This window comes from Chenopodium quinoa, unplaced genomic scaffold (genome assembly GCF_001683475.1).
Source record: "Chenopodium quinoa cultivar QQ74 unplaced genomic scaffold, ASM168347v1, whole genome shotgun sequence".
NCBI classification, from domain to species: Eukaryota; Viridiplantae; Streptophyta; class Magnoliopsida; order Caryophyllales; family Amaranthaceae; genus Chenopodium; species Chenopodium quinoa.
The window spans coordinates 1772542-1837195 of NW_018743327.1; the positions used below are offsets into that span (position 1 = coordinate 1772542).

The 64654-nt window shown below is 37.7% G+C and overlaps 5 protein-coding genes across 5 annotated transcripts; all 5 read left to right on the forward strand.

Annotated features, from left to right (window-relative positions):
• Positions 1-2431: 2431 nt before the first annotated feature.
• On the forward strand, positions 2432-4155 carry LOC110737456. Its single transcript, XM_021917816.1, has 2 exons — positions 2432-2715; positions 3723-4155. Exons 1-2 carry the CDS (start codon positions 2432-2434, stop codon positions 4153-4155), a joined length of 717 nt encoding a protein of 238 aa, XP_021773508.1.
• A 5874-nt stretch (positions 4156-10029) lies between these two features.
• Positions 10030-12419, forward strand: LOC110737457. Its single transcript, XM_021917817.1, has 4 exons — positions 10030-10291; positions 10385-10996; positions 11042-11415; positions 12030-12419. Exons 1-4 carry the CDS (start codon positions 10030-10032, stop codon positions 12417-12419), a joined length of 1638 nt encoding a protein of 545 aa, XP_021773509.1.
• Positions 12420-34003: 21584 nt separating this feature from the next.
• On the forward strand, positions 34004-36703 carry LOC110737334 (acyl-acyl carrier protein thioesterase ATL3, chloroplastic-like). The gene is made up of 5 exons (XM_021917692.1): positions 34004-34581; positions 34786-34886; positions 35203-35312; positions 36138-36233; positions 36323-36703. Exons 1-5 carry the CDS (start codon positions 34352-34354, stop codon positions 36530-36532), a joined length of 747 nt encoding a protein of 248 aa, XP_021773384.1. The 5' UTR covers positions 34004-34351; the 3' UTR covers positions 36533-36703.
• Positions 36704-50172: 13469 nt separating this feature from the next.
• LOC110737458 lies at positions 50173-51896 on the forward strand. The gene is made up of 2 exons (XM_021917818.1): positions 50173-50456; positions 51464-51896. Exons 1-2 carry the CDS (start codon positions 50173-50175, stop codon positions 51894-51896), a joined length of 717 nt encoding a protein of 238 aa, XP_021773510.1.
• A 5301-nt stretch (positions 51897-57197) lies between these two features.
• LOC110737335 (acyl-acyl carrier protein thioesterase ATL3, chloroplastic-like) lies at positions 57198-59749 on the forward strand. The gene is made up of 5 exons (XM_021917693.1): positions 57198-57627; positions 57832-57932; positions 58249-58358; positions 59184-59279; positions 59369-59749. Exons 1-5 carry the CDS (start codon positions 57398-57400, stop codon positions 59576-59578), a joined length of 747 nt encoding a protein of 248 aa, XP_021773385.1. The 5' UTR covers positions 57198-57397; the 3' UTR covers positions 59579-59749.
• Positions 59750-64654: the final 4905 nt, after the last annotated feature.

The following is a 64654-nucleotide window of genomic DNA, read 5'->3' on the forward strand; positions in this document are numbered from 1 at the left end:
GCCTTATTACGTCAATTTAATTAATACTTTCTCATGTATTGTAGGGTGTACATATTCAGAAAAAATGACGTATAATAAAATGAGATAAAGTTTAATTAGGACATTAATTAGCAGAGACAGATCTTGGCTAAAAATATTAGAGGGGCCGAGATTTAAATCTTTTACCTTTCGCTCAAAATTAATCACTATGTCCTAATATTTTATAAGTAAAATAAGGTTATTTAAGTTCATTAACTAATTAATTACAATAATTTACCGGAGGCCGGGTCCCAAATGGCCCCGGTGGAAGGTCCCCTCTGTTAATTAGCCACATTGTTTTCCACCTAATAAATAAACTTTTGGTCAATTAATTATCTTGGAGGAATTTACACAAGGGATTAATTGATTGATAAGCTTTATTTGTTATTTTTTAATAATTTAACTATTTTAGGAAAATATCTTTACCTGAAAAAATAATTGTTACAACTCACGCGATAATACATCGATAACATTTTCCGGCCCAATACATTTAAAAAAAAAATAATTAATCAAAATTTCTGATTCCACAAAAAAGATGAACAATTGGTGTTATATGGGAAACTAATACGAACCATTGAATTAATCCGCTACTCCCTCTTTCTTATTTATTCTCTCGAGGCTAAGCTAGGGCTTACCAGGGTTTTTGCTTCGTGGAGTGTCTTTCTTCCTTCTGGATATAAGAGGTGAGATTTTCTGACGATTGATTTGCTGAAAATCTTTGCATAAGTATTGGTTTTTGGTCCGCGAGACTGATTGGCTGGATTGATTTCCAAGATGGAAAATGGCTTAACCCTGACAGAAGAGGAGGAGGAAATTATATACTGCGAAGATGAAGAGACGGAAACGATATCAAAACAACTTAGGCTTTGCCTTGTTGGAATGCTTCTGACCTTGACCCTGTTCGAGGCGATGCAAAACACGTTGAGGATCGCTTGGAGGTTGATGAAAGGGGTTGTTGTTCGTGAAATTGAGAACAAATTATTTATCTTTCAATTCTTTTCTATTACTGATAAAATCAAAGTGCTATTGAAGAAGATTGAGGAAGGAGTTCAGCCATTAGAAATCTCCTTTGATACGATAAGAATGTCGGTCAAAGCTGAAGATGTGCCTCTAAATAAACGCACTAAGTCTATTTACAAAGTCTCAGTGGCCTCAAGTATTGGTAGATTTATTGAATTGATGAGTCTGATCCGATAGGGTGGAGCAAGTTTATGCGGTTCAGGGTGGATTTGAAGTTGGATAAACTGCTTAGGAGACGTATGCGAATTGCTACCTCGAATGGAAGTAAACTCATAAAATTCTCTTATGAGAAGCTGATGGATGCATTAAACCAGTATATGTCAACAACGTATGAAATATGATGACGTGACCCCTATTTCTGAATTACTTTATGGGATGTGACTGAGAGCTTCACCTATGAGAAAGAGGAGAACTGTTGACCATAAAAAAGAAGAGGAGTTAAAGATGTGCCAAGAGTTCACAGGGAGTCTACGAGAAAGTAAGGCCAAGTTAAAACTAAACTTTGACAGGGGCGAATAAGGGGAAATTCCCTGTTTTTGTTTCTCATGGGGGCATTTTCGTAAATAAATCAGCTAATTTTTTCATTATTGTGGGCTCCACAATTGAATAAAATTGAATAAAATTGTTGGTTTATTTACAAAAATGTTTTCACTATGAGAAAATGGGGCTCCCTCGCGAATAAGGCAGGCAGTGGTGGAGTTGCTTTAATCAAAGGGGCTGCTATGGTTTATGATAATCCTGTGGCAAAAGAAGGATAGGAGACTGGTGAAGTTTTTGCAGATGATGATATTGATATGTAAGAGAGCAATTCCAGATTCTTGAAAAGACGGAGATTGGAGAGAATGTCAACTAATATGGCCTCATCGACTGGGAAAAATAATGAACCTATTTTTGATACTCATATGTAAGACAATCCTAATGACTCGAGTTTTGTAGCTATTCCTTTGTCGAGTGGTGGTAATTTGATCTCTAATATCAATGAAATAATGGCGGAGATTGGTGATGACCAATCCCGCCGATCCTAATAAGCTACAACTGTTGAGGGCTTGGCAACCCTCGAGCAGTTGGTAGGCTCCGAAAGTTGCTGAATACAGAGGGTCCGGAGATTTTTTTAATGGAGACTAAATTAGGTGTTCGAATAATTAATAGAGTTAAAGATCGTCTTTCTTATTAGTTTGGCCATTTTGTGGATTCGGAGGGTAGGTCGGGTGGTCTTGGTTTACTAAGGTCTGATAATGTTGATGTTGTGGTGCTGTCATCCTCTTCCCATCATATCGACTATACTGTTCGAGGCTTATTTAATAATGAGATTTGGAGGCTCACGGGATTTTATGGGTGGGCTTACAACACCCAAAAATTTCTTTACTAGGAGCTTTTGAGAAATTTGTATAGTATGTCTGACTTGCCATGGTTGGTTGTTGGTGACTTCAATCAAATTCTTTTTGAAGCTGAAAAGAAGGGTGGTGCCCCTCGGGCACAGCGTGAGATGGATGATTTTCGGGAGGCGCTAGATTACTATGGTTTGCAAGATCTAGGGTACAATGGAGAATTATTTACGTGGTGGAATAAGCAGGCTGATCCGGATGGTATTTGTGAGCGTCTTGACATAGCGGTTGCGTCTGTTGATTGGATTACTTCAATCTCACATGTTGCTGTTTTTAGCCTTCCAAGAGACAGGTCTGACCATGTTCCTGTTAAAATTACAAATGTTGTAGGGATCGGAAGAGGTCACTACGACACTCAAAGAATCACCAACTTAAGACAACCAACCAAATATCCAAACCAATCAATCCAAAATATCACACAACACGAATATGAAATATGGACAGCAATATTTCACTCACAAAGCATCAATAATAAGCGGAATAAAATACAAGTAACACACACGAATTATACGTGGAAAACCCCTTCGATGCGAAGGATAAAAACCACGGGACCTCTTGAGGAGTCCACCCTTAATATTCTCTTATTGATAATAAAATTGAGGGTAAAATGAACCCAATATAGTTTACAACAATTCACAACCCACCAACAACAATAAACAATAAGAGATCAAAAATTAGAGAGCAAAAGAGTAGAATTCACCCAAAAAACAGAAGTTCCGTCCAGAGACGACTGCGACCAAAATAGAGCTCAAAACAACGATCCAGCCGTCCAAAATGAAGCCCTTGATGTCTGGAACAAGCTTCCAAAATTTGAGCACGATCTAACGGTGAAAACTCTGAAAACAACCAGTTTTTGAAGGCTTCCCAGAAAAACTCCGAAGTTGAAAGCTCTTGTAAAAGAACTCTAACTCTCTCTCTATTTTTTTGTGTGTATGCTCAGCTGCTAGCTGCCTCACTTGGTCACTTGTTTACCACAAGATTTTCCATCTAAAACTTCCAAGAGAAGCCACAAAAGTCATCCCCAAAAGCTTCTAGAAGAAGCCACAACTAAAGTCCCTAAATTAGACTTAATTCAAGCTAGTAAAATGTAATAAAAATGGACCAAGTAAATGGACCAAAACAAGATACATTTTACTTCAATTGGGCTGGACCCATAACAAATGCCCCTTCTGGTGGGGGTGAAAAGAAGAAATTTAGGTTTGAAGATATGTGGCTTACATCTCCGGGGTGTGAGAGAGTTATCAGGATGCATGGTGTAAAGATAGCGAGCTGGTTAATGCAGCAGATGTCATTGTGAAGATTAAAGAATGTGTTACAGCTCTTTAGAAGTGGTACTAGGAGGAGTTTGGGCATATACAGACGAAAATTAAAAAAGGCAAGAGAAAGATTGGCCTACTTAGACAATTGTGCTCCAACTGAGAGAGTAGTGGAGGTAAGAAAAAGAGTGTCAAACAATCTTGATGATTTGCTGCATTTAGAAGAAATAATGTGGAGACAGAGGTCGAGGATATTGAGCCTAAGTGACGGAGATCAGAATACAAATTCTTTTCATATCAAGGCATCCAGAAGGAGAAAGAGGAATTTTATCAAAGGTGTTTATGATGAGAAAATGGTGTGGAAGACTAATCCGGATGAAGTGCAGAGTGTAGCGCAGGGATACTTCCAGAATTTATTCACCTCAATACGACCTGAGTTTTATGAAGAAACTATTGCTGGCGTTCAGGGAGAGTGACAGAAGAAATGAATGAATGTCTCATCCGATCTTTTGATCCGGGTGAGGTTTATACTGCACTTTTCCAGATGCATCCAAGTAAAGCTCCTGGTCCAGATGGAATGAATGCAAATATTTTTCAAAAGCACCAGCATATAGTTGGGAAGGATGTGTTAGAGTATGTCATCTCTATGCTGAATGGTACGTCTGATTTGTCGTGAGTTAATAATACCCATATTGTTTGTATTTCAAAAATTAAAAATCCCACTGCTATGACAGAATATAGGCCTATTAGCCTTTGTAATGTGATATATAATATAGCCTCAAAAATGTTGGCAAATAGACTGAAGTTAATTTTGCCAGATGTTATATCTTTGAATCAAAGTGCCTTCACTCCGAGAAGGTTGATCACAGATAATACATTGATCGCATTTGAGATGTTCCATTATATGAACAGTTTGAATTCAGGAAAAAATGGAAATATGGCTGTCAATCTTGACATGAGCAAGGCATACGATAGGGTCTAGTGGATTTTTTTGGAGAAAGTTATGTTGACTATGGGCTTTCATGCTGATTGGGTTCTTATGGTTATGAGCTGCGTTTCTACAGTCTCACACACGATTGTAGTAAATGGAGAGGCATCGAGTGCATTTGTTCTGGAGAGGGGCCTCCGCCAAGGTGACCCCATATCACCAGTGGCGGACTTGGGCTTAGACCTGGTGGGTCAAGTGACTCACCAGGCCCAAAAAAAATTTTAAGTTATTTTTTTTAAAAAAAAAAAAAAAAAAAAACTAAAATCAGTTTTCCCCAAATGACCAAATCACGAATTGATTTCAAGCCCTAGCCTTCTTCAGTTCTTCTCTTCGCCAATTCGCCTCTTCCTTTTAATCCTTCATCAATCATCTCCAACTCCAATTCGCCTCTTCGCTAGTTCGCTTCGTCTTCCTCTTCGCATAATTTCAGGTTAGTAGATGCATCTTTCGGCTTTTTTTGTTTATTTATTTATTTAATTGTTGATATTACTTGTTAGTTATGAATTAGTAATACTAAATTTGAACCCTAAATCCCTAATTGTTCAATAATCAACTCAATTTCAGAGAATTTTGCATTATTTGAAATTCTGAATTGTGAATTTGTGAAATGTTTGACACTTTGACAGTGCTCTTCGCGACTTCGCTAGCTTGCTCACGCCTCCAGTGCTGGCTGTGCTGCTGGCCTGCTGGCTGCTGCTCGCCTGCTGCCCTGCTCCACTACTCTGTGCTCTGTCCTCTGTGCTCACCGTTCTTCGCTTCGTCGCTTCTTCTAAAGTCTAATCTCCTATTCTCATTTTGCTAGTAAGTTGATTTCTAATTTTTAGTTTAAAATTCTAATATTCAATTTAATTCAGTCTAATTAGTTTATTATATTAAACTTTGGTTGATTTTGTTGTTGTTTGTTTGGTAAACTTTGAACCTTTTGTTAATGTTGTTGGGTTTTTGTCTTTTTGATGAAATTTGAACCTTTTTGACCATGTGATTATGTGAATTGTGGTTTGTTTGGTAAAATGATCTTTGTAAATAATTTTTATGGGGAATTTTGCTTGATTTAGTTGATTATTTATTCAAATTTCATAATGAAGAGAAAACGCACTCCAAATGAAATGCAAAACATTACTAGCTTCTTTGCTAAAAAGAATCCTACTTCAACTTCTCTTCCACATCCAACACAAAATGAACAAACTATATCTCCACCTCAACAAAGTGAACAAACTATATCTCCACCTCAAGAAAGTGAACAACATTCATCTCCATCTAATTATTCAACTCAAAATTCCCCTCAAAATGAACAAGGCCAATGTTCTCCTAATGCCCCAATCTTTGGTGAAAGATTAAGTGAACATGAATTTGCTAATCTTCCCCAAGATCCAGGAAAGAGGAGAAAGATGAGTCAATTTCATAAAGATGATAGAGATTTACTGAGAAGAATTTACATTCAAAGAAAGCCTTGTCAGCCCAAAGACTTTATATTTCCTCAAACTTCTATTTTACGCAAAAACCATCGCTTTTGTGCTAAGTGGTTTGATACTTGGACTTGGCTTGAGTATAGTGTGGAAAAGGATGCTGCCTATTGTTTCCCTTGTTATCTATTCAAGGATGAAAATGCATTTGGAGGTGATGCTTTTGTTAGTGATGGTTTCAAATCATGGAATCGATCGGATTTAATAAGAAAACATGTGGGTAAGCACATGAGTGCACATAATAATGCAGTGTTAGCTATGGATTTGTTCAAGAAGAAAAAGTCAAGCATCACACAAGCCTTGACAAAACAAACCGTTGAGAGTACAAATGCATATAGGAAGCGACTTGAAGCTTCAATTGAATCAATCCAATGGCTTTTACTCCAAGGGTTGCCTTTCCGTGGTCATGATGAAAAAGAAATTTTTTTCCTTAAGAAGAGGTAACTTTCTTTCACTTTTATCCCTTATTTCCAAAGGTAACCCTGAATATTCTAAAGTTGTTTTCAAAAATGCTCCTAGTAATTGTCAACTTACTTCTCCAAAAGTCCAAAAAGATATCATAAATGCATGTGCAAAAGAGACAACTAAAGCAATGCTTGATGATATTGATGGTGGTTTGTTTTCTATCCTTGCTGATGAGTCCACTGATGTTTCTGACAAGGAACAATTGGCTCTTTGTTTGAGATATGTTAATATAAAGGGAGAAGTGTGTGAGTGTTTACTTGGTATTGTGCATGTTGTAAACACTGCTTCTTTGACTCTCAAATTTGCTATTGAATCCTTATTAATGGATCATTCTTTGTCTTTCTCCCAAGTACGGGGTCAAGGTTATGATGGGGCAAGTAATATGCAAGGTTCTATTAATGGCCTTAGGACTCTTATAGAGAATGAGTGTAAAGAAGCTTATTTTGTCCACTGCTTTGCTCACCAACTTCAATTGACTCAAGTTGCACTTGCTAAAAAGAATTCAGATTGTGCTTGGTTATTTGTTGATGTACTTGCACCTCTGTTGAACTTTGTGGGGGGTTCACCAAAAAGGAAAGAGTTTCTTCGTGAAAATCAAGCTCAAAGAGTGGTGGATGCTTTGTCTCTAGGTGAACTTGAAACGGTTTCAGGTTTAAATCAAGAACGTGGATTAGGTAGACCTTGTGATACTCGTTGGGGATCTCACTTCAAGACAATCTTGAATGTACTTGATTTATTCCCTGTAATCCTTGGTTCTGTTGAGGATATTGCAAAAGTATCTGATACAATAGATTCTAATAGAGCTCAAACACTTACAAATCTTCTGATGTCCTTTGATTTTGTGTTTGTGGCACACTTGATGGTTAGTATATTTGCGATAACAAATGCTTTGAATGTGGCCTTACAAAAGCACGATCAAGACATTGTGAATGCAATGGCCATGGTTAATGTAACCAAGACTAATTTGCAAAAAATGAGAGATGAAGGATGGGATTCTCATATGGAACAGGTCATTTCTTTTATTGGTGACTATGACATTGCAGTTCCAGATATGGAGGCTAAATATGTTGTTCCCGGGAGGAGGTTGTTTCGAGGTAAATGCCCACAAGTGTCTAATTTACATCATTTTTGAGTTGAAGTTTTTTTTGGTGTCATTGATCTTCAATTGCAAGAACTTGAAAATCGATTTCCCGAAATAACTAAAGAACTACTTGTGTGTATGTCTTGTTTGAGTCTTGTGGATCGTTTTTCTAAGTTTGACAAGGAAAAATTGATTAAGCTTGCGAAATTCTATCCTAATGAATTTCCAAGTTCAGAATTGATAGTCTTTGGTCATACACTTGAGACTTACATTTGTTCTGTTAGAGGAGATGAAAGGTTTTGGAATTTGAAGGGTCTTAGTGAGCTTTCAATCAAATTGGTTGAAACGGGATTGTCTGAAACTCATGATAGGGTCTATTTACTTTTAAAGTTGGTGTTGCTTCTTCCTGTCGCAACGACAAGTGTGGAAAGGGCAGTGGCGGACTTGGGCTTAGACCTGGAGGGTCAAGTGACTCACCAGGCCCAAAAACAATTTAAGTTATTTTTTTTTTAAAAAAAAAAAAAAAAAAAAAAAAAAAAAAAAAAAAAAAAAAAACTAAAATCAGTTTTCCCCAAATGACCAAATCACGAATTGATTTCAAGCCCTAGCCTTCTTCAGTTCTTCTCTTCGCCAATTCGCCTCTTCCTTTTAATCCTTCATCAATCATCTCCAACTCCAATTCGCCTCTTCGCTAGTTCGCTTCGTCTTCCTCTTCGCATAATTTCATGTTAGTAGATGCATCTTTCGGCTTTTTTTTGTTTATTTATTTATTTAATTGTTGATATTACTTGTTAGTTATGAATTAGTAATACTAAATTTGAACCCTAAATCCCTAATTGTTCAATAATCAACTCAATTTCAGAGAATTTTGCATTATTTGAAATTCTGAATTGTGAATTTGTGAAATGTTTGACACTTTGACAGTGCTCTTCGCGACTTCGCTAGCTTGCTCACGCCTCCAGTGCTGGCTGTGCTGCTGGCCTGCTGGCTGCTGCTCGCCTGCTGCCCTGCTCCACTACTCTGTGCTCTGTCCTCTGTGCTCACCGTTCTTCGCTTCGTCGCTTCTTCTAAAGTCTAATCTCCTATTCTCATTTTGCTAGTAAGTTGATTTCTAATTTTTAGTTTAAAATTCTAATCTTCAATTTAATTCAGTCTAATTAGTTTATTATATTAAACTTTGGTTGATTTTGTTGTTGTTTGTTTGGTAAACTTTGAACCTTTTGTTAATGTTGTTGGGTTTTTGTCTTTTTGATGAAATTTGAACCTTTTTGACCATGTGATTATGTGAATTGTGGTTTGTTTGGTAAAATGATCTTTGTAAATAATTTTTATGGGGAATTTTGCTTGATTTAGTTGATTATTTATTCAAATTTCATAATGAAGAGAAAACGCACTCCAAATGAAATGCAAAACATTACTAGCTTCTTTGCTAAAAAGAATCCTACTTCAACTTCTCTTCCACATCCAACACAAAATGAACAAACTATATCTCCACCTCAACAAAGTGAACAAACTATATCTCCACCTCAAGAAAGTGAACAACATTCATCTCCATCTAATTATTCAACTCAAAATTCCCCTCAAAATGAACAAGGCCAATGTTCTCCTAATGCCCCAATCTTTGGTGAAAGATTAAGTGAACATGAATTTGCTAATCTTCCCCAAGATCCAGGAAAGAGGAGAAAGATGAGTCAATTTCATAAAGATGATAGAGATTTACTGAGAAGAATTTACATTCAAAGAAAGCCTTGTCAGCCCAAAGACTTTATATTTCCTCAAACTTCTATTTTACGCAAAAACCATCGCTTTTGTGCTAAGTGGTTTGATACTTGGACTTGGCGTGAGTATAGTGTGGAAAAGGATGCTGCCTATTGTTTCCCTTGTTATCTATTCAAGGATGAAAATGCATTTGGAGGTGATGCTTTTGTTAGTGATGGTTTCAAATCATGGAATCGATCGGATTTAATAAGAAAACATGTGGGTAAGCACATGAGTTCACATAATAATGCAGTGTTAGCTATGGATTTGTTCAAGAAGAAAAAGTCAAGCATCACACAAGCCTTGACAAAACAAACCGCTGAGAGTACAAATGCATATAGGAAGCGACTTGAAGCTTCAATTGAATCAATCCAATGGCTTTTACTCCAAGGGTTGCCTTTCCGTGGTCATGATGAAAAAGAAATTTTTTTCCTTAAGAAGAGTTAACTTTCTTTCACTTTTATCCCTTATTTCCAAAGGTAACCCTGAATATTCTAAAGTTGTTTTCAAAAATGCTCCTAGTAATTGTCAACTTACTTCTCCAAAAGTCCAAAAAGATATCATAAATGCATGTGCAAAAGAGACAACTAAAGCAATGCTTGAAGATATTGATGGTGGTTTGTTTTCTATCCTTGCTGATGAGTCCGCTGATGTTTCTGACAAGGAACAATTGGCTCTTTGTTTGAGATATGTTAATATAAAGGGAGAAGTGTGTGAGTGTTTACTTGGTATTGTGCATGTTGTAAACACTGCTTCTTTGACTCTCAAATTTGCTACTGAATCCTTATTAATGGAGCATTCTTTGTCTTTCTCTCAAGTACGGGGTCAAGGTTATGATGGGGCAAGTAATATGCAAGGTTCTATTAATGGCCTTAGGACTCTTATAGAGAATGAGTGTAAAGAAGCTTATTTTGTCCACTGCTTTGCTCACTAACTTCAATTGACTCAAGTTGCACTTGCTAAAAAGAATTCAGATTGTGCTTGGTTATTTGTTGATGTACTTGCACCTCTGTTGAACTTTGTGGGGGGTTCACCAAAAAGGAAAGAGTTTCTTCGTGAAAATCAAGCTCAAAGAGTGGTGGATGCTTTGTCTCTAGGTGAACTTGAAACGGTTTCAGGTTTAAATCAAGAACGTGGATTAGGTAGACCTTGTGATACTCGTTGGGGATCTCACTTCAAGACAATCTTGAATGTACTTGATTTATTCCCTGTAATCCTTGGTTCTGTTGAGGATATTGCAAAAGTATCTGATACAATAGATTCTAATAGAGCTCAAACACTTACAAATCTTCTGATGTCCTTTGATTTTGTGTTTGTGGCACACTTGATGGTTAGTATATTTGCGATAACAAATGCTTTGAATGTGGCCTTACAAAAGCACGATCAAGACATTGTGAATGCAATGGCCATGGTTAATGTAACCAAGACTAATTTGCAAAAAATGAGAGATGAAGGATGGGATTCTCATATGGAACAGGTCATTTCTTTTATTGGTGACTATGACATTGCAGTTCCAGATATGGAGGCTAAATATGTTGTTCCCGGGAGGAGGTTGTTTCGAGGTAAATGCCCACAAGTGTCTAATTTACATCATTTTTGAGTTGAAGTTTTTTTTGGTGTCATTGATCTTCAATTGCAAGAACTTGAAAATCGATTTCCCGAAATAACTAAAGAACTACTTGTGTGTATGTCTTGTTTGAGTCTTGTGGATCGTTTTTCTAAGTTTGACAAGGAAAAATTGATTAAGCTTGCGAAATTCTATCCTAATGAATTTCCAAGTTCAGAATTGATAGTCTTTGGTCATACACTTGAGACTTACATTTGTTCTGTTAGAGGAGATGAAAGGTTTTGGAATTTGAAGGGTCTTAGTGAGCTTTCAATCAAATTGGTTGAAACGGGATTGTCTGAAACTCATGATAGGGTCTATTTACTTTTGAAGTTGGTGTTGCTTCTTCCTGTCGCAACGACAAGTGTGGAAAGGGTATTTTCTTGCATGAAGCAAGTGAAAGACAAACTACGAAATAGCATGGGAGATCAAATGTTGAATGATTGTTTAATTACTTATTTGGAGAATGATTTGTTTTTGAATGTTAGCATGGAAGATATCATGAATTGATATCATAACATGAAAAATCGTCGAGAACTATTGTAATAAGTTTGCATTACTATTTAGTTGTCTTTTGTAGTATTATATGAACATTTGGTTGTATTTTGTACTGTTTGAATATTTGGATGTATTTCTTAGTACTATTATTTGGTTGTTCGATAAATTTTTTTTTTTTTACATACGTGATTATCGATTGTGACCCACCATTCGGAAATTCCTGGATCCGCCACTGCATATCACCATACTTATTTATCATGTGTTGAAGTCTTCTCAAGTATGATACAACTTGAAGTTGCCAGGAAGTCACTCTATGGAGTAAGAATTTGCAGGAATGCCCCTATGGTTTCTCATCTTCTATTCGCCGACAATAGCATTATTTTTTGTAAAGTTGACAATAGAGATTCTCACGTTGTAAAGCAGATTCTTGCTTGATATGAAGAGGCCTCGGGTCAAATGATAAATTTTGGGAAGTCTGATGTTTCTTTTAGTTCGAATATGGGTCAGGGCAAGAAGGAGGAGATGGTGGCTATTTTGGGCGTTCATTGTGTGGAGCAGCAAGGCAAGTACCTGTAGGCAGCCTGAAAATCAATGTTGACGCTGCAATTTTTGGCGAGCTAGGATCGGGGCTGGGCGTGATTATATTATTCGTGACCATGAAGGCAATTGTTTTGGGGCTACAAATTGCTATTCAATGCGATGTTGAGAATGTCATCATTGAGAGCGATTGTCTCCATGTAATTAACAAGCTCAAGTCAAGAGAAGTGGATGGCTCATACTTGGTAGGAAAATTCTTCGTAAATATGGATTACGCACTTCTTCGTTCCATTGTACCAAAGGATATTTTTACAATGGTAGTTTGTATTATGAATACCATATGATATTAATGATAAACAATATTATCGGTTTATTTTTTCACATTATAAAATGGACAGAGTTATTCTAATAATACCTACTATGCAAATATATATTGTTTTTGAAAATTTTAATCCAACATAAAATAAATATTTTTGGAGAAACTATAATACACAAATTTATATATGTGGCAAGCCACACCGTGTGGCCAGGGTTACTTATTCAATGGTAAACCATGACCAAGTAACCCCTAACCGACCTAATATCCCCTGTTCAACCAAGTAACCCTTGACCGAACGAGTAACCCCTAATCAAGTAACCCCTAACCGACCGAGTAACCCCTGAATAAGTTACCGGCCATGAAACCCCTTACTAATAAGTAACCCCTGAATACGTAACCATAGTCACACGGTGTGACCAACCACACATAACACGCTGAAAAAATAAAACTTTCACCGTATTATTATTATTATTATTATTATTATTATTATTATTATTATTATTATTATTATTATTATTATTATTATTATTATTATTATTATTATGATTATTATTATTATTATTATTATTATTATTATTGCACCGTATAAGTTGGACACATTAATTTTGGTAGTGGAAAAAAGAAAGAGAGAAAGGTAAAAATACAAAATTGTCCATGTAATGTAAATATAAACTAAAGAATAAATGTGAAAAAGTAAAGGTATGTTGGATATTTGCAGTGTAAACAGAGATGTTTCTTTGTCCTAAATGAAAATGGTGCAATATTTGTGAAACTTTTATAAAAGACAGGTAATGAAACTAAAAATTTGTTAAATAAAAAAATAGCAACTTTTCTGTGTGGCTGGCCACACCGTGCGACAGAGATTACTTGTAGGAGTTACTTATTCAGGAGTTACTTGTATGGGTTACTTATTTAGGAGTTACTAGTATGAGTTACTTATTCAGGGGTTACTTGTAGGGATTACTTACTCAGTCGGTTAGTGCGTTTTCTGTGTGAGAGTAACCCTTAACCGACCGAGTAACCTTTGAATAAGTAATCCCTATAATTTACCCCTATCCAAATGAGTAACCCCTGACCAAATGAGTAACTCCTAAATAAGTAACTCTAGAATAAGTAACCCATGACCAAACGAGTAACCCCCTACAAGTAACCCCTGACCAAACATGTAACCCTGACCAAATAAGTAACCCCTGACTAAACGAGTAACCTCCTACAAGTAACGCCAACCACATAAAAAATTGTGATAAAAAAAATGTTGATAATACTATTATATACCAATATTTATTCAGAGAAAAATATGTCAATTATGGACTACGTGATCATTAAAATATTGTGTAGTTATATTTAAACGACCATTATAAAATTTTTATGTAGAGAAGGAAAATAAGTAATGCGGGTGGATAGACTATTGACTTTTGACAATAGACAATTATTGACAAATCCATTGATGTTATATATATACAGCAATTCATGAGATTTCGGAAAGAGTTGGTTTGAGTTTTAATACAGTCGAGAGCAGTGTTGCTGCAATAGCGTTGTCAAAACTTTCCCTTACTTTCCTAGCGCCTCTCAAGGTACGTATGCAACGCGTTACATCTTTTGTCGTGGCTTGTGTTTGGCTCAATGAAGATTTATCGATAATTACTTATTGAGGTATGTATGTGCTTATATCGCGTTATCCAGAGTGGAGACAAGTTTGTGCTCAAGGTGAAGGTGTCGAACTACTCGGCTGTTCGCCTATTCTTTGATCATTTTATCTACAAGCTGCCAAATAATGAGGTTTAAATTTCTTGCCCCTTAAGAATAAATGCATCCTTTTTATTTTTCTTGTAAGGTATATATGGACATGTTACAAATTAAATAACTTACTAATAGAGTATATAACATATTTCTGAGCCTCAAAGGCCCTCAACCACAAACTTTTTTACTCGTAGTTGTTATTTACTTAACTAACCACTTCCATATAATTTTTTTGAGTAACAGCCAGTCCTTGAGAGCCCTTTCCCTAAATAATGTTGCCTAAAGCCTCAATTCCCAAATTACAACCATTTTTTCATAAATTCCCTATATACTATTCACGTAAGCAAGTGGGAAAAAAAACCGATTTTTTTTTTCGGTTTAGTGAGAAACCGCTACTTGAAGTGGCGGTTTTCAAAAACTAAGAGTAGCGGTTTTTAGAATAGGAAACCGCTACTTGGTTTCTGCTGTAATTTTTTTTCTTTAAAAAAAGCTATAGAGCTAGCAATATGATTCTATCAGCAAACAAATAATCAAAAAAACAAAAACAAATTTCACATAACTATACTACTTCAAGATTGATAATACTTATGGAGTAGAAGAAAACAAAGGGCCATTTAAGATTGATAAATACTCCAATAAAACCAAACAAAACTTACAAAAAAAAAATTAAAACTTAATTTGTTAGATCTAGATTACATAATTACAGAAGTTGAAAATTAACAAGTGAATTGAAAAAATAACAACGAAATTAGGGCTTAAATTAACAATTCAATTGAATTGAAATTAGGTAAAAAATAGTAACCCTCCATCCCTAATTTACTACATAAACAGTGAAGTATTGATGATGGTAGCAGTTCTCCGGTGTCAAGCGTGACTCCGAGCGGCAGCAGAACCAGGTGAGTGGGGACTTGAACGTTTTCTTCATGTGTGTTTGAGCAATATGAGAATTGAGAACAAGAAGATTTTTTTTTTTTTTGGGTTTTTCTGGAAGCCGTTCATAGAGGTGAGAGAGAATAAAAGAGTATGAAAGTTTTTTATTTTTTTTATTTTGTAAATACCTAAGGCCTCCACTTCAAGTAGCGGTTTTCATTGAAACCGTAAAAAAAAATAAAAAATAGGTTGAACCGGTGACATGGACAGTAAAGTGGGAATTTATAAAAAAGTGACAGCATTTGTAGAATTAGATCTTTTGGTAGCATTATTTAGGGAAAGGGCTCATTCCTTGATGCAAAATCAATTGGTGTACTTCTTGACAAAAATTACCGTCCGATTCGTATGCCAACAGAGATAGAATCCAAGCTAAGGCAGTTTATTATGTCTTTATGATGCATCAAGGAGGTTCGACGACACTTATTTATCATACTATGTCTACTGCTGGCGAGCCATTGAATTGGTTGATTACCATTCCAAATCTCTGTGAAGAAGCAGCATGATCACTCGTCTAGTTGTCTAAGGCTTGATCATGAGCAATATTTATCACGTATGTTAGACAATTTGTGTGTTCCGCAATTTGATTTGTTATCGTCATTAACAGAATTGTTACTATTAATTAGAAATTTGTGTAAATAAAAAAGTGTTGTATGTAATTTATATGAAACGGAAGAAGTATAAATATTTTAATATGTTATGTAAGCCAATGATGACTATATATAATATATACACAACTTAGTTTGTTTCCTATCACATCACAACTCTAATAAAATATTAGTATTAGTTACTCTATGATTGTGGGATTGGGGTCTACCATGCATCTAGTGGTGCCGGAAAAAGGGTAGTTGAAGTAGTTGGTTGATCATTATGGGGATGGATAAGGGTTAGCTAAGAGCTTGAACGTAGAAGTGGTGGTCGTGGTGGTGGGTGGTGGACGTGTCTTGGTGGCCTTGAATGGTTGAAGTATGGAGTTTGTTCTCGACAAACTTAATGTTACAAGTTTACATACATGTAAGCTATGAAGCTCAAAAAAAAAAAAAAATAAATAAATAAATAAAATAATAATAATAATAAAAAATAAAAAAAATAATAAATAAAAAGCTATGAAGCTCAATAAATCTATAGATGGACGGTGCACCTATTAATTTGTTACAAGATGACGACTTTAAAAAACATAAAATGCACGCACCTTAATATCCTAAAGAATAAAAAATATTGGTTTTGTGCCTATGATAAAATTTTAAAATACGCTCAAATAATTCATTCTGATCCCGTCAAAAAAAAAAATAAGTAAATTCGTTATGATAATGTAGGATATTTAGACATACATATATTAGTATTATAATACTGTTTATAGTTTTGTTTGTAAATAGATATATGTTATTATTTAAAATATTTTTATTGAACTTAAATTATTTTTATTGAAGTGAAAGTATTTTTACCAAACTAAAATTAATTTTACTGATTAAAACTTATTTTTATAGATTTTCTAATATTTTTTTAAATAAATTAAATAACAATGCATTTTGTATGCGGCTAGCCACACCATCTAGACGGACAAAATAACCCCTATAAAACTGACCGAGTAACCCCTATAATACTAACTGAGTAACCTCTAAAACTGACTAACTAACCCCTATCTATAACACTGATTTAGTAATCACTATAACATTGACCAAGTAACCTCTGTAGCACTAACGAAGTAACTCTTGTAATAATTGGTGACACGGTTGGCCAGCTATGTATTAAAATATATTATAAATGGGTCTTATTTTAAATAACTTTTTAAAATGAATTTGATGATGGAAATAGAATTGAGTTCTAGGATATTTATTAAAAGTTATGATTAAATTTGTATATATGAAATATTAGAAGTTTATCGATAATAAAACTCTATGTAACAATTTTATCTTATTAAATCTATCCAAAAATCACTTATTTTAGCAGCATATGTGTCACAACAATACCTATTTATCTGCGCGACACTTGGCGAAAAACTGGAACGCCAAGTGTCGCTATCTCATGGCCTGACTGTGAGACCGGCTTTATTTATTAATGATATATATTAAATTTGTAATTTAATCTACTAAACATATGGAGAAATTGGGAGCGCGCGAAAGAACAACAATACATGTATAAAAAATTCATATTTCAAGCTTACACTTAATTGAATGAATAAAAAAGTAAAATTAATATTTTCAACATTTAACAGTATAAGTTATCTAACAAGTATTTAGCTCTACACTTTATTTTATACTTCGTACATAAAATAAATTTAAGAAAGAAACCTTTGTTTTTTTCGGTATATCTAGTATTTGTACGCAAATAAAAGAAATTTGAATCTCATCATATATATCGATAGTTAAATAAATAAATATGGAGTATATTTGGCTTGATGAAATTGACCATATGAAGGCGAGCAAGTAAAACTCAATTACAAATGTAGCAAGGGGATTTCGATTTTGATGAAGGTGATGGAACTTTAGAAATCTTAACTTGCGCGACAAGTTTAGTCTCCTTGTGGAACTCCTTGCTCTCATGATCATTACCTTCATGATCAAGAAAGCTTTGTTTTAGTGCCCTACAACTTGCATGTTGTATAACAACATTAAAACTTAGCAACAAAACCAAGATTATCAAAGGTTTAGTTAATTTGGGAAAAAAGTTCATTTTGTATAAGATATTTGTGAATGTTTATGTATTGACCTGTTAAAATATACGAAGTATAGCTTGAATAAATGGAAATCAAAAGATTATGATTAATTTATGAAATAATATGAATACTTTGGGTTATAATTGAGAAGAGGTGCATATTTATGTGTATTTATAATATGCATTTATTAGTATGATCTTATGGGTTAGCATGGAATGACTTATGACTTGGACCATTGAAATTTGAAATGTCATTTGACTTTGGTTTATATTTATCCGTAACGTGTAATTAATTAAGCGAGGAGTGCTGAAAGTTTTGAGCTTGAATCTATAATTATGTATATTCTTAATTTCTTATATATATTAATTCGATGATTATGCATGTGCAGCATTTTAATCACATAATAAAGTTGGTTGATATTTTGTGATGCTAATTATGTTGTATAAGTGATTTTGGCCTTTGGGATGTACATAACTCGAGCTTATTTTAATTAACATTACTAACGAAAAATGTGAATTGATAATACTTATGTTTTTCGCTTAATATTAATATTACATATATTATAAGATTTATAACTACATTTTTGAAGCTCTCAAATCCATTAAAAAAATACCCCATAGTCCATACCAAATGTGGCATGCACAAATGATGTGACGAAACTACTCCATATAGAATAAGTTGATTCATAAAATGGGATATTAGATAGAAAATCATTATAATCGAAATTTGACAACCCTGCAAGTAGGTACGTGCAAGATGATAGAATATATAAATCAAACTTCAACCATCAGCTTAAATTTTTTATTAAATATGGGTATTTTAACACAAGACATGACTTGTTACATATAGTACTAAAAAATCTCGCTCAACTTACTAATTTTACTTCATTCGATTTGTTCAATCCGTCCTAGTACCCTACTAAAACTCCTAGTCAAACTTCAAAGTCTGGTTATCAAAATTGCAAGAATTACTATGAAGGAAAAACAGGAATTTAAGAAGCCTTGTCCTTCACGTTTCAAACGATAACATGGAATTGAAAATTTCAAAATTTAATTACAATATCAAATAAAACTTATTCATCTGATTCTTGTCAGAGATTGAAAAAAAACAAATGGTCTGTCAATTATAAATCAAAATTTGACTTTTGCTCACAAAAATAATGAATTATTTTTATTTTTTTTTTGGTAATTTCCACATTTTCAATACCTTGACTTTTATATGGGCCGAATATGGATCAACTCAGATCACTACGGCCAGCTTGGATTGAGGCCCGCAATAATCATGTGTTGCGACCTTGCGTAATGCTAGGACTTTTGCAACTCATCATGCTGTCATGCAACTTATGCAAGAGTTGTACTTTTGTCATCCTTTTGTATAGACTAAATAAAAGCTCATGCGATGCACGATTTTCCATACATATATCTCAAGAAAAGATATTTTCTATACACTCTAAGTTTTTTTTTTGTTTTTTTATAATTATTTGATTTATTTTACAATTTAATAATTTCAGACAAAAAAAAAACAAAAACAAATAATAATTTAATTAAAATGATATTGCCAATTACAAAAGTATAATTTTTTAATGTAAATTATAATGCGACTTAATTTATTGTTGTTTTGTATTTTATTCGTTGTTGTTAGTTAGGTGACAATAATATGATATCTTTTAAAAAAATGAAAATATGATATTTCATTGATTACATATTAGGATAAAATCTTTAATGTGAAAAGATAATAATTTTTTATTTTTAAAATAATTTAAATCCTAAATCATTATTAGTTGCTTTTTACACTTGAAATTAAACTCTCAAATCTATGTATAATTTTGTATATATCTTGTGATCTCTTGATCTATAACAAATTATCTGTCTTTTCAAATTTTTAGACATAAAATGTTTAAAGAAGGTAAAGTTTTTTATTGCATTGTAAGTTTTAAATTTTATTTATGAAAAAACATCTTATTAATCGGGTATTTAGATAAAACCATTAATTTCATAAGATAATTTTTATTTTTTTAATAATATAAATCCTAATATCCCACGGTTTTTTATACATAAAATCTCATAAAAATAATTTTTGTAATTATCATACTCATAATATTTTTGAACATTAAAAATAATAGTTATTAGATGTAATATTTCGATGTAAAAAAATTTGTATTAGAAAAAAAATTTCGATAGGATCAACAACTTTGTTCACACCAATATCTCTTCCATCTAATAAAAGTAGATAAATAGAACATGTTATCAAAAATAAAATTTATATAAAATTAATCTTTATAGTTTTATAAAATAAATTAAAATATTACCAAAAAGTGAATAATTGTTGTGAAATTAATCTAAAAATTGTAATTATACAAAATTAAATCTATGCATTGGAATTTTTTCATCATCCCCAATTGCCCAAACAATAGTATTTTGGAAAATTGAATCATTATTCTATTGTCGCTGACAATGCATGTGATATTGCTTCTTATTTGTGACGACTGAAAAGTATCTAATAGAGTAAATTTTTTCCTTCAATCAATTTTGAACAAAATTGTAGAATAAAGTTAAATTTAACTAAGGCATGAACGTAATCACCCTGTAATTAAAAATAAAAAATTAAGTTAATTTTATGACTTAACTAAGTTACATAAATCACAAAAAATTTGTTTTAATCATAAAATTAATTGATAAAAACTAAAAGGTTCATTAAAAGGTTAAAAAAATGTAAACGATTTATAATGATATAATACCTCCTCATCCAATAGGATCATCAGGCGAGAAACTCACACTTTGATATTCTATAGATTTTTGCTCGAATATAATTCTCTAATTAAATTAGATCTGCATGTAAAAACAAAATTCAGTAAACAAAACATAAACATGTAATCATTAAGTATCCCAAATAAACACAATTTAAGCAATAATCACAAATATACATTTAAACATGGGTTTTAAAAATTAGGCTAAGAATTACGTACCCAACCATTGATGACCTAATAAAACTGACACAAAATTAATGACACAAAATTTGCTTGGTTTGGTTTTGTATTGATACGAAATTTTATTTTTTATCATAAAAACTATCAAAATTTATCTTATAATAGTAGGTATATAAATCCTATATCTAAAGATGATTATTTTAAAAGATAATTTTAGTTTTTTAAATAAATTAAATCCTAATAAATCAATATTCGTTGTTTTTACTTACGTGGAAAAATTCTTAAATCTCATTCGTCACTTTTGTTTAGGTGGCAAACGAACTTTTTAATTCCAAAATAAAATAGAAATCTAATTTTTAATTGGTCGACAATATACCTTTGCTTATGTGGCACGCCGAATGCTCTCCAAAAATGCCTCCTTTATTTATATATATATATTAGATTAGTTTAGATTAGTAAAATAAAATACTCGTATTTTTATCTCTATTCTATTGCACGCAAATAAAGCAATCAAAGCCGAAGCTTGCATAAACTACTTACTGCACATAAGTAGCCACCCTGGTTTTCCATCCCAACATCAAAGCCTAAGTATTCAACTTACGTAAACTCTTTTGTATAAATAAATAGATATAGTAAAATGAAGTTTGGACATTAATTAATCACAAAGTTTTCCGCCGTGGAACACTTAGCTCTTAACTGATTTGCTTTTACTATCCTAAGTTATTTTTTTATTAATATACGGAAATACCTAGAAATTTCCTTTTATATAGGTTGGTTTAACGCGGATTAATGCTTTATAATTTTTCCATTCCAAAAAGAATGCATCACGCATTTGTCTTGTTGACCGTTTTAAAAGAGTTGAATCAATTACTTCAGTATATGTTAAGCATGCAACTTTCTCTTTCTTATGACAATATCCACTTAATATATTTCTTTTTCATTATCCTCCTTTTATTAAAACTAGTTATTTTTGGGGAGCTCTTTTAGTGGTTGACAACATATGTAATATTTTTAGGAGTATAAATGTCCGCACACTAATTTAAGAGTTTTTTTTTTTTTTTTTTTTTTTAAAAAAAATAACTTTAATGAGGGAGAATAAGTAAATAAATATTTTAGAGGGTATAATTGTCCAAACACTATTCATAAGAGATAAATCATTAAATCACATAAGGAAATCTTAAAGCCAATTAACATCACATTAATAGGGGCATATAGATAAATAAACATTTTTAAGGATATAATTGTCCTTACACTATTTATAAGTGTTATCTCATACTTTTTAAAATGTAGGGATCATTAATCACTCATTTTTAAGGATATAATGGTCCCTTTATATTTTCAAAGTGCCCTAATTTGACCAACACATGACATTTGATAATGCAAAACATCGACAAATAAAAATTTAATAGTAGATTTTAAAAAGTTAATATGCGAAAATAATATATTGATACGATTCTAACAAATTATATACTAATATAACTGATTAGGGGATTTTTATCCACCAATCACCGTCTGACAAGTGGACCAACCAGGTTCCGCCACGTGTCCTTCACGTAGGCCAATAGGAGCCTGCCACGTGTCAATCACAGATACGTCCTCTACGGACCAATCGAGGCACGCCATGTGTCCACCCATGCCAAATGGGAAAACCGGCCAACAAGGCCCAATCCTGTCTAGAGGCCCGGTCAGCCCTAGGTTTACCCTAAACCTAGAGAGTGGCACGCTTCTCAAGACTATAAATACTTAATTAATCCTCATTAAAGAAAAAAAAAAAGGAAAGCAATCAAGCAATTGAGAGAGCAATTGATCAAGCAATTAATCTCACCTGAAGAACAGAAACATTACGGAACACTAATAACCGGCTAATCTCGCTAACAAAGCAGATTACCAACATTAAACACTCTCACCTAGAGAGATCTTATTACTTTAATTTCCGTATTAATTACTCCTTAATCAGGTACTAACTTGACCGTTGGAGGCGGAGCTCTCAGGAGTCTCCGTTATTTTGCAGGTACAGGCGTCCGGTTCCAGTCTCGGAATTGTAACTCTCCCGCAGGACATCAGAAAACCCCGAAACATTTGGCGCCGTCTGTGGGGAGAGTACTTCAGAGATGGCATCCAAGTCTGTACCGACTCCTGAAGAGAGGCGTCCCCTAAATGACCCTCAAGTTCAGTCGGACCATGACACCGAAAGTGAATTTGAAGTTGAAACTCATACAGCTCCAGACGGGACCCTAAGGGCCCGACGTACCCGTCATACCGAAAGGAGGGAACGGGAGCATCTTCAAACAGGAAGCGAGCCAGCAGGCGCACCGCCTGCTCGGCAACAGCCGACTGATGGGTCTGCTCCCATCACAAGGAACGAACTCATGACCTTCATGAGGGACTTCAAGGGAGAGATCCAAGAGTTGATCAACAAAAAGCCGCTTGCTTCAGTCAAGGAGCAGTCGGCCAAGAAGCCTTCCACTTCACAGAAGAGGAAGCCAGTTCAAGGGCGAGAGGCGACTCCTCATCCTAAATCTAGGAAGCGGGAGCCACCTGCCCTTGATTTCACAAAATTCCGTTATCCTACAGGAAATAGGAAACCGGTTCGTCATATTCAGGCGGACGGGTCAAAGCAAACGTTCACAGATGCTCGGCTACTGCTAGAGCAGAAGAAGAGTGACCGATTGTCAGAGTCGGCTTCTACTTCAGACTTTCAAGACAGTTTGCGAAATGCCTCGATGAGGCATACTCAGTCGTACCATGAGAGTCAGTCAGGCGGCACCTCCCGTCAGTCCGGCTTTCATAGTGCCCAGGCGGTACCAAACTTACCATTTGTGCCGCAGCAACAGTATTTTATGCAGCCACCTCCATTTGGTGGACCTGCAGCAAAAAACGTCCAACCTATGGACTGGAAGCTACGGTTGCTTAGACTTGGTGAACAGCCGTCGGCCTTCTCCAAGGAAATTACTGAAGCCGCTCAGCCGGCCAAAGTAAAAAATGTACTAGTAGGCGCCTATGACGGCACTACTAACCCAGAAGACCATCTGATGGCATTCACCAACCTGATGTACCTTCAAGGGTTGGATGATCCCACTTGGTGCAAGTGTTTCCCAGCGACTCTCAAGGGAATCGCACAGCAATGGTTCGGCTACCTGCCGACTGGTTGTGTAAACAGCTTCAGGACGCTTGCTTACTTATTTGCCTCCAACTTCGCCATGAACATCCCTGCGAAGAAAACGACCCTTGATTTGGGAACAATTTAGCAGGGCGAGAAGGAGGGGCTTCGTTCTTACATCAGGCGGTTCAACCTGATGAGAATACAGATTCAAGGGTTACCGGATGAGGTAGCTTATACTGACTTTTTTAGAGGTCTCAAAGACGGGTCTACCTTCAAATTTGATTTAGTTCGAAAAAGGGTGGCGACTCTTCAAGAGGCCTTGATTGAAGCAGAAGCCTATATACAGGCGACTGATCTGTGTACAATAAAACAGTCGGATGGGAAAAGGTTCGACAAAAGAGAAGGACGACAGAAACAGTCGTCTAACAAAGATGAGAAAAGAAAAGAGGTCTGGGCGGCTGATTCCTCTAAACAGCCGGCCCAGAAAAAGAAAAAAGAATTCAAACCATACTCCCCAAAGTATGTGTTTAACAAGGATAACCAGTTTATCCTAAAAGAAATAAAGGGATGGATCTCAATTGAGAAGCCGGTCCCCATGAAGGGTTCTGCAAACAACCGGAACCAAGATAAAATCTGTGCTTATCATGATGACGTTGGTCATCACACCAATGATTGCATCAGTCTCATGCGGTACCTAGACCGCCTGGCTGAGCAAGGTGATCTTGACACTTATGTCAAGAAATCTACGGGGAACACTTCCTCAAAAAAGCAGTCGGCCAAAAAGAATCAACAGGCCGACAGTTCCGATACAGATGATGCAGTCGTCTACACCATTGCAGAAGGCTTATCAGGAGGCGGCCCCACTATTAGGGGCAACAAAGATAATATAAGGCGGTTAGATGTAAATTCCGTTCACCAAGAACGGCCGTCCAAATATACATTTCCTGAGATTGTCATCACTGAAGAGGATCTAGGAGGGGTAAGGGGGCCGCATGACGACCCTCTCGTTATTGAATGTAAAGTGGCCAACCAGAGAGTTGGCCGAATCCTCATAGATACCGGGAGCTCCTCAGATCTCATCAGCAGCAAATGTCTGTCAAAACTGAAATATCAGACGGACTGCATACATCCGGCCTCCCACCCTTTAATAGGGTTTGGAGGAGGAGTCGTCCACCCACTGGGACGAGTAGATTTACCCATTCGCCTGGGCGAAAAAGGGGAAGGACGACACATGGTAGTCCGGTTCCTAGTAGTAGAGGAACTCTCGGCCTACAACATGATTCTGGGTCGACCAACCCTGAATAATTCCAAGGCTGTTATAATCCCGTCTCTTATGCTGCTCAAGTTTGAAAGGGATAATGGAACAGTCGGCTCCCTAAGGGGAGATCAGAGGATGGCCCGAGAGTGCTATCTCTCGGATTTCAAGCCCACTGTTATGGCCACTGGGTCAAGTGGAGAAAAAACAGACCTTGACAATGTCAAGGAGAGTGCGCCTGTTCAAGAAACAGGCGACAAAAAGAGAAAGGCGTCCCAGATAGAGTCCGCAAGAAAAGCAAGAAAATAGCAATCATTGGCAGAGGAGCGGCCGGATGAGTTCCGCCCTCAGCCGGCTGGTGAGCATGCGGACCTGATCTTAGACGACTCACGTCCTGACCGAACAGTCAAAGTTGGGACGACTGCTCTGAGAAACCTTAGTGACGACTTTCACAACTTATTGAAAGAATACAAGGACATCTTTGCATTTGAAGTCCATGAAATGCCAGGCATTAGTCCTGATCTAGCGGTACATAAACTCGCTGTGGATCCGAAAAAGAAGCCGGTACGGCAAAAGAAGCGGAACCATGGCGAAGAAAGAAGTCAGGCGGCAGCCGCCGAAGTTAAAAAATTACTTGATGCAGGGTTCATTCGGCAATGTTACTTCCCAGACTGGGTTGCAAATGTGGTGCTTGTTAAAAAGCCGAATGGCACCTGGCGAATGTGTGTAGACTACACAGACTTAAACAAGGCGTGCCCCAAAGACAGTTACCCTCTGCCTAAAATTGATAATCTGGTCGACTCAACAGCCGGCCATGCCTTGATGAGTTTCATGGACGCCTATTCTGGTTTCCATCAAATTCCCTTATGGAAGAAAGATCAGGAGAAGACGGCCTTCGTCACTGATTAGGGGTTATACTGTTACACGGTCATGCCGTTTGGTCTTAAGAATGCCCCGGCTACCTTCCAACGAATGATAAACACTGTGTTCTTTGATCAGATTGGGAGAAACGTCGAGGCATATATTGATGATATGATTGTCAAGACTAAACTTCAGAAAGATCATCTGACGGACCTCCGAGAAACTTTCGCCACACTCAGGCGGCACCATGTCATGCTCAATCCCAAGAAATGTGTATTTGGAGTTGAGTTTGGGAAATTTCTCGGATTCCTTATCAATCAGAGAGGAATAGAGGCGAACCCTGAGAAGGTGCAGGCGGTCATTGACATGCAGTCGCCTCGTACCATCCGAGAGGTTCAGAAGTTAACAGGTTGCCTGGCGGCCTTGGGGAGATTCCTAAGCCGATCAGGCGACAAATGCCTATACTTTTTCCAGGCAATTAAGAAAAAGCCAAGGTTTGAATGGGGGCCGGATGCTGAGGCCGCCTTCCAGAAATTAAAAGTCCACTTGCATTCCTTGCCGAGGCTGGTCAGCCCTTTGCCCAAAGAGGATCTCTACATGTACCTGGCCGTCTCTGATCATGCGTTAAGCGCTGTTCTCCTTGCTGAAAGGGACGGCTGTCAGCTCCTGGTCTACTTTGTCAGTCACGTACTGAAAAATGCCGAGTTGAGGTATCCCCTAGTGGAGAAATTTGGTCTTGCACTCTTCATGGCTGTTAAAAAATTTAAGCCCTACTTTTTGGCACATGCAGTCGTCGTGTATACAGACCAACCAATCAAGCGGCCCCTTACCATCATGGAGTCGTCAGGACGAATGATCAAATGGGCCATAGAAATACAGAGTCTCGAAGTTACTTTCGAGCCTAGAAAAGCAGTGAAGGGGCAAGCCTTTGCTGACTTTATTGTAGAGATGACTCGTCCTCCTGACTCTCAAGTTCCAGACCAAGTATGGAAGGTATATGTGGACGGAAGCTCTACTTCAAATGGTTGTGGAGCAGGCGTCGTATGTCAATCTCCAGAGGGCGACAGGTTCGAGTATGCTCTACGCTTCAGTTTTCAGGCTTCAAACAATGAGGCAGAATATGAAGCTTTACTAGCCGGGATCCGCATGTGCAAGGCGGCAGGGGCAAGAAAAATAGACGCCTGTTCTGATTCACAATTGATAGTGAGTCAGTACAATGGCGAATACGAAGCAACCCATCCGGCCATGATCAAGTATTTACAGGCGGTCCGACAAGCAGTCGGCTCCCTTGAGGATTTCCATCTGATCCAAGTGCCGAGATCAGAAAACAACCAGGCGGATGCACTGTCAAAATTAGCATCATCCGCCTCCTCCGATACTCCTCGAACTGTTTTTTGGGAAGTAATGGAGAAGAGAAGCATCGAGGAAAACCCTATTGGAATCCTAGACAGAAGCTCAACCTGGATGGATTCAATCAGGGCATATCTGACAAACGGTACACTGCCGGATGATCCTCAACAGGCGGCAGCACTGAAAAAACGAGCCACCTGTTTTGAAATGATACAGGGAGAACTTCACAAGAGGGGGTACCTTCAACCCTTCTTAAAGTGTGTTACTCCTGAAAAGGGACGAGAGATACTAAATGATCTTCACTCTGGTTACTGTGCTTCTCATATAGGTGGTAGGATGCTTGCTCAAAGGGCAAGGCGGCAGGGCTACTTTTGGCCTACTTTGGAAGCAGATGCAATGGAGATGGTGAAAAAATGTGACAAGTGCCAAAGGTTTGGCAAATTAATTCACCGTCCGGCTACTGACCTCACTACCATTCACAGCCCACTACCGTTTGCTAAGTGGGGCATGGACATTCTGGGTCCATATACGCCTGCTACAGGCGGCAGAAGGTATATACTTGTTGCCGTTGACTACTTCACTAAATGGGTAGAGGCGGAGGCTGTAAAGGGAATCAAGACGAAAGATGTAATTTCATTCATTTGGAAAAACGTCATCACTCGGTTCGGGGTTCCCATGTCTATGGTTTTTGATAATGGTCCCCAATTTGAGACGCCTGTTCTCAAAAGCTGGTTGGGAGACCAAGGAATTGCACACTACTTTGCATCTGTCGGCCGTCCACAAGCAAACGGCCAGGTAGAAGCCTTTAATAAAATCATCTCAGACGGTCTCAAGAAAAAGATTGAACGAGCAGGCGGCCTATGGGCGAATGAACTACCACATGTTCTCTGGGCCATTAGGACGACCGAAAAAGGGGCGACTGGAGAAACTCCATTCCTCCTAACTTATGGTGCGGAAGCTGTTCTTCCAATAGAACACTACGAGCCGACTCTTCGAGTAATGCTATATGACGAAGAGGCAAACTGGGAAGCCATGCGCCTGGCATTAGACTCACTTCCTGAAAGGAGGGGCAATGCTGTTTTGCGCCATGAGATCTATCGCCTGAGAATGACTAGATCATACAACAAAAAAGTACATAGGCGTCCACTCAAAGTAGGGGACTTTGTACTTAGAAAAATGGAAGCAGTTGGTAGGGCTAATGAGTCTGGCAAACTAACTCCCAACTGGGAAGGACCCTACCGAATCTATGAGGAAGTCAGGGACGGTACCTACCGTCTGGAAACACCAGACGGACAACCGTTGCCTCGAACTTGGAATGTAGATAACCTTAAAAAATATTTCTTCTGAATGATGTAAAGTAAAGAGCTACTTAATAAAGTTTGCACTTACTATTCAATTTTGTATTACGAGGGGCATGCCGTCTGTACCTTTACAGTCGGCTACTCTCCATTGAGTTTTTTCACTCTATCTTCAGAGGGGCATGCCGTCTGTACCTTTACAGTCGGCTACTCTCCATTGAGTTTTTCACTCTATCTTCAGAGGGGCATGCCGTCTGTTCCTTTACAGTCGGCTACTCTCCATTGAGTATTTTACTCACAATACTTAGCTAAAAAGATTAGGGCCTGGCCGACCCTGTGCCTAACAGGCGGCTACCCTTCTTTTACTTAGCACCTACGTTCACCAAGAACTTACCAAGGCCACCGGCCGAATGATCAGACCAGGCGCCAAGCCACCTGATCAAATCTACAAAACTAATACGACCTGTCCCAACATCATAGCAGGCGTCCGACGGCATCCCTCCGGATGAAATTCGTCGCAGAGAGCAGCTCCCTTTTGGGTGGAACATTGTTCTATAAACTAATTACACGGCACCTATACGACTGTCCCCAAGGGCAACCACGTAGCCGTTTTTGAGACAAGGATAACTCTATCACTAACCAAACCAGTGGTAGCAGTTGACATCTGAGTCAGATGACCGCCTGTATTACTTGGGATAAATGCAGGGGGTACCTATTGAGTTAATAGCCAACAAACATTGGCGAATCAAGGGGTCTAGCCGGCCTACGCCGCCTGGTACCTCTACTTCTCAAACAAAAGTGACGGCGACTGAGTAACTCCAACGTTAACTCATAGTCACTCCTTCAAATTTGGTATGGAACCTAAAAGGTTTGAGTCGTCCGCCTGTTTTAAACAAACAAGGGCACTCAAACCCCTATTCCTACTAGGTAACCTATTGAGTTAATAGCCAACAAACATTGGCAAATCAAGAGGACCAGCCGGCCTCCGCTGCCTGGTACCTCTACTATTCAATCTAGAGTGTGACGAAGACTAAGTAACTCCTATGTTAACTTAATAGTCACTCAAACTTAGTATGGAGCCTAAAAAGTATGAGTCGTCCGCCTGTTTTTAACAAACAGGGACTCTCAACCACTACTCTTGCTAGGTTAACAAATTACGAGTTAAAAGCCAACATTAGCAATAAAGGGAAACAACCGGTACCCGCCGCTTGTTATCCTACTTACTTAATTCCTTGGCGACTAGGTAATACTATTTACTTGGTCAGACCGATTGAATAAATAGTTCGAATACCGATTGAATAAATGGCCGACTGATCGTCTATCCTGGAAACAGACAACCAGTCGTCCAGGGGCATAGGCGGCGTACTTACTATTTGTACCTGTCTGCAACGTTCGGCCATGTACAACAGTCGGTCTAGTGAACAATGGGATATTAGATATGGAATACTTAGACAAATTTGAATCAAAACAAAAATTTGATTAAAAATAAGCCGGTCATTAAAGACCAGCAAAATATTCAAAGCCCCGGCCCCCTGGCCGGGTAAATACAAAGAAAACGGCACGCAGGCCGTGGAAAAAATACATTAAGCTTAAGAAGGGGGCAGTTCAGTATTAGCAGCTGCCGCCTGGTCAGCACTCTTCTTGCTGGACTCGGCTTTAGCTGCATCCTCTTTTGATGCCTTACCCCCAAGTGGCACAAGCGCCACAACCGGCTCTTCCTCCTCCTCCAACGCATCTCCCAACGCCTCTTCTTCAGCAGCCGCCAGGATCTCTTGATTATATGTTTCCGAACACTGGCGGTACGTTCTTTCCCATGAGGCAAAGTCGGCATTGGGGAACAGGCGGCCCCAGGTCATGCGCTGGATTTGAGCGGAGTCTTCCACCATCTCCCGGACGAGCTCTTTCTTCTCTTGCTCGGCCTTTTCCGAGAGCTCTTGGGTAAGACTCTTCTCTTGGCTCACCAGACGTTCTTTTACGTTGGCCAAAGATTTCTCCATGGCTTCGTAAGAGTGCATTTTTTGGCGAAGAGGTTTCAGCTCGGCCTTAAGATTTGTGACGGTCGCCTCCAGCTCGTCATTCTTCTTCTGGGCCGCCTCTAACTGAGCCCGAACAGCGGCGGTAGCCTGCGCCTGATAATAAAGAATATCAATGGTCAATACTTCATTTTGGGCAATTTGAAACATTGCCTTATCACAGTTGGAGGCGGCCATAGCTTTTGCGGCCTTTACCTCTTTGTTTTTCCGATCAATCGGCTTGCGAAGGCTGTTAACTCGGAGCAGGGCCTAAGTACAAAAAGAAAACAGGCGTCAGTTTCCAAACAAAAAAGATAACAGGCGTCCTGGAATTCAAATACTCAAAAAAGTATACCTCAGCAAGGACCCCTGCAATCCCATCAAGGTCAAGGGTGCCGGCACCCCTGACCGCCTCCCTTTCAGATGGAGGAACTACTTTGATCATGGACTTGGCTACCTCAACCAAGTCAAGCCCCTGAGGGCCGGCTGCATCAAGCGTAAAAAAGCAAGTTAGACCTAGTCAAGAAGGAAGCAAGTGAGTTTTTACAAGTAATTGTCCATACTTCTAGGCGGCCCCGCCGGGGTTTTAGAAGAAGTGGCCGGCTGCTTCTCAGCCGCCACTGTTTTCCTGGAAGACCCAGGAGAGCTTGCAACCGTCGTCCTCCGGGCCTTGGGGTCCGGCTGTTGCGAGGAAGAAGCTCTTGGAGTGCCCGACTGAAAATAAAAAGAGTTAGTATATGCATAAGACAACTCCTAAAAGAAGAAGAGTTTTCGAAGCCTACCAAGGGTGCCCCCTTGTTGGGGGAGTCGGTACAAGACTGTTGCATGAGAGAGGCCCGCAACATGGCCGCCGCAGTCTTGGATGCTGTTATTTTACTCATGGCGTCAGCTGCAAAAAATAAACAGCAAAGTTAGTAAAATCCCAAGTAAACAAAGCGTGAAAAAACAGAGTATTTGACAGGCCGGCTACCTCTAGAGCACCGACTGCTGAGGCCACAGGCGGCCAAAAAGTACTCGTCATAGAGCCACTTGAAGCTCGGGACGCAGTTTAGGGGTACTTGCTCTCGTACCCCTGAAGTAGAGTTCACCCTAGTCTCTACTTTGAAGAGTCCTTTGTCTAGGATCTCTCTTTTAGCCTTTGGGGGAACAGGCGGCATGCTGCGGCCGCCTGCGAGAAGAGGCGGATCCCTATTCCACTTGTTAAAACGTTGGTTCAGCTCCGTGTCTGAACCCTCAATGATAAGGAAGGTGTTCCGCCAATCCTTCCATTTGTTCGCCTTACCTCTCGTCATGAGGTAACCCCTATGGCTTGTTAATTGATACCAGCCGGTACCTCCCGACTTAGGGGTCCGGCTGAGATAGTTCATGTGGGCGAAAGCCTCAAAGCTTGGCTCCACCCCGTACATTTCGCACCCGGCCACATAGCCGAGTACGTTTAACCAAGAGTTGGGGGCTAACTGCCATAACCCCAAATCATACCCATCTAAAATCCGCTGAACAGCCGGATGTAATGGGAAGCGCAGTCCAGCTTTGATGGCCGCCACATAGCAGCCAAAGCAGCCGTCATCATAGCTGGTACCAGCCGGCCAGACGACAGTGTCTTCTGGATCCGGCACGAACAGTAAAAATTCCGGGCCCATTATGTGGTTAGCAATAAAGCTCTCCACTTTGTCTTGCATGGTTGCGATCCGGCCCCGGGGTACCATGCAGTAGTAGGGGGCGTTTTCCTCTCTGTAAGAGGCGGACGGCTCCGCCCAATTGTCCCCCTTCTCAACTGCATGAGAAAGCCTCGCCTCTTGTAGGCGGCTGTTTCTTTCTTCTGAGCCTGGAGAACTGTGGCCAGAAGAGTTGGACTCGGACTCGTCCTCTGACGAGTCCGAAGAGGACGACTCCTCCCCTCTCCCAGAGGGGCCCGCCTCCTCTACCTTAGAAGGAGCAGGAGGAAAATTAGACATATCAACGGTAAAATGGGAAGGGACCACCTTGGCCCCTCTCTCAGAACTGTCGGCTTGGCAGCCGCCTCGTTTCAATTCTACATCTGGCGCCTGGTCAGATGTTTCACTAATGAGAACCCTTTGGGAGGAGCCGTCTGAGTTTGAGATCATAGCAGTCTTTTTTGTTTCTGGCCATCACGTTCTGCATAGACACAGATACAGTCGGACTTTGTATAAAGGGCAAAGATGGGTCCAGAAAAGGGCAGGCGGCACTCCTAGTCCTAGATTCAGCCGTCCCCGGTGACCGGCTGATCACTAACTTAGGTCGTGTCGTGTCCTTCCGTGGTGCCATTTCAAAAAACAAAAAGAAAATTAAGAGTAAGAGAACTGAGTTACCTGAACGAGTGACGGTTGATGAAGTTCTGGAAATCTGGTGCAGTCGGCTTGTCAGAACAGGCGGTAGGCAGAAAAGGTCCGAAATGTCAGAGCAAGTTCAGGGGTCCGAATGTTCTCGCAAAGTTCTCAAATGTGAAAATGACCGAAGTCAGCACTTCCTTATATAGGCAAAGTGAGAAGGCGAAGGGTCGCTTCCAAATTCAAAATTTGGGCGGGAAAATCTCTCGGCCGTTTGCAAGGTGACACCTGTAGCAGGCCGTCGCCTGTCACCGTGCGACACCTGTCACAGGCGACACGTGACCAGTCACGTGCCACCTGTGAGGGGCAAATGATTAGGGGATTTTTATCCACCAATCACCGTCTGACAAGTGGACCAACCAGGTTCCGCCACGTGTCCTTCACGTAGGCCAATAGGAGCCTGCCACGTGTCAATCACAGATACGTCCTCTACGGACCAATCGAGGCACGCCACGTGTCCACCCATGCCAAATGGGAAAACCGGCCAACAAGGCCCAATCCTGTCTAGAGGCCCGGTCAGCCCTAGGTTTACCCTAAACCTAGAGAGTGGCACGCTTCTCAAGACTATAAATACTTAATTAATCCTCATTAAAGAAAAAAAAAGGAAAGCAATCAAGCAATTGAGAGAGCAATTGATCAAGCAATTAATCTCACCTGAAGAACAGAAACATTACGGAACACTAATAACCGGCTAATCTCGCTAACAAAGCAGATTACCAACATTAAACACTCTCACCTAGAGAGATCTTATTACTTTAATTTCCGTATTAATTACTCCTTAATCAGGTACTAACTTGACCGTTGGAGGCGGAGCTCTCAGGAGTCTCCGTTATTTTGCAGGTACAGGCGTCCGGTTCCAGTCTCGGAATTGTAACTCTCCCGCAGGACATCAGAAAACCCTGAAACAATAACCATATATAGTCTTATGTATAAAGCACAAACATTAGCTAAAGTAATGTAAGTGAATAATGTAAAAATTATGATAGTGGGATATTAAAAAACAACTGAAAGAAAAATAATACGAGTTATCCTACAATTAAATAAATTATTCTTAAACTCTGTGTAATTTCAAGTGAGACAATTATTTTGGAACGGGAATAATAAATGTTTTCTCAATAAGAAACAATATACATTGACAATGTATTCGGCCAATAAATTAAAGATTTTTTCATTGACTTATTTTTAAAACCATATTTTTAAGTCGTAACCAAACGTGACTAAAACATCATCACTTCGGATAATTTTATTTATTTCCTCCAATGATCTCTCGTCCTTTTGATTTTCTTCATCTTCCTCTCACTTTCTCCCTCTAATATCTCTTTTTATTTGCTTACTTTACTAATAGACTATTATTTTTACTAATCACATGATAAAATGTTCTAATTATGGCTCGTTACTATATAATGTCACAAGCTATTGCAAACATTTCTCCATCATCCTCTTTTCTTTCACTCTTCATATATATTATCTAACTACGCACAATGATACTTATACCAAAAATGACTACACTACAAGCCCTTTCTAGCTTCATCACAGTCACACCAACGCATGTAATGTCACATGCAAAACCTAATTCCTTCAATTTTTGTTGTCGTCAACCAATTTTTTCTAGTAATCAACCTCTCTCCCTATCCCAATCGTCCGATTTTAGCCTCCGATGCTGCCCACCACATCGTTCCTCACTTAGCCCTCAACAATGTTTACCCAATCAGTAATTCCTTTTCTTCTAGTTAATTACTTATATTTGTTCACCACATTCATAATTTAAGTTTTTCCTTAATCTTAGCTTGTATATAACAAGAGATAAATTGGTGAAAGTCATAGTCTATACGGAGTAATATTAGTTATTTATGTTTTTGGACACTCTTAATAACAGTCTACTAATTGAATATTTCATGTGTATTCTTATTGCCAGGATGAGTGGGTTTCTAGAGATCGAACTCAAAGTACGGGACTATGAATTGGATCAATATGGTGTTGTTAACAATGCAGTCTATTCGAGTTATTGTCAACTTGGTACGTACATACTACTACGTTACAAAAACATGCATTTATGTTAGTTATATGGTAGGGTGTAAGTTAAATTTAATATTATTTTTTAACGTAAAAATATGTGAAGTATATATTAAGGTGTATTGATGACATGCATGTTCTGCTTTTAGCCTCTTTGGGATTAAAAAAATAGGAATTTTTTCTTTTTATTTTTTTAAAGTGTACAACTTTACAATGATTTATCCTAATAAAAAGAAAAGGAAAGTGAGTGATTTATTATTAAAATGTGACTATTTATGGAAATTGACACATCCATTGATGTTTATTAAATTATACACAGCACATCATGAGATATTAGAAAGCATTGGTCTGGATGCTAAAACAGTGGAGAGCAACGGCGGTGCTTTAGCGTTGTCAAAACTTTCTCACACTTTCCTCGCACCACTTAAGGTACATATGCACATTTCGACCTTATTCATTGAATCATTTTTGGCTGTTTATTTTGCATTATTGAGAGTAGAAAGTAAAGTACTTCCTTGTTTAGTTTTTAAGTGTACCTGTTTGACCGGCATAATTTTTTAGAAGTTTGGGTTGAATTTTTTGTAATGATATGCATATGAGAGGAAAGAGTTGTACTTGAAATAACGGAGGGAATGAATATCATGTCAATGTTGGGATTGGTTATCATTGACAGACAACCCAAACTTAGGGTATGCTTCAACCTAAATACTCCATTTGTACATTATTGTTTAGACCGTTTTGACGCAGTAAATCTGTGTTACTCATTGTGAGAAACATTTTTGTTTCTCACAGTAGCAGTTTCGTAAATAAAATGTACCATCATGACTAAAGTGGTACAATTTTATCATCCATTTCGTAAATAAAATGTACCACCGTGACTAAAGTGGTACATTTTATTTATGAAACTGTCACTGTGAGAAACAAAAACGTTTCTCACAGTGAGTAATGGGGGCGCCCTCGTTTTGACGGTTTTAATATAGTATTTACTAGGTACAAAATAAAAAGTATTGGTTATAATAGCTGAAATTTTTATAACAAATTATGTAAAATAATACCTGAATCTTGTAGAGAAATTTTCTAAGGTTTAAAATTCAAATGAGGTCAATTGACTCCATTATTATATTGTTATGGTGGCTCCGCCCCTTAACTCGTGTATGTAAATGATATTCAGTTATGACTTGCCCTTGGCCACCCGACGAAATTTTATAATAATACCTTACTGACGCACTTGCGTGCTTATTTCGTGTAATGCAGAGTGGAGACAAGTTTGTTCTAAAGGTGAAGGTCTCAGAATCCTCAGCTGCTCGTATATTCTTTGAGCATTATATCTACAAGTTGCCAAATAACGAGGTTTGATTTTTTCTTACTCTTTTACTAGCTGTTATTGTTGTTTTAGCTTGCTAATTAACTAACAACTTCCACAACCTTTTGTATAACAGCCGATTCTAGAAGCAAAATCAGTTGTTGTTCTTCTTGGCAAAAATTATCGCCCTGTTCGTATGCCTACAGAGGTGAAATCCAAGTTAAGGCAGCTTATGATGCATCAAGAAGCGGGCGCAACGCTTATTGATCATGCTATGTCTACTGCTCCCTCGCTGTTGAACGGGTTGATGACCATTCCAAATGTTTGTGAAGCAACAGCAGGGTAACTTAGAGCATGATTAGGAGCAATGTTAATCATGTATGTTGGACAATTTGTGTATTATAGAAGGTCTGTAGTTCCGCAATTTGGAATGTCTTTTGTTAGGATGTGCGCTTGTGAATTGTGTGTAGTCAGGGTATGTTATATAAATGAACAATTGTTACTCTGTTTCTTCTAAGATAAATTTCTTAGTTTAACAAGCACATAAATGAATCAACACGAAACTTTAATCAATAATATCATAGATTAACTAAATGGTAAAATTAGAATTTAAAATTTGAAATTCCAAAAAGGATCTCTGAGATCAAGCCATAGTTCAATTAGATAATCACTTGAAATAGTATACATAGATTGTTGGAAGTATGACTAATAAATTTTAATATAAATTTTTATTTATTTCATATTTGTGGATATGCAAATAATAAATTTAACAGAAACTTTTGTGTGTGACTGGTCACACTGTGTGGCCAGCTAACACACAAGTAACAACCCCTGACCAAGTAACCCTTGACCAGCCGAGTAACCCCTGATCGACCTAATAACCCCTGACCGACCTAGTAACCCCTAACCAAGTAACACTACTAGAAATAGGTTGTTTTCCGACGGACTCAAATTCCGTTGGAAAATTCGAATTTTCCTACGAAATATGGTTCTGTAAGAAAAGTCCGTCGGAAAAGCTGAGTTGCGACGGGAAATCCCTCGGAAATATTCCGACGGAAATTTTTTCCCTCGGAATTTACTAATTTCGACGGAATATTCCCTCGAAAAATTTCCTTCAGAAGCTGAAAATTCCGAGGGAAAAAAATCCGTCAGAACATAGTAATTTCCGAGGGATTTTAATTCCGTCGGAAAGTTCCGACGGAATTTAAAGCCTTTCCGACTGATTTTGACTTAAAAAAAAAAAAAAAAAACCTACAAAACCCGGAAACCCTACCCTTTTCATTTCTGTTCTCTCTCCTCTCTTCCGCCTCTTTTTTCTTTTTTCTCCTCTCCTCTTCGTTCTCCTCCTTCCTTCGTTCTCCTCCTTCATCTCTCTGCCTCTTTTCTTTCTCTTTCCTGTCTTCCTCTCTCTCTCTCGCTTCTCTACTTCTGTTAGTTTCTTTTCTCTTCGCTTCATGGTCGTTGAAAACCACCGTCAAAGCACAACCACAATGCACCGTCGTCCACCATCGTTAAAACGAAGGTTTTTGGGTCAAATTCGACCATGAAAACCGTAGATCTAGAGTTTTCATAGTCGAATTTGGCCTTCTAAACCCAAATTTGAGGTTTTATGCAGTGGAATCAAGGTATGAATCTTTTTTTTTTGTTGTTTTCGGATTTTCTGGATATTTGTGGGTTGTTTTTTCTATTTTTTCCGGAAAATTTTCGGCTTTTCTGATTTTCTAGATTTTCTGGAAATTTTCTGATTTTTTTGGAAATTTTCTGGAAATTTTCGGATTTTCTGGTGGTGGGGCAATGGGGTTACGGTGGTGTGGTGGGTTGGGGTGGTTGGTTACGGTGGTGGGGTGGTTGGTTACGTGGCTAATGGGGTTCCGGTAGTGGGGTGGGGTGATTGGTTACGGTGGTAGGGTGGGTTAGGGAGTGGCTAATGGGGTTACGGTGGTAGGGTGGGGTGGGGTGATTGGTTACGGTGGTGGGGTGGGTAAGGGGGTGGCTAATGGGGTTACGGTGGTGGGGTGGGGTGGTTGGTACGGTCGTGGGGTGGGTTACTGTTTTTTTATTAAAATTTTCGACGGTAATTTCATCGGAAGCATAGTTTTTCCGACGGAATATTCCGTCGGAAGTTTACTCGGAACCTTGCGACGGACTTTCCATTTAAGTAAAAATTGACTCCGACAGTTAAAAATCAGTCGGAAATTCCGTCGGAATGGACTTTTCCGACGGAATATCGCGAAATTCCTACAAAGTGTAATGCGACGGTGCTTATGGATGGAATTTCAGGGTTTTCTGAGGGATTTTTTCCGTCGTTGATTGGCTGTTTTCTAGTAGTGTAATAACCCCTGACCAACCAAGTAACTCCCGACCAAGTAACCCCTACTAACTGATAACCCCTTTTCATAAATTAATTTTAACTCTACTGTTTGAATATCAAATAAAGTTTAATTTCTGGAGAATAGAGGAATTGAGGAGAAGGAGAAGAACAAACCAACTCGAGAGTAGAACCAAAAACAATCATCAGGGGTTCGGTGGTGTTGTTGGCCGCTGCAGATGAACCGAAATTGGTGCAATTGGGGTCGTTGTGATGGTGCGAAGGTGCAGTGGTGGTCTGTTGCGGCGGTTCGGTGGTGTTGTTGGCGGCTGCAGCTACAACTAGGTGATTGTGTGGCTACCGATGCTGCAGCAGCAACGGTTCGGTGGTGTTGTTGGAGTGCGTGGGTGAGTTGGGCGGCGATGGTGGAGTGCGGTTGTGGCGGTGGAGGAGGGTGGTGATTGGTTGTTGTTGCTGTTGTGATGAGTCGGGCTGAATCGAAACTAGGGGCTGGTTAGGTTGTTGGCTTGATTGATTGTGGTGGCTGAAGGATGCAGGGGTGAGAGGTGGAGTTGTGGTGTAGGATTAAAAAAAACAAAATTATGGCTGGCCACACTAAAGTTTGTCTAAATTTAAATCTAAATTTCAACTTAAGATATTTAGAAGTAGCTCGATAAACAAACTTATTTTATTTATATGTGTGATAAAGCATCATTGTCCAAAAATCGAATTTGTACGTTCCGTATTATTCATAGAGACTCTTAGCAATTCAATTGATCTCCACTAATACATAACTCTTTCTCCTAAGTGTCCTACAATGAAATAGATTGATGAACACTATTGATCAATCTATTTCATTGATCTCCACTAATACATAAGTCTTTCTCCTAACTCTTTAGCTTTCCTTTTCTCTCTCCTTCGATTTCCTTCTCCATCACTGCGCCGCAAGCAACGCCATCGATGGCTAGGGTTTTCTGAAACAAGTTTCATTCAAATTATCTCCTGTTTCATTCAGTTTTTGTGAAGTTTCACAATTAATCATGCTTTTCCTTTTCATTATTTGTAACTTGATGTTTAAATTTCAATTTATACAGATTTATTGATTTTTTTTTGTGCTACTTTGTAGAGGATTGCGATTAAAGGGTGAGGTACTCCTTAAATCATCGAGGCTCAATTGAAATGACGTACTCCTTGATGTTTAATTCTTGTTTCTGTTTAACTTTTAGGATTTTATATTGAAGTGTGCGAATTTTACTTCGATTCAAATTATAAGTACTTAAATTTTAAATTTTACTTTGATTCTTTTTTAGATTCAATTTCTAGGGTTTATGTAATTGATTCTTTGTACGTTAGTATGCATTATTAAATTGTACGTTATGGAAGTGACTAAATGATATATGTTTGAATGCTTTGTTGTGCGGATTTGGTGCCCTTTTTTGTTTGTAATGGTTTTGTGAGTATAGTAGTATCTAATGTGATTTTGAAAATAAATTTGGATGTAAATTTATGTGATTATGAAAATAATTTATGTGATTTTGGTGCCCTTTTTTGTTTGTTGTTTTTGAGTTTCAGTTTGTATGTGATGTTTGATTTTAAGTTTGATTTTGTCCCTTTTGTTCGATGATTATTGTAATTTTTTGATTCTTAGAAACCTCTTTTTAATTTTTCTTGTAATTTTGATATCTTGTTCGATGATGGCAGGAGGTGGATCAACAAGCAGCAACCCACCCAAGCAGAGGAAGAGAGTTGAAGCTGAGTCTCCCGTGCTTTCTCTCGCTGGTATTTTTCTCCCTATATCTAAACCTAGGTTTTACTTTTTTATTTTTGATTCATGTTTTTCAGCTATTAGTGTTGTTTAACCCTAATTTTTTTTTCAGGTTTTTAACCTTGTGTATTCAATACATCGCTGTTTAGATTATCATAACGATAATAACATTTTTGGAATTTCCCGGTAGTGTTATCAATCCCGTGGTGCAGTTTTTCTGAAGACTAGTATCTTATAACAGTTTTTCAAATGCCTAAATGTCACTGCTGATCAGAAGAAAATCTTTAAGAAGGCATTTCATGGGTATTATGATGTTGTTGCAGAAGTTCTGCATACTGAGCATGTTGTAAGTCTCCATACCTGTCCACCCCCTCTATTTTATCTGTTTTCCATTCAGCTTCACTTTTATGTGTGTTCTTCATAGTATTTGCGTTGAGGTTTCATTGTCCGTGCAAAATTATTTCGATGTTGTATCTATTGTGTGCTCTTATCATTGGCTTATTCACATTTTTTTTTTGTACTGAAAAGCTAGAGGGCATAGTATATCACTATCATATTGTGCTTTGAAGCGCATATTGTACTCCCTCTATTCTGCATATAATGTTCTAATGACCTGTTCCAAGTCAAAGTGTGGTTAGATTCCTGTAAAATATGGCGATTTCATATGCTGTATGCCTGTATCTTATGTCAAAATTTTCTTAGAGAATTTTGAAATACTATTTTAGGATAAAAACATTTTGCATAAGTTAAGAGAATTTCTTCATTATAATTCTGTCTTGAAGGCCACAAAATGTCAAGTGGGAATGATTACAAGGGAGTAAGAAAATAGCATTTTCTCTTTTTGTATCTTTCATAATTGTCAGCCAATTTGAGTATCTAATGTACCTGAGTTTGGGCAATATGTAAGTTTTCTCGAATTAGTTCAGCCAGATCTGCTTGTGTGAACCACGATGTCAAATAGTATGTAATTTATTTTATACAAAAACTTTACGCCTTAGTGTAAACCTGAAAACACAAGTTTACCAATTAAGGTGGCTCATTAAAATATGTGCACATGGTGGATGCCATTGTGTTTCAGATCAAGGGTTAGGAACTTAATATCCAAATTTCGTGCTTATTGTTATGTAAACTGACATGTGCGGTTGTGAAATTGTGTTGATATAAGAAACACCTTTGGAGTATTTGTATCAATCATGATTGTCAGTCAATTTAAGTATCGATGTACATGACTCTATGTTAATTGTTAGTTATCCTGAAATAGTTCAAACCTGATCATCCTGCGTGTGCCAAGATGTCAAGCAATTTGTTTACTTTACACAAAAAGTTTATGCCTGGGTGTAAACCTGAAAATTTGAGGCTGCCAATTAAGGTGGCTCATTAAAATGTGTGCACATCTTATATGCTGTGAAGTGGTGGATGCTATTGCGTTTCAGATCAAGGGTTAATGAACTCAATATTTCTGTTTTTGTTGGAATAGGCTGCATGTGCCAGACAACCAGGTTTCCCTATACTGCCTCTAAGGGAACTTCTTAAGAGGCATTGAATATTGTTGATGTTGATGCTGTGTAACTTGATCCCAGCCTTTGTAGCTGTAGCCTGTAGGGTTTACTAAGTTTTTAGTGTGTAGCTTTAGTATTTGTTTTAAAAAATAACTTACCCTTTGAAGCTACATATAACAATGGTGAGACTATCAATGTCTCACACTCTCACAGTGCACTTAGTATACTTATATTAGCTACAAATGTACTCATAGCATTGTAGGACATAAGTGGTCGGGGCGAATTTGGTGGATACTGGATACCTGTCTTGCATATGCACTACTTAGTATTGTAGCATTATAGAGTGACTTGCTTTATTTAAGCTATCATTATCTCATTATATGAATAGTTTTTTTTATTTAAAGATGAAACGCTTTGATTTTTATTCTATTTTAACACTCTACTCTCTTTAACATTAGTGATTAATAGTTAAAGAGAAGCATTATGATGTGGGATTTTGTTGAGTTCTTCTCAATGTATATTTTCAAAATATCTTTTTTTTTGGTGTAAATTTTACACAATTAAATTGTAAGGATATTAGTGGTTGAAGCTATACACTAGCAAATGTGAAGACAGAAGTGTTTAATTTGTAAAAACAAATGAAGTACTCCGTACATTTTATCAATGAAAAATGTAATTCTTAGGAATTTGTTGTGCTCCTTGTTCAAGCTGACTGATAGTGAGGTGCACTATTCCCAAAGGTGCCAAGAACATAGTCTTGTTGTATTTGCCCATGCACTTATAAATCTGGTGTTAAATGAAACCCTGCACCTAGCAAGTTGACATTTTGTCCTTTCTTGTGTATTATACAGGTGCTTCTTGTAAATTCAGCAGCAAAGGACTTTTGGCATTGTTTTGATGACTGAAGCAAAGGAAGTCAAGCCATCTGGTGACTGGTGATGACATTTCTGGGTCAGTGGACAATACAAATTCATAAGCTACAAATTCACTTCGTTTACTGGGCCGGCTGTTTAGAGGAATCAGCCGCCCAGACCTCTTTTCTTTTCTCATCTTTGTTTGACGACTGTTTCTGTCGTCCTTCTCTTTTGTCGAACCTTTTTCCGTCCGACTGTTTTATCGTACACAGATCAGTCGCCTGTATATAAGCTTCTGCTTCAATCAAGGCCTCTTGAAGAGTCGCCACCCTTTTTCGAACCAAATCAAATTTGAAGGTAGACCCGTCTTTGAGACCCCTAAAAAAGTCGGTATAAGCTACCTCATCCGGTAACCCTTGAATCTGTATTCTCATCAGGTTGAACCGCCTGATGTAAGAACGAAGCCCCTCCTTCTCGCCCTGCTGAATTGTTCCCAAATCAAGGGTCGTTTTCTTCGCAGGGATGTTCATGGCGAAGTTGGAGGCAAACAAGTAAGCAAGCGTCCTGAAGCTGTTTACACAACCAGTCGGCAGGTTGCCGAACCATTGCTGTGCGATTCCCTTGAGAGTCGCTGGGAAACACTTGCACCAAGTGGGATCATCCAACCCTTGAAGGTACATCAGGTTGGTGAATGCCATCAGATGGTCTTCTGGGTTAGTAGTGCCGTCATAGGCGCCTACTAGTACATTTTTTACTTTGGCCGGCTGAGCGGCTTCAGTAATTTCCTTGGAGAAGGCCGACGGCTGTTCACCAAGTCTAAGCAACCATAGCTGCCAGTCCATAGGTTGGACGTTTTTTGCTGCAGGTCCACCAAATGGAGGTGGCTGCATAAAATACTGTTGCGGCACAAATGGTAAGTTTGGTACCGCCTGGGCACTATGAAAGCCGGACTGACGGGAGGTACCGCCTGACTGACTCTCATGGTACGACTGAGTATGCCTAATCGAGGCATTTCGCAAACTGTCTTGAAAGTTTGAAGTAGAAGCCGACTCTGACTATCGGTCACTCTTCTTCTGCTCTAGCAGTAGCCGAGCATCTGTGAATGTTTGCTTTGACCCATCCGCCTGAATATGACGAACCGGTTTCCTATTTCCTGTAGGATAACGGAATTTTGTGAAATCAAGGGCAGGTGGCTCTCGCTTCCTAGATTTAGGATGAGGAGTCGCCTCTCGCCCTTGAACTGGCTTCCTCTTCAGTGAAGTGGAAGGTTTCTTGGCCGACTGCTCCTTGACTGAAGCAGGCGGCTTCTTGTTGATCAACTCTTGAATCTCTCCCTTGAAGTCCCTCATGAAGGTCATGAGTTCGTTTCTTGTGATGGGAGCAGACCCATCAGTCGGCTGTTGCCGAGCAGGCGGTGCGCCTGCTGGCCCGCTTCCTGTTTGAAGATGCTCCCGTTCCCTCCTTTCGGTATGACGGGTACGTCGGGCCCTTAGGGTCCCGTCTGTAGCTGTATGAGTTTCAACTTCAAATTCACTTTCGGTGTCATGGTCCGACTGAACTTGAGGGTCGTTTAGAGGACGCCTCTCTTCAGGAGTCGGTACAGACTTGGATGCCATCTCTGAAGTACTCTCCCCACAGACGGCGCCAAATGTTTCAGGGTTTTCTGATGTCCTGCGAGAGAGTTACAATTCCGAGACTGGAACCGGACGCCTGTACCTGCAAAATAACGGAGACTCCTGAGAGCTCCGCCTCCAACGGTCAAGTTAGTACCTGATTAAGGAGTAATTAATACGGAAATTAAAGTAATAAGATCTCTCTAGGTGAGAGTGTTTAATGTAGGTAATCTGCTTTGTTAGCGAGATTAGCCGGTTATTAGTGTGTTCCGTAATGTTTCTGTTCTTCTCTGTTCTTCAAGTGAGATTAATTGCTTGATCCCCTTTAATGAGGATTAATTAAGTATTTATAGTCTTGAGAAGCGTGCCACTCTCTAGGTTTAGGGTAAACCTAGGGCTGACCGGGCCTCTAAACAGGATTGGGCCTTGTTGGCCGGTTTTCCCATTTGGCATGGGTGGACACGTGGCGTGTCTCAATTGGTCCGTAGAGGACGTATCTGTGATTGACACGTGGCAGGCTCCTATTGGCCTACGTGAAGGACACGTGGCGGAACCTGGTTGGTCCACTTGTCAGACGGTGATTGGTAGATAAAAATCCCCTAATCACCATCCACTGCATACAACAAAAAACAGAAGATGAAATACAATAACAACAAATAAAACTTAATTAAAAGACAACGATAAATATAATAAAAGACATACCGCTTCCGTGGCAGTAGGCGGTGGCACATAATCATCATCGTTGTGGTCGAGATCAGCGATCAACCTCGGGTGCGAATACCGGTTGAACCATTCCATGTAGTAATGGTCACACATGGGAGTAACCCCAGAGGGCGGCCGCTGCAACTCCGCTGTCCATAATCGAGCCACCATCGGAAACTGGTCCCACGTCCCGGTCATGATATCCGGCCATTCCACGACGTACTCCCTCGACGATGCAGGTCGGACCGCCTTCATCGGGCACGCCGGGGGAGGAGGGACAACTTGGACAAATCCAAGCTGGCGAAGACAACGCTGGGGCATGTACGCTTCGACGATGTCACGATACTGAATGAGTCCCGTGTACAGGGTCCTGGGTACCCTAACACTAGGGTTCGGGCCGAAAGGCATCCAGTTCACCTGTACAATTACAACATATAAAATATAATAACATGAATATAATATGTGCAAATAATAAAATGTAGACTCTATAAATAAACGTTACCTCTAAGGGGGACAACCTGTCCAGCAATAACCGTATCGATCGGAGGCGGTCAACGGACTTCTTCTCCGAGCGCGGACTCCACGCACAAGCACGCGGCATCTCCTCATCAATAGGAACTGGGTCACGATGTGGTCGCAATGCAGGAAAGTACTCGTATATCCAAGTCTGCAATAGAGTCAGACACCCAGTGATACCTGCCGCGTCAGCCCGACTCGCAAATCCTAGTTGGCGATACAAATACGCCAACGTAGCCGATCCCCAGGAAAACTGGCCTACACTGTCGGGGTCACACGCCTCTACGATGTCGCGTGGCCTGAGCTTGTTTCCGCCGCTCTTATCCGGAAACAAGGTACATCCGAGGAGTAGAAAAACATAAGCACTCAGCTGTGCGTCGGGCGTCCTACGTGCACTCGGGTACAAACACCGCTGCAACACAGATGCGATCTTCACACCTCCGTGTTCCCAAACACCTAGCGCCTCGGTGTACAGTGCAGCCCTGTCCACCGCCAACAACTCCGCCAGCGAATCTGCCTGACCCGCATCAGCCACAGCACAAAGTCGTTTACCCTCAACACGAATCCCCAGAATGGCCTCGACGTCATGTAACATGATCGTCATCTCACCGAACGGAAGGTGAAAAGAGTTTGTATCCGGCTGCCATCGCTCAATGAAAGCCGTGATCAGCGTACTGTCAATCTTATCGTGCATGGTGGCAGGAACGTGCTTCACCCCAGTGCCCTCCAGTCGCTCGAACATCTCGCTCTCCGCCGGCCAGGCCTCAGCCCATGTACGCAAAAAACTACAAGTCTTTTCCCGGGTATGACATTTCAACAACCCCGTAACTGAAGGCCTCTCCTGGTCCTCCCAAATACGGGCAGCTATGTGTCCTAGAAAGCTAGGAATCACACTCCCGTCAACAGGCCCACCGGGCACCTCACTCCTAACAACCCAAGAATCATTACCCGCCCTCGACCGTTTCCTGCTTGCCCCAGAGACAGTGGACGCAGATGATGTGCCAGATCTACTAACAAACCTACCACCCCTACCCTTACGCACCTCCACCATATGCGTCTCGTACATGTCATCAACCCTCTGACTGAATGGACCGTAATCATCATACGGTCCACTGCCATCGTCCACATCCTCATCCTCATCTGCGCCCTCCTCCTGCTCCTCCTCCTGGTCACCCTCCTCAGCATCATCATCGTCATCGTCATCCTCATCCCGACGGTGGATCCGTTCTCTACGAACTGAGGCCGAAATACCACGGGATCTGACATGTCTATGCCCCGATCTCTCCACTGAATAACTTCTACTAAGAAGCTCTATATTCTTCCCCCCACCATGACGACCCTACACAAAATTTTAAAATATATAAACATACAAAAATTTATACGATAAATAATCATCATCGCAAATCAAATACACTAAAAACAAACAAATAATAGTAAACAAAATATAAACGTAGAAAAAATACAACGAAATTGAAAAAATTTATAAAAATAAACAACAAAATATAAAAACAATTCAAAATTATATTACAAAAAAAAAAAAAAAAAAAAAAAAAAAATTTAAAAACAATTTTTTAAAAAAATTAAAAAAAAAAATTAAAAAAAAAAAAAATGGGGGGGGCGCCCTGGCTGGACGCCCAGCCGGCGGTGGTGGCGCCAGATGCAGACGCCGCCACCAGTTGGCTGGCGTTTGGGCTGGACGCCACAGCCACGGCTGCGGCGCTTAGACTAAACGCCACAACCGTGGCGGTGGCGTCCAGCCAAGGCGCCAGCCAACTGGTGGCGGCGTCTGCATCTGGCGCCACCACCGCCGGCTGGGCGTCCAGCCAGGGCGCCCCACCGCGTTCACGGCGGTTTTCCCCTTTTTTTTTTTTTAAACAAAATATACCTTTCCACCTTGGGACATCCTTCCCTCCGCCGCCGCCGCCACTTCCTTGCCTTGCCGCCTCGACATTGCCGTTATTTTGAATTTTTTTTTTTTAGAGAGGTTGAAAGAAGATGAGCAATGAGAGTGTGAGTGATGAGAGTGTGAGTGATGAGAGTGTGAGTGTTTTTTTTTTTTTAAGGTCAAGGGCAATTTTGGGAAACCAAGTGAATTTTGTGGGCTTTATGTAGTAATTTGTGGGCGATGTTTAACAAATCCCTAAAATTTTCATATCTTACTAGTTACTACACATGCAGTCTACGCATCTACACATAAGTAGAGAATGAAGAATACTTGCAACAAAATTGCTTATACTGCAATCCTTTTTCAGCTTCACGTCATAGCCATGCATGTAACGTCACATGCAAATATGCAAGGCCTTATTACGTCAATTTAATTAATACTTTCTCATGTATTGTAGGGTGTACATATTCAGAAAAAATGACGTATAATAAAATGAGATAAAGTTTAATTAGGACATTAATTAGCAGAGACAGATCTTGGCTAAAAATATTAGAGGGGCCGAGATTTAAATCTTTTACCTTTCGCTCAAAATTAATCACTATGTCCTAATATTTTATAAGTAAAATAAGGTTATTTAAGTTCATTAACTAATTAATTACAATAATTTACCGGAGGCCGGGTCCCAAATGGCCCCGGTGGAAGGTCCCCTCTGTTAATTAGCCACATTGTTTTCCACCTAATAAATAAACTTTTGGTCAATTAATTATCTTGGAGGAATTTACACAAGGGATTAATTGATTGATAAGCTTTATTTGTTATTTTTTAATAATTTAACTATTTTAGGAAAATATCTTTACCTGAAAAAATAATTGTTACAACTCACGCGATAATACATCGATAACATTTTCCGGCCCAATACATTTAAAAAAAAATAATTAATCAAAATTTCTGATTCCACAAAAAAGATGAACAATTGGTGTTATATGGGAAACTAATACGAACCATTGAATTAATCCGCTACTCCCTCTTTCTTATTTATTCTCTCGAGGCTAAGCTAGGGCTTACCAGGGTTTTTGCTTCGTGGAGTGTCTTTCTTCCTTCTGGATATAAGAGGTGAGATTTTCTGACGATTGATTTGCTGAAAAATCTTTGCATAAGTATTGGTTTTTGGTCCGCGAGACTGATTGGCTGGATTGATTTCCAAGATGGAAAATGGCTTAACCCTGACAGAAGAGGAGGAGGAAATTATATACTGCGAAGATGAAGAGACGGAAACGATATCAAAACAACTTAGGCTTTGCCTTGTTGGAATGCTTCTGACCTTGACCCTGTTCGAGGCGATGCAGAACACGTTGAGGATCGCTTGGAGGTTGATGAAAGGGGTTGTTGTTCGTGAAATTGAGAACAAATTATTTATCTTTCAATTCTTTTCTATTACTGATAAAATCAAAGTGCTATTGAAGAAGATTGAGGAAGGAGTTCAGCCATTAGAAATCTCCTTTGATACGATAAGAATGTCGGTCAAAGCTGAAGATGTGCCTCTAAATAAACGCACTAAGTCTATTTACAAAGTCTCAGTGGCCTCAAGTATTGGTAGATTTATTGAATTGATGAGTCTGATCCGATAGGGTGGAGCAAGTTTATGCGGTTCAGGGTGGATTTGAAGTTGGATAAACTGCTTAGGAGACGTATGCGAATTGCTACCTCGAATGGAAGTAAACTCATAAAATTCTCTTATGAGAAGCTGATGGATGCATTAAACCAGTATATGTCAACAACGTATGAAATATGATGACGTGACCCCTGTTTCTGAATTACTTTATGGGATGTGACTGAGAGCTTCACCTATGAGAAAGAGGAGAACTGTTGACCATAAAAAAGAAGAGGAGTTAAAGATGTGCCAAGAGTTCACAGGGAGTCTACGAGAAAGTAAGGCCAAGTTAAAACTAAACTTTGACAGGGGCGAATAAGGGGAAATTCCCTGTTTTTGTTTCTCATGGGGGCATTTTCGTAAATAAATCAACTAATTTTTTCATTATTGTGGGCTCCACAATTGAATAAAATTGAATAAAATTGTTGGTTTATTTACAAAAATGTTTTCACTATGAGAAAATGGGGCTCCCTCGCGAATAAGGCAGGCAGTGGTGGAGTTGCTTTAATCAAAGGGGCTGCTATGGTTTATGATAATCCTGTGGCAAAAGAAGGATAGGAGACTGGTGAAGTTTTTGCAGATGATGATATTGATATGTAAGAGAGCAATTCCAGATTCTTGAAAAGACGGAGATTGGAGAGAATGTCAACTAATATGGCCTCATCGGCTGGGAAAAATAATGAACCTATTTTTGATACTCATATGTAAGACAATCCTAATGACTCGAGTTTTGTAGCTATTCCTTTGTCGAGTGGTGGTAATTTGATCTCTAATATCAATGAAATAATGGCGGAGATTGGTGATGACCAATCCCGCCGATCCTAATAAGCTACAACTGTCGAGGGCTTGGCAACCCTCGAGCAGTTGGTAGGCTCCGAAAGTTGCTGAATACAGAGGGTCCGGAGATTTTTTTAATGGAGACTAAATTAGGTGTTCGAATAATTAATAGAGTTAAAGATCGTCTTTCTTATTAGTTTGGCCATTTTGTGGATTCGGAGGGTAGGTCGGGTGGTCTTGGTTTACTAAGGTCTGATAATGTTGATGTTGTGGTGCTGTCATCCTCTTCCCATCATATCGACTATACTGTTCGAGGCTTATTTAATAATGAGATTTGGAGGCTCACGGGATTTTATGGGTGGGCTTACAACACCCAAAAATTTCTTTACTAGGAGCTTTTGAGAAATTTGTATAGTATGTCTGACTTGCCATGGTTGGTTGTTGGTGACTTCAATCAAATTCTTTTTGAAGCTGAAAAGAAGGGTGGTGCCCCTCGGGCACAGCGTGAGATGGATGATTTTCGGGAGGCGCTAGATTACTATGGTTTGCAAGATCTAGGGTACAATGGAGAATTATTTACGTGGTGGAATAAGCAGGCTGATCCGGATGGTATTTGTGAGCGTCTTGACATAGCGGTTGCGTCTGTTGATTGGATTACTTCAATCTCACATGTTGCTGTTTTTAGCCTTCCAAGAGACAGGTCTGACCATGTTCCTGTTAAAATTACAAATGTTGTAGGGATCGGAAGAGGTCACTACGACACTCAAAGAATCACCAACTTAAGACAACCAACCAAATATCCAAACCAATCAATCCAAAATATCACACAACACGAATATGAAATATGGACAGCAATATTTCACTCACAAAGCATCAATAATAAGCGGAATAAAATACAAGTAACACACACGAATTATACGTGGAAAACCCCTTCGATGCGAAGGATAAAAACCACGGGACCTCTTGAGGAGTCCACCCTTAATATTCTCTTATTGATAATAAAATTGAGGGTAAAATGAACCCAATATAGTTCACAACAATTCACAACCCACCAACAACAATAAACAATAAGAGATCAAAAATTAGAGAGCAAAAGAGTAGAATTCACCCAAAAAACAGCAGTTCCGTCCAGAGACGACTGCGACCAAAATAGAGCTCAAAACAACGATCCAGCCGTCCAAAATGAAGCCCTTGATGTCTGGAACAAGCTTCCAAAATTTGAGCACGATCTAACGGTGAAAACTCTGAAAACAACCAGTTTTTGAAGGCTTCCCAGAAAAACTCCGAAGTTGAAAGCTCTTGTAAAAGAACTCTAACTCTCTCTCTATTTTTTTGTGTGTATGCTCAGCTGCTAGCTGCCTCACTTGGTCACTTGTTTACCACAAGATTTTCCATCTAAAACTTCCAAGAGAAGCCACAAAAGTCATCCCCAAAAGCTTCTAGAAGAAGCCACAACTAAAGTCCCTAAATTAGACTTAATTCAAGCTAGTAAAATGTAATAAAAATGGACCAAGTAAATGGACCAAAACAAGATACATTTTACTTCAATTGGGCTGGACCCATAACAAATGCCCCTTCTGGTGGGGGTGAAAAGAAGAAATTTAGGTTTGAAGATATGTGGCTTACATCTCCGGGGTGTGAGAGAGTTATCAGGATGCATGGTGTAAAGATAGCGAGCTGGTTAATGCAGCAGATGTCATTGTGAAGATTAAAGAATGTGTTACAGCTCTTTAGAAGTGGTACTAGGAGGAGTTTGGGCATATACAGACGAAAATTAAAAAAGGCAAGAGAAAGATTGGCCTACTTAGACAATTGTGCTCCAACTGAGAGAGTAGTGGAGGTAAGAAAAAGAGTGTCAAACAATCTTGATGATTTGCTGCATTTAGAAGAAATAATGTGGAGACAGAGGTCGAGGATATTGAGCCTAAGTGACGGAGATCAGAATACAAATTCTTTTCATATCAAGGCATCCAGAAGGAGAAAGAGGAATTTTATCAAAGGTGTTTATGATGAGAAAATGGTGTGGAAGACTAATCCGGATGAAGTGCAGAGTGTAGCGCAGGGATACTTCCAGAATTTATTCACCTCAATACGACCTGAGTTTTATGAAGAAACTATTGCTGGCGTTCAGGGAGAGTGACAGAAGAAATGAATGAATGTCTCATCCGATCTTTTGATCCGGGTGAGGTTTATACTGCACTTTTCCAGATGCATCCAAGTAAAGCTCCTGGTCCAGATGGAATGAATGCAAATATTTTTCAAAAGCACCAGCATATAGTTGGGAAGGATGTGTTAGAGTATGTCATCTCTATGCTGAATGGTACGTCTGATTTGTCGTGAGTTAATAATACCCATATTGTTTGTATTTCAAAAATTAAAAATCCCACTGCTATGAAAGAATATAGGCCTATTAGCCTTTGCAATGTGATATATAATATAGCCTCAAAAATGTTGGCAAATAGACTGAAGTTAATTTTGCCAGATGTTATATCTTTGAATCAAAGTGCCTTCACTCCGAGAAGGTTGATCACAGATAATACATTGATCGCATTTGAGATGTTCCATTATATGAACAGTTTGAATTCAGGAAATAATGGAAATATGGCTGTCAATCTTGACATGAGCAAGGCATACGATAGGGTCTAGTGGATTTTTTTGGAGAAAGTTATGTTGACTATGGGCTTTCATGCTGATTGGGTTCTTATGGTTATGAGCTGCGTTTCTACAGTCTCACACACGATTGTAGTAAATGGAGAGGCATCGAGTGCATTTGTTCTGGAGAGGGGCCTCCGCCAAGGTGACCCCATATCATCAGTGGCCGACTTGGGCTTAGACCTGGTGGGTCAAGTGACTCACCAGGCCCAAAAAAAATTTTAAGTTATTTTTTTTTTAAAAAAAAAAAAAAAAAAAAAAAAAAAAAAAAAAAAAAAAACTAAAATCAGTTTTCCCCAAATGACCAAATCACGAATTGATTTCAAGCCCTAGCCTTCTTCAGTTCTTCTCTTCGCCAATTCGCCTCTTCCTTTTAATCCTTCATCAATCATCTCCAACTCCAATTCGCCTCTTCGCTAGTTCGCTTCGTCTTCCTCTTCGCATAATTTCAGGTTAGTAGATGCATCTTTCGGCTTTTTTTTGTTTATTTATTTATTTAATTGTTGATATTACTTGTTAGTTATGAATTAGTAATACTAAATTTGAACCCTAAATCCCTAATTGTTCAATAATCAACTCAATTTCAGAGAATTTTGCATTATTTGAAATTCTGAATTGTGAATTTGTGAAATGTTTGACACTTTGACAGTGCTCTTCGCGACTTCGCTAGCTTGCTCACGCCTCCAGTGCTGGTTGTGCTGCTGGCCTGCTGGCTGCTGCTCGCCTGCTGCCCTGCTCCACTGCTCCACTACTCTGTGCTCTGTCCTCTTTGCTCACCGTTCTTCGCTTCGTCGCTTCTTCTAAAGTCTAATCTCCTATTCTCATTTTGCTAGTAAGTTGATTTCTAATTTTTAGTTTAAAATTCTAATCTTCAATTTAATTCAGTCTAATTAGTTTATTATATTAAACTTTGGTTGATTTTGTTGTTGTTTGTTTGGTAAACTTTGAACCTTTTGTTAATGTTGTTGGGTTTTTGTCTTTTTGATGAAATTTGAACCTTTTTGACCATGTGATTATGTGAATTGTGGTTTGTTTGGTAAAATGATCTTTGTAAATAATTTTTATGGGGAATTTTGCTTGATTTAGTTGATTATTTATTCAAATTTCAGAGATTGAAAAAAAACAAATGGTCTGTCAATTATAAATCAAAATTTGACTTTTGCTCACAAAAATAATGAATTATTTTTATTTTTTTTTTGGTAATTTCCACATTTTCAATACCTTGACTTTTATATGGGCCGAATATGGATCAACTCAGATCACTTCGGCCAGCTTGGATTGAGGCCCGCAATAATCATGTGTTGCGACCTTGCGTAATGCTAGGACTTTTGCAACTCATCATGCTGTCATGCAACTTATGCAAGAGTTGTACTTTTGTCATCCTTTTGTATAGACTAAATAAAAGCTCATGCGATGCACGATTTTCCATACATATATCTCAAGAAAAGATATTTTCTATACACTCTAAGTTTTTTTTTTGTTTTTTTATAATTATTTGATTTATTTTACAATTTAATAATTTCAGACAAAAAAAAAAACAAAAACAAATAATAATTTAATTAAAATGATATTGCCAATTACAAAAGTATAATTTTTTAATGTAAATTATAATGCGACTTAATTTATTGTTGTTTTGTATTTTATTCGTTGTTGTGAGTTAGGTGACAATAATATGATATCTTTAAAAAAAATGAAAATATGATATTTCATTGATTACATATTAGGATAAAATCTTTAATGTGAAAAGATAATAATTTTTTATTTTTAAAAAAATTTAAATCCTAAATCATTATTAGTTGCTTTTTACACTTGAAATTAAACTCTCAAATCTATGTATAATTTTGTATATATCTTGTGATCTCTTGATCTATAACAAATTATCTGTCTTTTCAAATTTTTAGACATAAAATGTTTAAAGAAGGTAAAGTTTTTTATTGCATTGTAAGTTTTAAATTTTATTTATGAAAAAACATCTTATTAATCGGGTATTTAGATAAAACCATTAATTTCATAAGATAATTTTTATTTTTTTAATAATATAAATCCTAATATCCCACGGTTTTTTATACATAAAATCTCATAAAAATAATTTTTGTAATTATCATACTCATAATATTTTTGAACATTAAAAATAATAGTTATTAGATGTAATATTTCGATGTAAAAAAATTTGTATTAGAAAAAAAATTTCGATAGGATCAACAACTTTGTTCACACCAATATCTCTTCCATCTAATAAAAAAGGATAAATAGAACATGTTATCAAAAATAAAATTTATATAAAATTAATCTTTATAGTTTTATAAAATAAATTAAAATATTTACCAAAAAGTGAATAATTGTTGTGAAATTAATCTAAAAATTGTAATTATACAAAATTAAATCTATGCATTGGAATTTTTTCATCATCCCCAATTGCCCAAACAATAGTATTTTGGAAAATTGAATCATTATTTTATTGTCGCTGACAATGCATGTGATATTGCTTCTTATTTGTGACGACTGAAAAGTATCTAATAGAGTAAATTTTTTCCTTCAATCAATTTTGAACAAAATTGTAGAATAAAGTTAAATTTAACTGAGGCATGAACGTAATCACCCTGTAATTAAAAATAAAAAATTAAGTTAATTTTATGACTTAACTAAGTTACATAAATCACAAAAAATTTGTTTTAATCATAAAATTAATTGATAAAAACTAAAAGGTTCATTAAAAGGTTAAAAAAATGTAAACGATTTATAATGATATAATACCTCCTCATCCAATAGGATCATCAGGCGAGAAACTCACACTTTCATATTCTATAGATTTTTGCTCGAATATAATTCTCTAATTAAATTAGATCTGCATGTAAAAACAAAATTCAGTAAACAAAACATAAACATGTAATCATTAAGTATCCCAAATAAACACAATTTAAGCAATAATCACAAATATACATTTAAACATGGGTTTTAAAAATTAGGCTAAGAATTACGTACCCAACCATTGATGACCTAATAAAACTGACACAAAATTAATGACACAAAATTTGCTTGGTTTGGTTTTGTATTGATACGAAATTTTATTTTTTATCATAAAAACTATCAAAATTTATCTTATAATAGTAGGTATATAAATCCTATATCTAAAGATGATTATTTTAAAAGATAATTTTTAGTTTTTTAAGTAAATTAAATCCTAATAAATCAATATTCGTTGTTTTTACTTACGTGGAAAAATTCTTAAATCTCATTCGTCACTTTTGTTTAGGTGGCAAACGAACTTTTTAATTCCAAAATAAAATAGAAATCTAATTTTTAATTGGTCGACAATATACCTTTGCTTATGTGGCACGCCGAATGCTCTCCAAAAATGTCTCCTTTATTTATATATATATATTAGATTAGTTTAGATTAGTAAAATAAAATACTCGTATTTTTATCTCTATTCTATTGCACGCAAATAAAGCAATCAAAGCCGAAGCTTGCATAAACTACTTACTGCACATAAGTAGCCACCCTGGTTTTCCATCCCAACATCAAAGCCTAAGTATTCAACTTACGTAAACTCTTTTGTATAAATAAATAGATATAGTAAAATGAAGTTTGGACATTAATTAATCACAAAGTTTTCCGCCGTGGAACACTTAGCTCTTAACTGATTTGCTTTTACTATCCTAAGTTATTTTTTTATTAATATACGGAAATACCTAGAAATTTCCTTTTATATAGGTTGGTTTAACGCGGATTAATGCTTTATAATTTTTCCATTCCAAAAAGAATGCATCACGCATTTGTCTTGTTGACCGTTTTAAAAGAGTTGAATCAATTACTTCAGTATATGTTAAGCATGCAACTTTCTCTTTCTTATGACAATATCCACTTAATATATTTCTTTTTCATTATCCTCCTTTTATTAAAACTAGTTATTTTTGGGGAGCTCTTTTAGTGGTTGACAACATATGTAATATTTTTAGGAGTATAAATGTCCGCACACTAATTTAGGAGTTTTTTTTTTTTTTTTTTTAAAAAAAATAACTTTAATGAGGGAGAATAAGTAAATAAATATTTTAGAGGGTATAATTGTCCAAACACTATTCATAAGAGATAAATCATTAAATCACATAAGGAAATCTTAAAGCCAATTAACATCACATTAATAGGGGCATATAGATAAATAAACATTTTTAAGGATATAATTGTCCTTACACTAATTATAAGTGTTATCTCATACTTTTTAAAATGTAGGGATCATTAATCACTCATTTTTAAGGATATAATGGTCCCTTTATATTTTCAAAGTGCCCTAATTTTACCAACACATGACATTTGATAATGCAAAACATCGACAAATAAAAATTTAATAGTAGATTTTAAAAAGTTAATATGCGAAAATAATGTATTGATACGATTCTAACAAATTATATACTAATATAACCATATATAGTCTTATGTATAAAGCACAAACATTAGCTAAAGTAATGTAAGTGAATAATGTAAAAATTATCATAGTGGGACATTAAAAAACAACTGAAAGAAAAATAATACGAGTTATCCTACAATTAAATAAATTATTCTTAAACTCTGTGTAATTTCAAGTGAGACAATTATTTTGGAACGGGAATAATAAATGTTTTCTCAATAAGAAACAATATACATTGACAATGTATTCGGCCAATAAATTAAAGATTTTTTCATTGACTTATTTTTAAAACCATATTTTTAAGTCGTAACCAAACGTGACTAAAACATCATCATTTCGGATAATTTTATTTATTTCCTCCAATGATCTCTCGTCCTTTTGATTTTCTTCATCTTCCTCTCACTTTCTCCCTCTAATATCTCTTTTTATTTGCTTACTTTACTAATAGACTATTATTTTTACTAATCACATGATAAAATGTTCTAATTATGGCTCGTTACTATATAATGTCACAAGCTATTGCAAACATTTCTCCATCATCCTCTTTTCTTTCACTCTTCATATATATTATCTAACTACGCACAATGATACTTATACCAAAAATGACTACACTACAAGCCCTTTCTAGCTTCATCACAGTCACACCAACGCATGTAATGTCACATGCAAAACCTAATTCCTTCAATTTTTGTTGTCGTCAACCAATTTTTTCTAGTAATCAACCTCTCTCCCTATCCCAATCGTCCGATTTTAGCCTCCGATGCTGCCCACCACATCGTTCCTCACTTAGCCCTCAACAATGTTTACCCAATCAGTAATTCCTTTTCTTCTAGTTAATTACTTAAATTTGTTCACCACATTCATAATTTAAGTTTTTCCTTAATCTTAGCTTGTATATAACAAGAGATAAATTGGTGAAAGTCATAGTCTATACGGAGTAATATTAGTTATTTATGTTTTTGGACACTCTTAATAACAGTCTACTAATTGAATATTTCATGTGTATTCTTATTGCCAGGATGAGTGGGTTTCTAGAGATCGAACTCAAAGTACGGGACTATGAATTGGATCAATATGGTGTTGTTAACAATGCAGTCTATTCGAGTTATTGTCAACTTGGTACGTACATACTACTACGTTACAAAAACATGCATTTATGTTAGTTATATGGTAGGGTGTAAGTTAAATTTAATATTATTTTTTAACGTAAAAATATGTGAAGTATATATTAAGGTGTATTGATGACATGCATGTTCTGCTTTTAGCCTCTTTGGGATTAAAAAAATAGGAATTTTTTCTTTTTATTTTTTTAAAGTGTACAACTTTACAATGATTTATCCTAATAAAAAGAAAAGGAAAGTGAGTCATTTATTATTAAAATGTGACTATTTATGGAAATTGACACATCCATTGATGTTTATTAAATTATACACAGCACATCATGAGATATTAGAAAGCATTGGTCTGGATGCTAAAACAGTGGAGAGCAACGGCGGTGCTTTAGCGTTGTCAAAACTTTCTCACACTTTCCTCGCACCACTTAAGGTACATATGCACATTTCGACCTTATTCATTGAATCATTATTGGCTGTTTATTTTGCATTATTGAGAGTAGAAAGTAAAGTACTTCCTTGTTTAGTTTTTAAGTGTACCTGTTTGACCGGCATAATTTTTTAGAAGTTTGGGTTGAATTTTTTGTAATGATATGCATATGAGAGGAAAGAGTTGTACTTGAAATAACGGAGGGAATGAATATCATGTCAATGTTGGGATTGGTTATCATTGACAGACAACCCAAACTTAGGGTATGCTTCAACCTAAATACTCCATTTGTACATTATTGTTTAGACCGTTTTGACGCAGTAAATCTGTGTTACTCATTGTGAGAAACATTTTTGTTTCTCACAGTGGCAGTTTCGTAAATAAAATGTACCATCATGACTAAAGTGGTACAATTTTATCATCCATTTCGTAAATAAAATGTACCACCGTGACTAAAGTGGTACATTTTATTTATGAAACTGTCACTGTGAGAAACAAAAACGTTTCTCACAGTGAGTTACGGGGGCGCCCTCGTTTTGACGGTTTTAATATAGTATTTACTAGGTACAAAATAAAAAGTATTGGTTATAATAGCTGAAATTTTTATAACAAATTATGTAAAATAATACCTGAATCTTGTAGAGAAATTTTCTAAGGTTTAAAATTCAAATGAGGTCAATTGACTCCATTATTATATTGTTATGGTGGCTCCGCCCCTTAACTCGTGTATGTAAATGATATTCAGTTATGACTTGCCCTTGGCCACCCGACGAAATTTTATAATAATACCTTACTGACGCACTTGCGTGCTTATTTCGTGTAATGCAGAGTGGAGACAAGTTTGTTCTAAAGGTGAAGGTCTCAGAATCCTCAGCTGCTCGTATATTCTTTGAGCATTATATCTACAAGTTGCCAAATAACGAGGTTTGATTTTTTCTTACTCTTTTACTAGCTGTTATTGTTGTTTTAGCTTGCTAATTAACTAACAACTTCCACAACCTTTTGTATAACAGCCGATTCTAGAAGCAAAATCAGTTGTTGTTCTTCTTGGCAAAAATTATCGCCCTGTTCGTATGCCTACAGAGGTGAAATCCAAGTTAAGGCAGCTTATGATGCATCAAGAAGCGGGCGCAACGCTTATTGATCATGCTATGTCTACTGCTCCCTCGCTGTTGAACGGGTTGATGACCATTCCAAATGTTTGTGAAGCAACAGCAGGGTAACTTAGAGCATGATTAGGAGCAATGTTAATCATGTATGTTGGACAATTTGTGTATTATAGAAGGTCTGTAGTTCCGCAATTTGGAATGTCTTTTGTTAGGATGTGCGCTTGTGAATTGTGTGTAGTCAGGGTATGTTATATAAATGAACAATTGTTACTCTGTTTCTTCTAAGATAAATTTCTTAGTTTAACAAGCACATAAATGAATCAACACGAAACTTTAATCAATAATATCATAGATTAACTAAATGGTAAAATTAGAATTTAAAATTTGAAATTCCAAAAAGGATCTCTGAGATCAAGCCATAGTTCAATTAGATAATCACTTGAAATAGTATACATAGATTGTTGGAAGTATGACTAATAAATTTTAATATAAATTTTTATTTATTTCATATTTGTGGATATGCAAATAATAAATTTAACAGAAACTTTTGTGTGTGACTGGTCACACTGTGTGGCCAGCTAACACACAAGTAACAACCCCTGACCAAGTAACCCTTGACCAGCCGAGTAACCCCTGATCGACCTAATAACCCCTGACCGACCTAGTAACCCCTAACCAAGTAACACTACTAGAAATAGGTTGTTTTCCGACGGACTCAAATTCCGTTGGAAAATTCGAATTTTCCTACGAAATATGGTTCTGTAAGAAAAGTCCGTCGGAAAAGCTGAGTTGCGACGGGAAATCCCTCGGAAATATTCCGACGGAAATTTTTTCCCTCGGAATTTACTAATTTCGACGGAATATTCCCTCGAAATTTTTCCTTCAGAAGCTGAAAATTCCGAGGGAAAAAAATCCGTCAGAACATAGTAATTTCCGAGGGATTTTAATTCCGTCGGAAAGTTCCGACGGAATTTAAAGCCTTTCCGACTGATTTTGACTTAAAAAAAAAAAAAAAAAAAACCTACAAAACCCGGAAACCCTACCCTTTTCATTTCTGTTCTCTCTCCTCTCTTCCGCCTCTTTTTTCTTTTTCTCCTCTCCTCTTCGTTCTCCTCCTTCCTTCGTTCTCCTCCTTCATCTCTCTGCCTCTTTTCTTTCTCTTTCCTGTCTTCCTCTCTCTCTCTCGCTTCTCTACTTCTGTTAGTTTCTTTTCTCTTCGCTTCATGGTCGTTGAAAACCACCGTCAAAGCACAACCACAATGCACCGTCGTCCACCATCGTTAAAACGAAGGTTTTTGGGTCAAATTCGACCATGAAAACCGTAGATCTAGAGTTTTCATAGTCGAATTTGGCCTTCTAAACCCAAATTTGAGGTTTTATGCAGTGGAATCAAGGTATGAATCTTTTTTTTTGTTGTTTTCGGATTTTCTGGATATTTGTGGGTTGTTTTTTCTATTTTTTCCGGAAAATTTTCGGCTTTTCTGATTTTCTAGATTTTCTGGAAATTTTCTGATTTTTTTGGAAATTTTCTGGAAATTTTCGGATTTTCTGGAGGTGGGGCAATGGGGTTACGGTGGTGTGGTTGGTTGGGGTGGTTGGTTACGGTGGTGGGGTGGTTGGTTACGTGGCTAATGGGGTTCCGGTGGTGGGGTGGGGTGATTGGTTACGGTGGTAGGGTGGGTTAGGGAGTGGCTAATGGGGTTACGGTGGTAGGGTGGGGTGGGGTGATTGGTTACGGTGGTGGGGTGGGTAAGGGGGTGGCTAATGGGGTTACGGTGGTGGGGTGGGGTGGTTGGTACGGTCGTGGGGTGGGTTACTGTTTTTTTTTATTAAAATTTTCGACGGTAATTTCGTCGGAAGCATAGTTTTTCCGACGGAATATTCCGTCGGAAGTTTACTCGGAACCTTGCGACGGACTTTCCATTTAAGTAAAAATTGACTCCGACAGTTAAAAATCAGTCGGAAATTCCGTCGGAATGGACTTTTCCGACGGAATATCGCGAAATTCCTACAAAGTGTAATGCGACGGTGCTTATGGATGGAATTTCAGGGTTTTCTGAGGGATTTTTTCCGTCGTTGATTGGATGTTTTCTAGTAGTGTAATAACCCCTGACCAACCAAGTAACTCCCGACCAAGTAACCCCTACTAACTGATAACCCCTTTTCATAAATTAATTTTAACTCTACTGTTTGAATATCAAATAAAGTTTAATTTCTGGAGAATAGAGGAATTGAGGAGAAGGAGAAGAACAAACCAACTCGAGAGTAGAACCAAAAACAATCATCAGGGGTTCGGTGGTGTTGTTGGCCGCTGCAGATGAACCGAAATTGGTGCAATTGGGGTCGTTGTGATGGTGCGAAGGTGCAGTGGTGGTCTGTTGCGGCGGTTCGGTGGTGTTGTTGGCGGCTGCAGCTACAACTAGGTGATTGTGTGGCTACCGATGCTGCAGCAGCAACGGTTCGGTGGTGTTGTTGGAGTGCGTGGGTGAGTTGGGCGGCGATGGTGGAGTGCGGTTGTGGCGGTGGAGGAGGGTGGTGATTGGTTGTTGTTGCTGTTGTGATGAGTCGGGCTGAATCGAAACTAGGGGCTGGTTAGGTTGTTGGCTTGATTGATTGTGGTGGCTGAAGGATGCAGGGGTGAGAGGTGGAGTTGTGGTGTAGGATTAAAAAAAACAAAATTATGGCTGGCCACACTAAAGTTTGTCTAAATTTAAATCTAAATTTCAACTTAAGATATTTAGAAGTAGCTCGATAAACAAACTTATTTTATTTATATGTGTGATAAAGCATCATTGTCCAAAAATCGAATTTGTACGTTCTGTATTATTCATAGAGACTCTTAGCAATTCAATTGATCTCCACTAATACATAAATCTTTCTTCTAAGTGTCCTACAATGAAATAGATTGATGAACACTATTGATCAATCTATGTCATTGATCTCCACTAATACATAAGTCTTTCTCCTAACTCTTTAGCTTTCCTTTTCTCTCTCCTTCGATTTCCTTCTCCATCACTGCGCCGCAAGCAACGCCATCGATGGCTAGGGTTTTCTGAAACAAGTTTCATTCAAATTATCTCCTGTTTCATTCAGTTTTTGTGAAGTTTCACAATTAATCATGCTTTTCCTTTTCATTATTTGTAACTTGATGTTTAAATTTCAATTTATACAGATTTATTGATTTTTTTTGTGCTACTTTGTAGAGGATTGCGATTAAAGGGTGAGGTACTCCTTAAATCATCGAGGCTCAATTGAAATGACGTACTCCTTGATGTTTAATTCTTGTTTCTGTTTAACTTTTAGGATTTTATATTGAAGTGTGCGAATTTTACTTCGATTCAAATTATAAGTACTTAAATTTTAAATTTTACTTTGATTCTTTTTTAGATTCAATTTCTAGGGTTTATGTAATTGATTCTTTGTACGTTAGTATGCATTATTAAATTGTACGTTATGGAAGTGACTAAATGATATATGTTTGAATGCTTTGTTGTGCGGATTTGGTGCCCTTTTTTGTTTGTAATGGTTTTGTGAGTATAGTAGTATCTAATGTGATTTTGAAAATAAATTTGGATGTAAATTTATGTGATTATGAAAATAATTTATGTGATTTTGGTGCCCTTTTTTGTTTGTTGTTTTTGAGTTTCAGTTTGTATGTGATGTTTGATTTTAAGTTTGATTTTGTCCCTTTTGTTCGATGATTATTGTAATTTTTTGATTCTTAGAAACCTCTTTTTAATTTTTCTAGTAATTTTGATATCTTGTTCGATGATGGCAGGAGGTGGATCAACAAGCAGCAACCCACCCAAGCAGAGGAAGAGAGTTGAAGCTGAGTCTCCCGTGCTTTCTCTCGCTGGTATTTTTCTCCCTATATCTAAACCTAGGTTTTACTTTTTTTATTTTTGATTCATGTTTTTCAGCTATTAGTGTTGTTTAACCCTAATTTTTTTTTCAGGTTTTTAACCTTGTGTATTCAATACATCGCTGTTTAGATTATCATAACGATAATAACATTTTTGGAATTTCCCGGTAGTGTTATCAATCCCGTGGTGCAGTTTTTCTGAACACTAGTATCTTATAACAGTTTTTCAAATGCCTAAATGTCACTGCTGATCAGAAGAAAATCTTTAAGAAGGCATTTCATGGGTATTATGATGTTGTTGCAGAAGTTCTGCATACTGAGCATGTTGTAAGTCTCCATACCTGTCCACCCCCTCTATTTTATCTGTTTTCCATTCAGCTTCACTTTTATGTGTGTTCTTCATAGTATTTGCGCTGAGGTTTCATTGTCCGTGCAAAATTATTTCGATGCTGTATCTATTGTGTGCTCTTATCATTGGCTTATTCTCATTTTTTTTTTTTTTGTACTGAGAAGCTAGAGGGCATAGTATATCACTATCATATTGTGCTTTGAAGCGCATATTGTACTCCCTTTATTCTGCATATAATGTTCTAATGACCTGTTCCAAGTCAAAGTGTGGTTAGATTCCTGTAAAATATGGCGATTTCATATGCTGTATGCCTATATCTTATGTCAAAATTTTCTTATAGAATTTTGAAATACTATTTTAGGATAAAAACTGTTTGGGTCCAATTTAGTCAAAATTGGGCCTGAGCACTAAATGATCCAATTAAAAGCCCAAGGTCAAGGTTCAACTCTCCAATTGCTCAAAAGTCAAAAGTCAGCCCACAAAGTAAGCCAATTGGGCTAAAGCCCAACCTCTCCAAGTATGATGAGGTATAAAAGCCATCATATTAACACATTCAACAGGAGATCACATACATTCATATGCCAATTCATATGCTCATTCTTGCATTCAGAAATATTCCACAAAAGCCTCAAGCTACAAACTCTCTTGCATAGTGTCTTCCTTTTACACATTGTACTGACTTTAGCATCGGAGGGCCTTCCTCGGAAACACCCCCGAGGCTAGTTTACGTGTGTTCACTGTGCAGGAAACCTTCGGCCCAACACAACTTGGACCGAATCCAGTCTTCGCCATATCAGCGGACCTTCGGCAAGGTCCCATTGTTTTCAACCGAAACAATTTGGCGCCGTCTGTGGGGAAGACTTTCAAAAATCTTTAAGCCAAATTCCTAACCAAGATCATCTTGCAATTATCTTAGCAGCCATGGCTAAGAACCGCAAGAGCAAAAGCCTCCGTCAAGGAGCGGGCGAAAAGCCTAAAA

Excerpts from the sequence above, each read along its gene's own strand:
- LOC110737456 (XM_021917816.1), top strand. The coding sequence starts at position 2,432 with ATGTCTGACTTGCCATGGTTGGTTGTTGGTGACTTCAATCAAATTCTT. Across the intron at positions 2,716-3,722 it reads TTTAGCCTTCCAAGAGACAG|ATTAAAGAATGTGTTACAGC; the intron begins GTCTGACCATGT and ends GTCATTGTGAAG.
- LOC110737457 (XM_021917817.1), top strand. The coding sequence starts at position 10,030 with ATGCTTGAAGATATTGATGGTGGTTTGTTTTCTATCCTTGCTGATGAG. Across the intron at positions 10,292-10,384 it reads TGGGGCAAGTAATATGCAAG|TTGCACTTGCTAAAAAGAAT; the intron begins GTTCTATTAATG and ends AATTGACTCAAG. Across the intron at positions 10,997-11,041 it reads CGGGAGGAGGTTGTTTCGAG|TTTTTTTTGGTGTCATTGAT; the intron begins GTAAATGCCCAC and ends TTTGAGTTGAAG.
- LOC110737334 (XM_021917692.1), top strand. The coding sequence starts at position 34,352 with ATGATACTTATACCAAAAATGACTACACTACAAGCCCTTTCTAGCTTC. Across the intron at positions 34,582-34,785 it reads CAACAATGTTTACCCAATCA|GATGAGTGGGTTTCTAGAGA; the intron begins GTAATTCCTTTT and ends TCTTATTGCCAG. Across the intron at positions 35,313-36,137 it reads CTTTCCTCGCACCACTTAAG|AGTGGAGACAAGTTTGTTCT; the intron begins GTACATATGCAC and ends CGTGTAATGCAG.
- LOC110737458 (XM_021917818.1), top strand. The coding sequence starts at position 50,173 with ATGTCTGACTTGCCATGGTTGGTTGTTGGTGACTTCAATCAAATTCTT. Across the intron at positions 50,457-51,463 it reads TTTAGCCTTCCAAGAGACAG|ATTAAAGAATGTGTTACAGC; the intron begins GTCTGACCATGT and ends GTCATTGTGAAG.
- LOC110737335 (XM_021917693.1), top strand. The coding sequence starts at position 57,398 with ATGATACTTATACCAAAAATGACTACACTACAAGCCCTTTCTAGCTTC. Across the intron at positions 57,628-57,831 it reads CAACAATGTTTACCCAATCA|GATGAGTGGGTTTCTAGAGA; the intron begins GTAATTCCTTTT and ends TCTTATTGCCAG. Across the intron at positions 58,359-59,183 it reads CTTTCCTCGCACCACTTAAG|AGTGGAGACAAGTTTGTTCT; the intron begins GTACATATGCAC and ends CGTGTAATGCAG.